Below are 72089 nucleotides of genomic sequence, written 5' to 3'. Positions count from 1 at the left end.
CAAACAATTGATGTGGTGGAAAATTTTCCAAACTCATGCTCCAATTGCAGCATCATCCTCTTCACCAAACTCTTCAAAAACACAGCAAAAACTGCATGTCAATATCCTCAATGACCATAGACAAAAAATTCCTCATGCAATCACCATAAAAGCAAATTTAACAGCACATCAAAAAGTAATTCACCATGACCATATGTATTCATCACAAGGATATAAGAATAGTTCAACATATGTAAATCAGAATACATGATACATTACATTAATAGAATGAAGGGAAAAATATATGGTGTTCTCAATAGATACAGAAAGAACATTCAATATAATTTTATATCCCGTTTTTAGAAAAATACAAAAGAAATTAGGTCTAGAAAGAACATACTTCCTTGCGGTAAAGGCCATAAATGACAAAGTCAGAGGCATGGATAAGAAGATGGATAACAAGCACCTCATTTGTGCCACTGTCACGGAGAGGAAACAAAAGGGCTAGTGCACATAGACTTTGCAGGCCACTCATCTGAGAAACTATATCAGGATCCATCAGGGCAGCAGGGGAACACAGAGAACACTGAGGAGTGAAGCTTGGCACCAGCCTGTCTGGGCTCAGTAGGGAGCCAAAGGAACCTCCCCAACATGGGAAAGAATAAGTGAGAGCCCCCAGGGGGATTCACGCTCCCCACAGGGACTGTGAAAGAAGGGGAAAGGGAGAATAACCCTGAACACCCTGTACCCTCCCCCAACACACTTCTAGACTCAGGCAGAGAGCCACCCTAAAATTTTAAGGAGGCAATTCCCAAGTCCAAGGGGATGCCCACAAGCCTTGGGTCCCAGAGCAGACCAGCATAAGTGCCACAGCCACAATAAAGGCTCCAGTTGTAGTGCTGGAGAGCACTGACATTGCTCCAACACAGCTTCCTGGCCAGTGCTCAGTGCCAGCTTCTGGACCAGTAGTCCTGATTCAGCATGAACTCAGCCAGCCACGACTTCCATCTCTGGCACTGGTAGCCAGCCAGCCAGCAGTCCCACATTTGTGTGAACTCAGCTGGAGGGCACAACTTCCTGTTGCCATGGGAAACCCACCCTGAACAGCAGAGCCTGAGACCCTAGCCACTCCTGCCATTGGTAACCAGGTGGCTGGTATCTGTTAAAGCCTCTGGCCAAGCAGCTCCACTGCTGTGTGAGCCCACCTGGAGGATGCAGCTTCCTGTTTTTGCAAGAAACACCCCGATGGCAGAGCATGAGACCCCATCCACCCTCACCACTGGTAGCCAGATGGGCAAAGCCTACTAGACCCTCTGGCTCAGTGGACTGGCTGCTGTGTGAGCTCAGCTGGAGGTCATAGCTTCCCGTTGTAACAGGAAGCATCTGGACAGCAAAGCACAAGACTACTTGCCCCTGCCCCTTGTAGCCAGTGGGGGCAATGCCTGCTAGACCTTCTAGTCCAGAAGCCTTGCTTCTATGTGAGCTCAGCTGGAGGGAGCAGCTTCCTGTTGTCATGGGAAAAACCTGGAGATCAGAGCACATGACTTCACCTGTGCCTGCCACTTGTAGCCAGGCTGGCGGGCCTGCTAGAGTCTCTGGCCCAGCTTCCTTGTTTCTGTGTGAATTCAGCAGGAGGGTGCAGTTTCCTGTGTCACAGGAAACACCAGATGGCAGAGGGAGAGACCTCACCCACTCCCACCACTAGTAGCCAGGCAGGCAATTCCTGCTAGAGCTTCCAGCCCAGTGGCCTTGCTTCTTTGTGAACTCAGCTGGAGGGTGCAGCTTCCTATTGTCACAGGAAACACCCTGACAGCAGGGTGTTTGGGCTTAGCAGGGAGAAGAGCAAGTGACCCCACCTGCCCCCACTACTGATGGCCAGGTAGGCAATACCTGCTGAAGCTTCTAGCCAAGCAGCCTTGTTTCTGTGTGAACTCAGCTGTTGGGTGGCGGGGAGGGTGCAGCTCCCTGTTGTCACAGTAAACACCCCAAAATCAGCACAAGATGCCACCCACCCCCACCACTGATAGCCAGGCAGATAATACCTGCCAGAATATCTAGCCCAGAAGCCTTGTTTGGTGGGAGCTCAGCTGCAAGGTGCAGCTTTCTGTGTTCCCAGGAAACACCCAGACAGTGGAGCACAAGTTTCCACCTTCCCCCGCCTCTGGTAGCCAGGTGGGGAACACTTGTTGCAGCTTCCCACTAAATGGCCCCAATTCTGTGTGAACTCAGGTGGGGGACACAGCCTCCTGTTATTCTGGAAAACATCTAGATGGCAGGGTGGATGACCCTTCCCACTCCTGCCACTGATAACCAAGCAGGGAAAAACTGTTAGAGCTTCTAGCCCAGCAGTCTGCCTTAATTTTGCCAAGGGGCACTGTCTCCTGTTGCCCTGGAAACATCCAGACAGCAGGGCTGGCAACCCCACCCACCCCATCCCCTGTAGCCACATGGATCACACTCTCTAGAATTCCCAAACCAGCTGTTCCACTACCACCTGAACTCCATGGATGGATGCAACCCTATACTTTCCCAGAAAGCACACAGACAGCAGATTAGGGCCGACCTGGTGAGGACACATCTTCTTGGCCAACTGCAGCCTCAGCCTAAGGGAGCCTTGTGGACCAAAATACCCAGCAAAATAAACATGGATACAAAGATAGTAATTGGAGGGGGCTTCTCAAAGACCCAGGAGAAAACTAGAATCATAGCCAGTCAACAAAACCCACCTTATACCATAATCAAACACCAAGGACATCAAATAAGAAAGAAGCAAAACAATTCATCTAAAGGACAGCAATTTCAAAGACTGAAGAAACATCAGTCCACAGAAATGAAAAAAAAAAAAAAACAGCACAAAAACTCTGGCAACTCAAAAAGACAGAGTACCTTCTCTTCTCCGAATGATCCTACTAATTCTCCAATGAGGCTTTGTAACTGGGCTGATACAACTAACATGACAGAAATAGAATTCAGAATATGGATAGGAACAAAGATTATCAAGATTCAGAACATTAAAACCCAGTCCAAGGAAGCTAAGAATCACAATAAAAGGATACAAGAGCTCACAGGCAAAACAACCAGTAGAGAAAAGAAAATAACTCACCTGATAGAGCTGAAAAAACACAAGAAGAATTTCATGATGCAACCACAAGTATTATCAGCAGAATAGACCAGGCTGAGTAAAGGCTCTCAGAGCTTGAAGAGTGGTTTTCTGAAATAAGATAGTCAGACAAGAATAAAGAAAAAAAGAAAGAAAAGGAATGAACAAAATTTTCAAAAAATATAGAAGTATGTATAGAGACCAAATACACGAATCACTGGCATTGCTGAAAGAGATAGGGATAAGGGTAGCAACTTTGAATACATATTACAGGACATCATCCTTGAGAACGTTCCCAACCTAAATAAAGAGGCCAACATTCAAATTCGGGAAATGCAGAGAACCCCCACAAGATACTTCACAAAAAGATCATTCGCAAGACACATAATCATCATATTCTTCAAATAAGAAATTTTAAAAAAATGTTAAAGGCAGTTAGAGAGAAAAGAAAGTTACCTACAAAGCACATTGGAATAACAGTGGACCTCTCAGAAAAAACATTACAGGCCATAGGAGATTGAGGGCCTATATTGAACATTCTTAACTGAAAGAAATTTCAAGTAAGAATTTCTTTTTTTTTCTTTTTTTTATTAATATACTTTAATTTCTAGGGTACATGTGCACAACGTGCAGGTTTGTTACGTATGTATACATGTGCCATGTTGGTGTGCTGCAACCATTAACTCGTCATTTACATTAGGTATATCTCTTAATGCTATCTCTCCCCCCTCCCCCCACCCAACGACAAGCCCCAGTGTGTGATGTTCCCCTTCCTGTGTCCATGTGTTCTCATTGCTCAATTCCCACCTATGAGTGAGAATATGCGGTGTTTGGTTTCTTGTCCTTGCGATAGTTTGCTGAGAATGATGGTTTCCAGCTTCACCCATGTCCCTACAAAGGACATGAATTCATCATTTTTAATGGCTGCATAGTATTCCATGGTGTATATGTGCCACATTTTCTTAATCCAGTCTATCATTGTTGGACATTTGGGTTGGTTCCAAGTCTTTGCTATTGTGAATAGTGCTGCAACAAACAGGTGTGCACGTGTCTTTATAGCAGCACGACTTATAATCCTTTGGGTATATACCCAGTAATGGGATGGCTGGGTCAAATGGTATTTCCAGTTCTAGATCCTTGAAGAATTGCCACACTAACTTCCACAATGGTTGAACTAGTTTACAGTCTCACCAACAGTGTAAAAGTGTTCTTCTTTCTCCACTTCCTCTCCAGCACCTGTTGTTTCCTGACTTTTTAATCATCACCATTCTAACTGGTGTGAGATGGTATCTCATTGTGGTTTTGATTTGCATTTCTCGGATGGCCAGTGATGATGAGCATTCTTTCTTGTGTCTTTTGGTTGCATAAATGTCTTCTTTTGAGAAGTGTCTGTTCATATCCTTCATCCAGTTGTTGATGGGGTTGTTTGTTTTTTTCTTGTAAATTTGTTTGAGTTCTTTGTAGATTCTGGATATAAGCCATTTGTCGGATGAGTAGGTTGCAAAGATTTTCTCCCATTTTGTAGGTTGCCTGTTCACTCTGATGGTAGTTTCTTTTGCTGTGCAGAAGCTCTTTAGTTTAATTACATCCCATTTGTCAATTTTTTGAAAAGATCAATGAAATTGATAGACAGCTGGCAAGACAAATAAAGAAGAAAAGAAAGGAGAATCAAATAGATGCAATAAAAAATGATAAAGGGGATATCACCACCGATCTCACAGAAATACAAACTACCATCAGAGAATACTATAAACACCTCTACACCAATAAACTAAAAGTTCTAGAAGAAATGGATAAATTCCTCGACACATACACCCTCCCAAGACTAAACCAGGAAGAAGTTGAATCTCTTAATAGACCAATAACAGCCTCTGAAATTGAAACAACAATTAATAGCTTACCAACCAAAAAAAGTCCAGGAGCAGATGGATTCACAGCCAAAATCTACCAGAGGTAGAAGGAGGAGCTGGTACCATTCCTTCTGAAACTATTCCAATCAATAGAAAAAGAGGGAATCCTCCCTAACTCATTTTATGAGGCCAGCATCATCCTGATACCAAAGCCTGGCAGAGACACAACAAAAAAAAAAGAGAATTTTAGATCGATATCCCTGATGAATATCAATGCAAAAGTCCTCAATAAAACACTGGCAAACTGAATCCAGCAGCACATCAAAAAGCTTATCTACCATGATCAAGTGGGCTTCATCCCTAGGATGCAAGCCTGGTTCAACGTACACAAATCAATAAATGCAATCCAACATATAAACAGAAACAAAGATGAAAACCACATGATTATCTCAATAGATGCAGAAAACGTCTTTGAAAAAATTCAACAGCCCTTCATGCTAAAAACTCTCAATAAATTAGATATTGATGGGACGTATCTCAAAATACTGAGAGCTACTTATGACAAACCCACAGCCAATATCATACTGAATGGGCACAAACTGGAAGCATTCCCTTTGAAAACGGGCACAAGACAGGGATGTCCTCTCTCACCACTCCTATTCAACATAGTGTTGGAAGTTCTGGTCAGGGCAATCAGGCAGGAGAAAGAAATAAAAGGTATTCAATTAGGAAAAGGGGAAGTCAAATTGTCCCTGTTTGCAAATGACGTGATTGTATATTTAGAAAACCCCATCATCTCAGCCCCAAATCTCCTTCAGCTGCTCATGGATAGGAAGAATCAATATCATGAAAATGGCCATGCTGCCAAGCTAATTTATAAATTCAATGCCATCCCCATCAAGCTACCAATGACTTTCTTCACAGAATTGGAAAAAACTACTTTAAAGCTCATATGGAACCAAAAAAGAGCCCACATTGCCAAGTCAATCCTAAGCCAAAAGAACAAAGCTGGAGGCATCATGCTATCTGACTTCAAACTATACTGCAAGGCTACAGTAACCAAAACAGCATGGTACTGGTACCAAAACAGAGATATAGACCAATGGAACAGAACAGAGCCCTAAGAAATAATGCTGCATATCTACAACCATCTGATCTTTGACAAACCTGACAAAACCAAGAAATTGGGAAAGGATTCCCTATTTAATAAATGGTGTTGGAAAACTGGCTAGCCATATGTAGAAAGCTGAAACTGGGTCCCTTCTTTACACCTTATACAAAAATTAATTCAAGATGGAATAAAGACTTAAATGTTAGACCTAAAACCATAAAAATCCTAGAAGAAAACCGAGGCAATACCATTCAGGACCTAGGCATGGGCAAGGACTTCATGTCTGAAGCACCAAAAGCAATGGCATCAAGCAAGAACTTCTTATTTAGCCAAACTAAGCTTCATAACTGAAGGTGAAATAAGATCCTTTTTTTTTTTTTGGAGAGGGAGTCTGGCTCTGTCGCCCAGGCTGGAGTGCATTGGCGTGATCTCAGCTCACTACAATCTCCACCTCCTGGGTTCACGCCATTCTCATGCCTCAGCCTTCGTAGTAGCTGGGACTACAGGCTCCCGCCACTATGCCTGGCTAATTTTTTTGTATTTTTAGTAGAGACAGGGTTTCACCATGTTAGCCAGGATGGTCTCCATCTCCTGACTTCGTGATCTGCCCACCTCAGCCTCCCAAAGTGCTGGGATTACAGGTGTGAGCCACCACACCCAACAAATTAGATACTTTTTAGGCAAGCAAATGTTGAGGGAATTCATTACTGTCAGACCTGCAGTGTAAGAGCTCCTGAAAGAAGGTCTAAATGTAGAAAGGAAAGACCATTACCAACCTCTACATAAACACACTTAAGTACATGGACCAGAGACACTACAAAGTAATCATCCAAACAAGTCTGCATAATAAGAAGCTAACAACATGATGACAGGATCAAATCCACACATATCAATACTAACCTTGAATAAAAATGGGCCAAATGTCCTAATTAAAAGGCACAAGGCATCAAGCCAAATAAAGAAGCAATACCCAATGATATGCTGTCTTCAAAAGACCCATCTCACATGCAATGACACCCATAAGCTCAAAATAAAGAGATAGAGAAAAATCTACCAAACAAATGGATAACAGAAAAAAAAAATAAAAAAAACAGGGTTTGCAATCTTAATTTCAGACCAAACAGATTATAAAAGGCAAATAAGGGAATTATATATATATATATACACATATATATGTGTATATATATATGTGTATATATATATACGTATATATATGTGTATATATATACGTATATATATATGTATATATACGTATATATACATATATATATACCCAACACAGGTGGACCCAGATTCATAAAAAAAACTCTTTGGGATCTGTGAAGAGACTTAGATTCACACACAATAATAGCGGGAGACTTCAACACCCCACAGACAGTAATTGGTAGATCACTGGGGCAGGAAATTAACAAAGAGATTCAGGACCTGAACTTAACACTTGACCAAATGGACCTGATAGACACATACAGAAATATCTGCAAAGACAACAGAATATACATTCTCTTCATGGCAACATGGTATATACTCTAAAATCAGCCATGCAATTGGACATAAGACAATCCTCAGCAAATTAAAAAACAAACAAAAAATCAAATCATACCAACCACACTGTTGGATCACAGTGCAATGAAAATAAAAATCAAGGCCAAAAGTAAGATACAAATAATACAATTACATGGAAATAAAGCAACCTGCTCCTGAACGACTCTTGGGTAAATAATGAAAGTAAGGTGGAAATTAAGATGTTCTTTGAAAGTAATGAGAACAAAGGCACAACACACCAGAATTTCTGGGACACAGCTAAAGCAGTGTTAAGATGTAAATTTATAGCACTAAATGCCCACATCAAAAATTTAGAGAGATCTCAAATTCACAACTTAACATCACAACTAGCAGAACTAGAGAACAAGAGGAAACCAACCCCAAAGCCAGCAAAAGATAAGAAATAACCAAAATCAGAGCTGAACTAAAGGAGATAGAGATATGAAAAACTATACAAAAGAATAATGAATCCAGGGGTTGGTGTTTTTGAAAAAAAAATAATGAAATAAATGGCCACTAGCTAGACTAATAAAGAAGAAAACACAGAAGATTCAAATAAACACAGTTAAAAATTACAAAGGTGACATTACCACTGACCCCACAGATGCACAAATAAACACCAGAGACTATAATAAACACCTCTATGCACACAAACTTGAAAATCTAGAAGAAATGTATACATTTCTGGACACATATATCCTCACAAGACTGAACCAGGAAGAAACTGAATCCCTGAAAAGACCAAGAATGATCTCTGAAATTTAATCAGTAATAAATGGCCTACCAACCAAAAAAAAAAAAGCCCAGGACCAAATAGATACACAGCCAAATTCTACCACATTTACAAAGAAGAGCTGATAACATTCCTACTGAAGCTATTCAAAATAATGTTGAGGAGGAGTGACTCCTCCCCAACTCATTCTATGAGTCCAGCATCATCCTGATACCAAAACCTGGCAGAGACACAACAAAAAAGACAACTTCAGGCTGACAATCTTGATGAATATAGATGCAAAAATCTTCAACATAATACTAGCAACCGAATCTAGCAGTGCATCAGAAAGCTAATCCACCATAATCAGGTAGTCTTTACCCCTGAGCATGCAAGATTGGTTCACCATATGCACATCATTAAATATGATTCATCACATAAACAGGACTAAAAACAAAACCAGATGATTATCTCAATAGTTGCAGAAAAGGCTTTTGATAAAAATTCAACATCCCTTCATATTTAAAAGACCTCAATAAACTAAGCTTTGAAGGAACATACTCTAAAATAATAAGAGCCACCTACAACAAACCCACAGCCAACATTATACTGAATGGGGAATAGTTGGAAGTATTTTCCTTGAAAACTGGAACAAGACAAGGATGCCTACTCCCACCACACCTATTCAACATAGTATTCGATTTCCTGGCCAGAGCAATTAGGCATGAGAGAGAAACAACAGGCATCCAAACAAGAAGAGAGAAGGTCAAACTACCCTGTTTGCAGACAATATGATTCTGTATCTAGAAAACTCCATAGTCTCTGCACTGAAACTCCTTGAGTTGATAATCAACTTCAGCAAAGTTTCAGGATACAAGATCAATGTACAAAAATTAGTAGCATTCCTATACACTAACAGCACCCAAGCTAAGAGGTAAATCAGGAACACAATCCCATTCACAATTGCCACGAAATAATAAAAAACTTAGGAATACAGCTAACTAGCAAGGTGAGAGATCTCTACTATGAGAATTAAAAAACATTCCTCAAAGAAATCAGAGATGACCCAAACAATTGGAAGAACATTCCATGTTCATGGAAGGGAAGAATCAATATTGGTAAACTGGCCATACACCTCAAAACGATTTACAGATTCAATTTTATTCCTATCAAACTACCAATGACATTCTACACAGAAATGGAAATAACTACTCAAAAATTCATATGGAGCTAATAAAAGAGCCTGAATACACAAGGCAATCCTAGGCAAAAAGAGCAAAGCTGAAGGAATCACATTGACCGACTTCAAATTGTACTACAAGGATACAGTAATCAAAACAGCATGGAACTGATACCAAAACAGACACATAGACCAATGGGACAGAATAGTGAGCACAGAAATAAAGCTACATACCTACAACCATTGGATCTTTGATAAATCTGACAGAAACCAGCAAGAGGGAAAAGACTCCCTATTAAATTAATGGTGCTGTGATAACTGGTTAGCCATATGAAGAAGACTGAAACTAGACTTATGCCATACATAAAATCCATATGCCGGAAAGGTGAGGCAGGAGAATCACTTGAACCCGGGAGGTGGAGGTTGCAGTGAGCCGAGATCACACTACTGCACTCCAGCCTAGCAACAGAGTGAGACTCCGTTGCAAAAATAAATAAATAAATAAATAAATACCAACTCAAGGTGGATTAAAGACCAAAACGTAAAACTCTAAAACTATAAAAACCCTGGAAGATACCCTAGGAAATACCATTTTGGACATAGGAACTGACAACGATTTTTTGAAAAAAACACCAAAAGCAAAAGTAGACAAATAAGACCTAATTAAACTAAAGAACTTCTGCACAGCAAAAGAAGCTATCAACAGAGTAAATAGGAAACCTGCAGAATGGAAGAAAATATTTGCAAACTATATATGTGACAAAGGCCTAATATACAAAATCTACAAGGAACTTAAACGTACAAGCAAAAATCAAACAACCCACCTCACTAAAAAGTGGGAAAAGGACATAAACCGACACGTTTCAAAAGAAGACATACAAGCATATACATACAAGCCAACAAGCATATGAAAAAATGCTCATCATGACTAATCATTAGAGAAATGCAAATCAAAGCAGCAATGAGGTACCATCTCACACTAGTCAGAATAGCTATTATTAAAAAGTTAAAAAATCACAGATGCTGGTGAGGTTGTGGACAAAAGGGAACGCTTATACACTGCTGGTGGGAGTGTAAATTAGTTCAACCATTGTGGAAAGCAGTGTGGTGATTCTTCAAGGAATGAAAAACAGAACTACCATTTGACCCAGCAATCCCACTACTGGATATAAACCCAAATAAATATAAATCTTTCCACCACGAAAACACATGCAAGCATATGTTGATTGTAGCTCTATTCACAATAGCAAAGGCATGAAATCAGCCTAAATGCTCATCTACTGCAGACTGGATAAAGAAAATGTGGTACATACACACGATGGAATACTAAGCATCCATTAAAAAAAAATGAAATCATGTCCTTTTCAGGAACATGAATGGAATCAGAGGACATTATCCTTAGCAAACTAATACAGGAACAGAAAACCAAACCTATGTTTTCACTTATAATTGGGAGCTAAATAATAATAACCCATGGGCAGAAAGAGGGGAACAACACACTGTGAGGCCTGATTGAAGGAGGAGGGTGGGAGGAGAAAGAGGTCCAGGGGAAAAAAACTTTGGGTACTGTGCTTAGCACCCAGACAACAAAACAATCTGTACACATTGATGGGACGTATCTCAAAATAATAAGGACCATCTATGACAAACACACAGCCAATATCATACTGAATGGGCACAAACTGGAAGCATTCCCTTTGAAAACTGGCACAAGACAAGGATGCCTTCTCTCACCACTCTTATTCAACACAGTGTTGGAAGTTCTGGCCAGGGCAATCAGGCAGGAGAAAGAAATAAAGGGTATTCAATTAGGAAAAGAGGAAGTCAAATTGTCCCTGTTTGCAGATGACATGATTGCATATTTAGAAAACCCCATCATCTCAGCCCCAAATCTCCTTCAGCTGATAAGCAACTTCAGCAAAGTCTCAGGATACAAAATCAATCTGCAAAAATCACAAGCATTCTTATACAATAACAGACAGAGAGCCAAATCATGAGTGAACTCCCATTCACAATTGCTTCAAAGAGAAGAAAATACCTAGGAATCCAACTTACAAGGGATGTGAAGGACCTCTTCAAGGAGAACTACAAACCACTGCTCAAGGAAATAAAAGAGGACACAAACAAATGGAAGAACATTCCATGCTCACGGATAGGAAGAATCAATATCGTGAAAACGGCCATACTGCCCAAGGTAATTTATAGATTCAATGCCATCCCCAGCAAGCTATCAATGACTTTCTTCACAGAATTGGAAAAAACTACTTTAAAGTTCATATAGAACCAAAAAAGAGCCCGCATTGCCAAGTCAATCCTAAGCCAAAAGAACAAAGCTGGAGGCATCATGCTACCTGACTTCAAACTATATGACAAGGCTACAGTAGCCAAAACAGCATGGTACTGGTACCAAAACAGAGATATAGACCAATGGAACAGAACAGAGCCCTAAAAAATAAAGCCACATATCTACAGCCATCTGATCTTTGACAAACCTGACAAAACCAAGAAATTGGGAAAGGATTCCCTATTTAATAAATGGTGTTGGAAAACTGGCTAGCCATATGTAGAAAGCTGAAACTGGGTCCTTTCTTTACACCTTATACAAAAATTAATTCAAGATGGATTAAGACTTAAATGTTAGACTTGAAATCATAAAAACCCTAGAAGAAAACCTAGGCAATACCACTCAGGACATAGGCATGGGCAAGGACTTCATGTCTAAAACACCAAAAGTAATGGCAACAAAAGCCAAAATTGACAAATGGGATCTAATTAAACTAAAGAGCTTCTTCACAGCAAAACAAACTACCATCAGAGTGAACAGGCAACCTACAAAATGGGAGAAAATTTTTGCAATCTACTCATCTGACAAAAGGCTAATATCCAGAATCTACAATGAACTCCAACAAATTTACAAGAAACAAACAAACAACCCAATCAATAAGTGGGCGAAGGATATGAACAGACACTTCTCAGAAGAAGACATTTATGAAGCCAAAAGACACATGAAAAAATGCTCATCATCACTGGCCATCAGAGAAATGCAAATCAAAACCACAATGAGATACCATCTCACACCAGTTAGAATGGTGATCATTAAAATGTCAGGAAACAACAGGTGCTGGAGAGGATGTGGAGAAAGAGGAACACTTTTACACTGTTGGTGGGACTGGAAACTAGTTCAACCATTGTGGAAGTCAGTGTGGCGATTCCTCAGGGATCTAGAACTAGAAATACCATTTGACCCAGCCATCCCATTACTGGGTATATACCCAAAGGATCATAAGTCATGCTGCTATAAAGACACATGCACACGTATGTTTATTGCGGCACTATTCACAATAGCAAAGACTTGGAACCAACCCAAATGTCCAACAATGATAGACTGGATTAAGAAAATGTGACACATATACACCATGGAATACTATGCAGCCATAAAAAGTGATGAGTTCATGTCCTTTGTAGGGGCATGGATGAAGCTGGAAACCATCATTCTCAGCAAACTATCACAAGGACAAACAACCATACACCACATGTTCTCACTCATAGGTGGGAATTGAACAGTGAGAACACATGGACACAGGAAGGGGAACATCACACACTGGGGCCTGTTGTGGGGTAGGGGGAGGGGGGAGGGATAGCATTAGGAGATATACCTAATATTAAAAGACGAGTTAATGGGTGCGGCACACCAGCATGGCACATGTATACATATGTAACAAACCTGCACATTGTGCACATGTACCCTAAAACTTAAAGTATAATAAAAAAAAAATCCGTACACTAAAACTCCAAGTCATGAGTTTACCCATATAAAAAACCTGAACCTAAAATAAAAGTTAAAATATTCAAATATAAATAAGTAAATAAATAAAATGACAGACCCACGGCTAACATCATGTTGAATAAGGAAAAGTTGAATGCTTTTTTTTCTAAAATCCAAGAGAAGACAAGGATGTCCATTCTCTCTTCTGCTCAACATGGTACTGTGAGTCGTAGGTAGAATCATTACACAAGAGAAAGAAATAAAGGTCATTCAAATTGGACAGGAGGAAGTCCTTTTCTACAATAACATGATCTTATATGTATAAAACCCTGTAGACTCAACCAAAGAAAAATAATTGGTAGTATTGATAAATGAATTCAGTAAAACCTCAAGTTACAAATCTAATATACAAAAATTAGTAGCAACAGCAACAGCAAACTATCTGAAAAAGAAATCAAGAAATCTATCCCTTTTACAATAGCTACAAAAATTTCAAAAAATTTCAAAAAATACTTAGAAATAAATTTAACCAAGGAGGTGAAAGATCTCTACAGTAAAAAAATAATAAAACATGGATGAAAGAAATTGAAGAGGATACTAATAAATGTAAAGTTAACCCATGCTCATAGATTTGTAGAGTTATTGTTGTTAAAATGTCCGTACAACCCAAAGCAATATACAGATACAATGCAATCTCTATCAAAATACTAAGGACTTTCCTCACAGAAGTAAAATATATATATTTTTTAATATATAAAATGTATATATAAATATAATATATAATATGTATATTATATAAGATTATAATATTATATATGATTATATAGTATTAATATTATTAATAATATATTATATATTATTATATATTTATATACTATATTATTATATATTGTACATAAATATAGATTATATATACTATATATTTATATAGTATACATATAATATATATACCATATATAATATATATAAAATATATATATCCTAAATTTGTACAGAACCACATGATTCCAAACAGCCAAAACAATCTCGAGCACAAAGAACAAAGCCAGATGCATTATATTACCTTGCTTTTAAATTTTCTATGAAGCAATAGTAAACAAAATAGCATAGTACTAACATGAAAACAGATCCATAGACTGATGGAGGAGAATAGAGACCCCAAAAATGAATCCATACAATTATAGCCAACTAGTTTTTGACATATGTACCAATAACACACATTGGGGAATGGAAAGTCTCTGCAATAAATGGTGCCAGAAAAACTGAATATCCACAAGCAGGGGAAAGAAACTAGGTGCTTCTCTCTCCCAACATATAAAAATCAACTCAAAATGGATTAAAGACTTGAATATAAAACATGAAACTAAAAAGATCCTTGAAGAAAACACAGGGGAAGCAATTCATGATATTGGTCTGGGAAAGAATTTTTCAAATAGGACCTCAAAAGCACAAACAACCAAAACTAAAATAGATGAATGGGATAATATCAAGCCAAAAAGCTTTTACATCTTAAAGGAAACAATAGAATGAAGAAATAACCTACAGAATGAGGAAATATTCACAAACTATGCATCTGACAAGAGATTAATATGAAACTATGTAATCAATGCAAGCAACTCAATAGGAAACACACAAATAATCCAATCAAAACATGGGCAAAGGATTCGAATAGATATTTCTTAAAAGGAGTCACACAAACAGGCAGCAAGTATATGAAAAAAGGCTCAACATCACTAAGCACCAGGGAAATGCAAATCAACACCACAGTGAGTTATCCACTCATCCCAGTTAGAATAGTTATTATTTAAAAAAATAAAATAAAAAGACAAGAAATTGGCCAGTCATGGTGGCTCATGCCTGTAATCCCAACATTTTGGAGGCCAAGAAGGGCAGATCACTTAATGCCAGGAGTTCAAGAACAGCCTGGCCAACATGACGAAACCCCATCTCTACTAAAAATACAAAAAATTAGCTGGGCATGATGGCGCATGCCTGTGGTCCCAGCTACTCAGGAGGCTGAGGCACGAGAATTGCTTGAACTGGGGAGGCAGAGGTTGCAGTGAGCCGAGATCGCACCACTACACTCCAGCCTGGGTGCCAGAGCAAGGCTCTGCCAAAAATAAAAAAAAACAAAAAAAAAAAATAAAAGACAAGAAATAACATATGCTGGTAAGGATGTGGAGAAAAGTGAACTGTTATACACTGCTATACACTTGGTGTACTACTATATTATCCAGCAATCCCACTGCTGGATCCCCCTCCCCCAAAAAAATGAAATCAACATATCAAAGAGTTCAGATCCCCATGTTTATTGCAACACTATTTGCAACAGCCAAAATATGGAATCAACTTAGTGCTCATCAACAGATGAAACAGGAATTAAAAATGGTATATATATGCAATGGAATGCTATTCAATCTTTAAAAAGAATGAAACCCTGTTATTTGCAACAATGTGGACAAACCTAGAGGACTTTATGTTAAGTGAAATAAACCAAGCACAGAACGAGAACTACCACATGATCTCAGGCACATGTGGCATCTAAAAAAGTTGACCTCAGAGAGAGTTTAGTAGTGGCTATCAGAAACTGAGGAGAGTAGTTGCAAGGGGGAGGGGAACAGGTTGCTCAACAGCTACAAAGTTACACTTATATAGGACAAATAATTTCTGATGATCGACTGCACAGTAGGTTGAGCGTAGTCAACAATAATGTATTGTGTACTTTAAAATAGTTAGAAGAGAGGATTTTGGACATTCTCACCACCAAGAAATGACAAATGTTTCAGGTGATAGATATATGCTAATTATGCTGATTTGATCATTACACAATATATATGTATCAAAACATCACACTGTATCCCATTAATATGTACAATTATACATCAATTTAAAACAAAATAAAATGTATTTTATAAAAATTTTAAAACTTCAACCAGCAAGTTTGAATCTCCTATTCCCAGTTTTGGTCAGCCCTACAGTGTATACCAACCAGGCTGGCCTGGGGCTGCTGTTAGAGGAAAGAAAGAAACATCCGGACTTGGAATGAACAGATCTGGAAGGAATCCTAAATTTTCCAATAAAGTCTCTGTATTCCTTTCATCCTGGTCCCTACCCAGGAAGCAGTCTAGAGGAGATGATCCTTTTCTAAGAACAGCAACATTCAGTAAACAAACTGCCTTACTAATGTGTGTGGACCAAGAGATGGTGAGCAAAGTAGAGTCAGTGATATTTTTGAATCAATTATGAGAAGGCCACCATGCTATTGCTCAGTAATATTAGATGCCCATGGACAGTAAGACTCATCGATGGTCCATCTTTATTATTAGGTCATTACTGAGTGGCTTTTGCAATAAAATACACCATTGGCAGAATAAAAATATTCTCTAATGCAAAAACATAGCATGAATTATTTTTAAGGGGCACAATGGTGTGCTTGATCAGACTGGAATAGCAACATTGTAATCTGAAAAAAGCTCAACAGTTGTGAGGCATATTCAAAAGCCCCAAGAGGAGAGTCAACAGTCAGATCAATCAGAGTTGAGAGGTTGCCACAACTTATGTAATGACATCTCCACGCCATGAAACACATGTGTCAGCTTTTGTCAGGAGTCACAGATCTGGCATGCAGCAGGAGATTCTGCATTAGATATATAAAGTCAGGCTCAATCATCCTCTTGATTAGTTAGTCTCATCAGAGAATGAGCCCTTGCCATGGGTCTGTATATGAGGAATCCAGGCAGTTCAATAAGTAGTCAAGATTTGTTTCCACATGCGGTCCCAAAGAAGAGTCTTTAATCTGCCAGACTAGTTTTCCAAGTTGCATACCAAAAGGCTGGACCATTGGTAGTGTCCCAAGAATTGAGTTCTGACCATTGAGCAGAGAAACCAAGTCCTCTTTTTATTTCTGCATAGCTGGTTCAGAGGCTGAACAGACACAGGAGCCAGTGAACACCATCAGTTTTCAGCTTAGCCGATCCTTCACTGAGGCAAGCCCAGATATTTAGGGAAACCTCTGTAAACAGGGTCCAATTGAACTAGTAGTGTTGTTTCAAGCAGGAGAGTAAAAGGTTAAGTTTCCCCCAGAGAGATAGTTGCCACTCTTACATATAAAGCAGAGATGCAGAAGAAATTCGAGTTGATGCCATCGCCCACCCACCAACCCACCCCCGCATTTCCGCCCTGAGACTAGGATCCCAGCGCCAGGGACCCAGACCCTGGGATTGATCGCACAGAGCCGTGATCCGGAGAGTGCGCCGGGGATGAGACGGAATCTCGGGGCCACTCGAGAGCTTGGGGTAGGAACCATGCATCCATTGTCCATCGTGACTGCATGTGGAGCAGCTATATGGCCTGGGAACAGCTGTAGAGAGAGGGGAGCGACTGGTTCGCCACTGGCGAGCCCTGGGGGAACCCGCCCAAGGTGCCCTCCTCCCCAGACTGCCCTCCCAGCCTCGAAGACGGCAACCCAGCGCCCACTGCTCCCTGGACTCTGGGCAAGGCCAAGATTCAGGCCTGCTCCAGGTTTGAGAGCCCAAACAACTCAGAGGGTGAGGAAATTGACCTTGTGACAGTAGAGAAGAGGCAGACTGGGTATACAGAAGTTGATCACCATCATGGTTCCGGTCGACAGTCTGAACCCCTGCATGAAACACTTCCACACCTCCATCCACCAGCAACAACACAACTGCGCTGCCCATATTTCTCCAGAAAGCTGCTCCCAAGAAGAGGCTCCAGAGAGGGGTCTCCAAGAAGAGGCTCTGGAGGGAGATCCTCCAGGGGAAACAGAAGATGAGGAGGATGAGGGGATTGTGAGCCCCTCACCTATAGAAAGCAAGGCTGCCCAGTGCTGCCAGTTCTGACACTGAGGATGTGACCAAGAGGAAGGGCCACAACTTCCTGCAGCACAAGAGGTGGAATGAGCTGCGCGTTCTCAGTTCTTGGCCCTGAGGGACCAGCTACCCACCTTGGCCAGCTGCTCTAAGGTCCCCACGGTGGTGATCCTAAGCAAGGCCTTGGGATACTTGCAAGACCTGGCGTGAACCGAGAAAAAGATGTCTATGGAGAAAAGGCAGCTCGGAGGCCAGCAACAGCAATTGCAGAAATGAATTGCGTACCTCAGTGGCTACTAACTGACCAAAAAGCCTGACTGTTCCATCTTACAAAGACACAAGTTTATTTTTTGACCTCCCCCTCCCCTTTAGTAATTTTCACATTTTGGTTATGACGGGACAGTCTCTGCAGTAGGTCCCAGAATGCATTGCAGCCGGTACACACAGTATAAGGGCTTGCATTCTTGGAAACCTTGAAACCCAGCTTTTTCTCTCCTGACTCATGCTGTGTCTTCTCTGGCGCCTTTGGCTTCTCAGCAGGTAGCTGACTGAGGAGATTTGGGGTCTGTTTACCTCACTAGCTCCGAAGAAAAGGCTGACAGATACTATGCAACAGGTTGGTGTATGTTGTCGGGGGCTCCAGTCTGCATGAAATCTCACACTCTGCGTGAGCCTTAGGCTAGGAAAGAATGCTCCCTGGTATCTCTGGGGTGATGCAAGAATGCTCCCTGTTATCTCTGGAGTCATGCAAGGACAGCTGGGCCTGGACAGCGCTCTCCCTGTGGCTTTTTTTTCCAGGAGACACATAAGCTGTCTAGGGTGATGACAAGCTTGAAGATTTGATCAACATGACCATTGCTTCACTGTCAGACACTTTACAGTATCTGAGGAGTTGGAAACCTTTAACGTATACATTGTGATATTAGCTGACACCTCTCCTTCCAGTTTCAATGCTGAGACCCTGAGAACATTTAAAGAGCTTGCACTCCAGGTTCGTTGTCTCAGAACTCTCTGGGCCTTCTCTGATGAAGGGACCTTTCTATCCTCATGAGAGACTTTTGTTTCATTTTGCCTTTGTTGTGCAATGGGCTTTACAGCATCCTTTCCCACAGGTTAGAAATATTTCCCCAAGTTACAGGGAAGTGGGGATCCTAGCCTGGGGCCTGAGGAAATCTTGGAGTCCTGGCTCCTGAACTTGTTCCCTGTCCAAGTGGCACTTGAGGCCACTCATCTTATAATCTCTTCTCAAGGCAGATGTAAGGCACCTCAGAAGGGAGAACTGTACCACTTCCTCTTTTCCATGAAGCTCTCGTCTCAATCTTTGACTGATGAGTGTGAAATTCTACCAGAACCATGCAAACACGTCCACCTTGTGCATCTCCAAGGAACCTGTGGGGTCTGCAGCATACTTGGCTCCCTACCAGCCTGCCATGAGTCATATTTCTTTTCCAGAAGGTGGACTTGCTTCCTGGTATGTTTTAAAGGAGCCTGCAGAAGCTCTGCTTAGCCAACCATGATGGATTTTTGCCCCAGATGGACTCTGCATGTCCAAGGAGAATCCAGGTGCAGCCTCCATTCTGGGAAAGACATCCAGCCCAGCAGTTGTCATGTGGGTAACCTCAGGAACCCCTAACCCTGTCCTGGAAAAAGGACAAGCCCCTCCAGAACTCTGCCCAAAATAGCAGGTGCTTGATGGTCCTGAATTTGGAAAGGGATAGGGGGTGATAAGTACTATCTGTGGCTCTGGAAAACCAGCTGCTACATTCAGATCTATTTTCCATAATGGTTTCTTTCTGAGGTTGCTTCGTGGCCTCAGAGAATCCCAGAGGATGTTTTGAAATAGCCTCTCTACCCTTCAGGAGCATGGTAGTTTACAGGAACCAACTGACTTCTGGAACTGTCTATGGAGGGAGAACAGACCAGGTGTAGGTTACTAATGTCTTACATGAATAGCTTGGTTTTATAAGCTGCTGTTGGGTATTATGTTGGGGTAGTCTTTTTAATATATTGTATTTTTGTACGCATTTTGCAAAGTGGAGTTAACTGTTTTGTAAAAGAAAAAAAAGAAACCCTTGGGTGCTTCTTCTGTTTCAAGGGTCTGATTTATTTTGAAAGGCAAGTTTATCTGAAATTTTGTGTTATTGATTGCCCAATTTTAAAATGTTGCCTTCTGGGACATCTTGACATAAAATATTTCCCAAATATGCAGAAAATAAATATAATAAAATAAAAAAGAAATGTCTGTGGGATCAGATGACTGTACTTGATTTTACTGTTTCCATTTCATAAGCCAAGCTTATTGACCCCTTCCTATCTGCTAGTCATTGAGTCTGAGTTGACCAACTCAAAGATGGAAATATCGAGCCAGATGGTAAAAAATTCTCCATGAATCAATTGTTCAGTTTTGACAGAATCCAAATTGCAAGCCATTAGCTGCTTTTCAAAAGGGATGTACCCTGTAGCCATATCAGGGAGGCAACAAGTCCAGTTCCCCGAGGGATCTCTCTGGGTATTGACTGCTTACCCTTGCCAGCTGCCCCCATCGGCAAAATCATCAGTTACACAGATTTGTCCTGTATGTAATATCCAAGGAGTTGATTGAGGTTCTGAGCCTCTTTTTCGGTGGCAGGTTGTATGAAGAGACATCAAATTTTTCCTGTTAGAGGGATCTAATGTTGTGAATTTGCCTACTTAGTCCCAAGAGATTACTTGGCAAGCAGGCCCCTGTGTTTGGGAGCATAAATCAGCCACCCTTGCTGACAGATATGTAATAACACTGCATTGAGGACCCTTGAGACTGAGACTTCTAGCCGGCCAGCTGACACAATTATTATTTATATAGTGAAAATGTTGAACATTAGAAGGTAGAGACACTAATGCTAAATCCTGAGCCAACCACTGGTGACAAATCTCGTTGGAGTTTGTTCCACTAACACTTCCCTCTACCTCTGTCTCTCTGCAATGGGGACGACTTTATATGAGACCTGTAGAATGAGAAATTACCAGCATATGACCCATCAAGTCCTGCCATTTATAGGTAGAAGCAACAAGAACAGTTTATTCAACTTTCCCAAGGGCGCCCCCATACAAAGTCATATTGGCTTCCAAACCCCACTGTGAACCATGCCCAAACCCCAACAATTGCTTTTCTGGACTTTTTTCCCTTAAATGAACTCAGACCTAGAGTTCACTACAGGAATTTCAGGGGTTACAGCAAGAGCTGTTAGGAGATTTCCCTATGTCCAGGCCAGAATGTAGGGATTGCAGGGGAGTCTTGGGATGAGGCAGTGGGGGAGGACTGTAAGCCTTTTTTGTAATCCCTCTGGCTCTTTGCCCCAGCTTGTATGCTAAATCCTCTCCTGTGTACCTATATTTGTGCAGAACTGTAACGGCTCAGGTAGTCTTCCATTCTGTCCCTTGATTTCCCCAGCAGCTCTGCTCCACAGTCTTGGTGCTTTCATCTACCTCATATCTATTACCCCTTCCCTCCACTACCCAGAAAATCAGACAAGATAGTGTCATGGGAGCTTATATCTAACAGTTCTGTGAACATGTGAGTACCTCCCTTTCCTGAAGTACCCTACCATGCATATGCCTTTTAGTCTGTCTTGAGGACAGAGAGACTTCTGGCTCACCACTAATTGTCTTTCTTCTTATAGCACCTGAAGTGAGAAAAGGAAGAGAACCAGGAGTTAGGAAATGCAGAGAGAGAGAGAGAGAGAGAGAGAGAAAACTCTGTCTATACTAGTAAGCAAGGCATGTTTGCATTTGGTTTACAGTAGCCAGCAGTGTGGTTCAACCAAACAAACTTCAGATGGTTTTGTTCCACTGAAAACTCTATATCTTCACTGCTGACACCACTTATTCAGGTTTGGCAAGTCATTGACTCAGCACCATGACATCATCCCTTCTTCCTCCCACCCAGAGGAGAGTGAACAACAACCAAACCATGATTCAAACAGCTTGGTTTAATTCTGCATCCTGCCCCTCAGCTTCATTAATAGGTAGGAGAGTGAGCGGGGAAGGGCCCTTAATGCACTTAGTGCCAATCCATTTGGGAAAAAGCATTTGCTCTCCAATCCCGAGGAGTCTTCTCATATCCCCTAACCAGGCCAGTGAAGCACCCTTGTTTTATCACTTTCCAGAACGCTATGTTTCATCTTCATTACCAAAATTGGCAAGAAATGTGAAGAGTTTGAGACTGTACCCTACTTGTAAGCTCACAAACTAGCATACCTCAGTTTCACAGATGTTGGAAGAATATATGAGATTCTTGGGTCAGAGTTTGTTTTGGTTCATGTTTGCATTAGTTCCCCTTGCCCCCTGCCCCAAATCCCACAGGAGAAATGAGGAGCAGCCAGTCAAATGTTGACATACAAGTATTCTTCAAACTACAGTTAGAGACAAAAGCTGTTACAATAAATGTAGAAAGGCCATGGACAATTATCTCAACAATATCTGACCATTGTTTCTCCACTATCTTGGCTTCTGACAAAGTTTGCCATTAAGTATGTGTGGTGATTTTCTGGATATCAGGGCTGAGCAAGGAAAAAGTCATGACCATGAGATGGCAGTAGCACACAACGTGCTTTATTTGGGTGGCCCTTTGAAAGGTTTCAGGAGAGTGGAACTTCCCTCACAGCAGGAGACCTTCCAGAGGCAGAAGCAAGAGGCCACCACCCAGAAGAGGAAGAGTTCAAGGCAACTTCCAAGGGACAGAAGAATTGGACAGGAGGCTTATGTGTCTATGGGATGTTACTAAGCAGCCAGGTGTGGAGTCTCTGTGTCAGAGAGTTCCCATGGGCATCAGAGGCTTGGGGCTTTTGTCCAGCCCCAGAGTATGTTCTATCTATGGGTAGCAGATGTTGAGTCTAGTTTTACAGAGGGTGCAATGTGGGTGGGTTCTAAAGGGCCAAAAATGTGCTTATTGGGGGCCATATTTAAAGCAATCGGGTGTGTAAACATTTGATTTTAGTTCCAATGAGCTTTGAGCTAATGGTCTTAGCCATCTCTGAATATAGGGAACAAGATACAAGGCACGATCTAAAGATATTAACCCACTTATTTAACAGTCCATGCCTTGGCCCCATGTTGTTTTACAATCTAAGTTGTATGCTATTTCATGGAGTCTCAGTTGGGAGCCAGCGATGAAGCATCCTCAAGACCCAGAATGCTATAAGGCTACAAATTAGGATTTTAAAGCCAGTTCTCAGCCAGTCTGCCCACTTGGGCAGCCAGTAGAATAAATTTGAAAGGAGACAATTTTGTTTTGACAAATCCATTTAGTCAATAGAGTGGCATTTATATCCCCTTTGGTACATGACCCCAGCTATCTGTAAAACTTGGTGTTATCTACGCACATGCAGCAAGATAATTTTAGCAAGCACACAGCCCCTGTGCCCTGCGACCCCTCCAGCAGCCTGACCTAGGGCTATGCAGTTATCTCACACCATGGCCCCTAAAGTACAGTGAGATTCAGCAAAGAGTTTCGGTCCTTGGGCTGTTTATCTAATTTCTGTGGGTAATTCCTGCAACATGGCTATGTGTTTCTCTTAATTGTGGTGTGCTGTTCCACACATATGCTATTCCTACTGCCTCCAAAATTAGTGATCCTAGGGAAGTTAGTACCATGAGGAACTATTTGGAAAACTCACTTGTGACATTGGGGAGTCGCAGCTAGTGTGGTTTGGTGGTGGCAAGTACTTGGGGGAGGGGGTTCCACTGTTGAATAAAATTCTACTGGAATTTTGCACCAATCCCAAGTGCAGGAAATATCCTTCAGGGTTAAATGAGGAGAAGATTATGATAGGGAAGCCATTTGATTCCTTTACAGGACCGCCAGGCTCCCTCTGCTGCCTGAATTCTCTGTGTTCCACTGAAGGGAAGTTCACATGGCTTCATGAAGTTCCAGAAGTTCCAGGTTGTGTTAATAGGAGCAGAAAGTGGTATAGTCAAACAAGCTTGTGTTATCCACCTTGCATTCAGCACCTGGGTAAACTAAATTTGTTGTGGGTTCAGCCTACCATTGTCTATACATTTACGTGAGATAAGCCTCTGGATAAGGTTGTTGAATGTCAATGGTTAGGGGAATCGGCTCATTTAAATAAGTGAGGTATATGATGCAGCATTGCCAGGGAAGAAGTATTACACTATATTTTCTAAAATCAGGTTGGCAGAAGCAAGCCCTGCATTAGGTTAGATTTACCATTTTATATGTTGCTGTGGCTAAGGCTATAGGCACGTTTGGTGTAGTCGGCAATTGTATGTTCCTCCTTGCTGTGACTGTTGTGCATTGTGCTTGAGTTTCCTGCTGATTGCAAATAGTAAATAGCATTGATGTGTTCCCATGAGTGTGGGATAGGTTTTGCAGGTGTTATTGGCAGTCCAGGAAGAACGTTGTTAGTCTAGCCACACACCAAATTAGATCCTGAATTATGAGGCACTCGCATATGAGTGAACAAAACAGGTGAACCAAGTATTTTTTTTTTTAAATAGATATCGGCCGGGCACGGTGGCTCATGCCTGAAATCCCAGCACTTTGGGAGGCCGAAGTGGGCAGATCACGAGGTCAGGAGTTCCATACCAGCCTGGCCAATATGGTGAAACCCCGTCTCTACTAAAAATACGAAAAAAAAAAAAAGATTACCCGGGTGTGGTCGCATGCTCCTGTAGTCCCAGCTACTTGGGAGGCTGAGGCAGGAGAATCACTTGAACCCAGGAGGCAGAGGTTTCAGTGAGCCGAGATCGCGTTACTGCACTCCAGCCTGGGCGACAGATCCAGACTCTGTCTCAAAAGAAAAAAAAAGATATCAGTTGTATCAAGACATAGGTCCCTCTTATGTTCCCTTGTATTGCAACATTATTGTGTTTCAGTGGGGGACCAAATGCTTTATGGACTCCATTTTAGGGGAAACTTTCATAGGGAAGAGGTTTGTATACCTTTAATAACCTCAGGAGTGGCCCCTTGGGAGGTGGCAGTGTGACTACACCAATAAATTTCCTCCCAAGTACTCATGGACATAAAGTGTCTACTGAGACACTGGAGATGACTAGAGGGGGACTGGGGGGGGGAGCAAGGGTTGAAAAACAAACTGTTGGGTACTATGCTCAATACCTGGGTGATGGGATCATTTGTATCCCAAACCTCAGCATCATGCAATATACCCAGGTAACAAACCTGCACATGTGCCGACTGAATCTAAAATAAAAGTTGAAAAATAAATGACAAGGCATAAAAATGTTTTAATGAAGATGAAAACATTCCTCCTAAGTTAGTTTCATTACATGTCTTCTCATTATCGTTTATATCTTCTGTAGGTTTGGAGTGTGTATGGATTTTTAAGGAGCCCTCAGAAAAGTAACATTGGGCAACAACTGCCCTCAAACATTTTCTAAGTTTTTAATAACTGTGGTTTTGGACAAATTTCACAATAGCTATAAGCAAAGAGTTATCAATGTGGGTGGAGAAACTCCCATGCAAACAGTAGTTAGATTTCTCCCTGAGATCAAATATGTTTTTTGTAAGAACTGCCTGTGCTGTGACGCCACAAGCTATGATTTGTTCACTGTGGGTAGCCAGCATTGCAATTGCTGTAGAGTTCACTTCCATTGAGTGTTATGTAAAACTTGCAGTTAGTATATTGAGATTAGGTTAGGGAAGGATTCCCAAGCTGGTTGTAGTGTGTGTGTGTGTGTGTGTGTGTGTGTGTGTGTGTGTGTGTGTGTGTGTTTGTGTGTGTGTGTGATTTTTTTTTTTTAAGAAATGTCTTGGCCCAGGTAATGTCGTGTAGTATGCATTGCCTTAGAAGCCAATAATTGTAAAGGTATACAGTGTGGGTGTCGATTGCACTTATTATAATTCCAGGGATAAGAAAAAGCTATCGTTTTATCTATGCAATCCCGTAAGGCTTGTGGGTATTGTATCTGGATTATAGCATTAATAACAACACCAATCACAAGCATCCTGGTTGTAATATTTGGTGCATACTATCTCTGGGCATTCCTTAAATGAGGCTCCATAGATAGTGGTCCATTGCTCCATTTGTTTAATGGCACATGAGTTAATAATAGTGGGTTTCATCTGATGTGAAGGAAAAGGCAGCCCACAGAGCTTAGAAGGCATCTATGAGTCACAAGTGAAATTGTACAATCTGACTTAGCTGGAAGGATGTTACTAAGTGGTAGTAGAGAGAGAAGGAGAAGTACTAACCTCAGTGCTGATGTCTGTGGACTGACCCAGTGAAATGGGAGCATGGTTCCCTTTGTTCCCAGTCTGACCTATGTTGGGTCTCCCTGTGGTGTGTATGTGGCATGCTGTTTCCATACATACTCTGACAGCAGTAGGGTGTGGATTACCAGGGATAGGGTGATCCACCAATTGAGGTATAATTGACATTGATAAGGGTAGGAACTTTCTCAGGTAAGGAAGGGCGGAACATCAGCATAGGCATAAATGTTGGAGGTCATTTGCAGCCAGCAGTAGGGAATCTGATTGTCCTCTGGGAGTCACCCAAATGGTGTTACCGGATACAAGGGTTGTTGGTTCAATCTCCTGGGTGTCCAGAGCAGGTCAAGGTTTGTTCCATAGTGCCCTTAGTGAAGCAAAGTACATGGGCAGAAAATGAGGATGCTTCCCTCTCCAGATAGTGGTGGGTGGTTTACTAGGTTTATTCTGGGTAATGAACAGACTAAGACTGAGAATGCACCCAGAATGAGTGGTCCATGCCAGATCCTTTTCAGGATTGAGGGGAAAAGAAATGACCACGCTCTGGATTTTCTATAAGGAAGAAGGAAGAGGTGAAAGAGCCAAGTTCCTTTGCTGTGGGCTGTCACTTCAGGGCCCCCATGTTTGTGAATACTGGTAAATCATGTTGTGTCCAGTGGGTACATACATCACCAGAGGTTGCAGCATCTCTGTTGGTGGTCTCCTCATTTGCTGTGAATTAAAATACAGTGTAGTTATGCCAGAGAGGTATGGATTTAATGTAAGCATGACTATGGGCAGTATTTTTGGCTACTGGGAATGCTATTGCCCTGCATGTTCTTTCAATATCCCTTGTTTTAAAAAGCCCATTGTGTCATTCTGTGACACCTACTACTGTAGGACCAGAGAATAAATGAGAAATCCAACCAGTGTTCTTTGGTAACGCCTACGGTTGAATCTTCTTTGCAGAGAAGTGAGAGTCTTGATCTGACTGGATAACTTTGTGTAACTTTTGTACTCCCAAAGGCCATACAAACTATTTTATCAGTTCCTCAATAACATTAGCAGAGCTTGGTGCCTTTCGTGGGTAAGCCAAGAGTAAGCCTGTGTAGGAATTACTACATTGTTGTGGCATATGTAATAGTTCCTGCTGCTTCAGAGAGAGGCCCAATGAAATTGACTGGATTTGCCAGCTCTAATATAGCCCTTCTCCTCCTGTGCAGTAGGTCCAAGTCTCTAGATTTATGGTCTATCTGCTTCATGTAAATGTCTCTCTGCTGGGTCTATTTCTCATTAACAGATTGATTTTCATGGTCTCATGATGCCCAAATGCCCTGACCTCTCCTGTGTAGGGTGTAGGGTAGCTCTTACCAAAGTTCTGCTGTCTCCCTTCTTTTCAAAAGGATTAACTACTTTGGTAGTTTAGCTAGTTTGTCAGCTTCCAGGTTGTATTGTTTGCTGTGAGCTGAGGTATGTTGTACAAAGATGCGCAGAGTGGAGGCCAATGTGCTGATATTTTCCCCCACATCTCCTTACCCCAAATGTGTCAGCCTTGTATGTTCCAGCCCTGATTTTGTCCAAGTCCCAACCCAATAGCCCATTAGCCACTGACCAGGAGTTGCCAAAAATGTGAAGCTTAATAAAATGTTTGTCGAAGGCCTTCTTTATTTCTAGGGGTGTTGCACACAGCCTGGCCCATTGGGCACTTTGGCCCGTCCCCATATGGAAGTTGGAGTATTTGAATAAGGGTAGTAGGCTGTTGCTGTCCTTTATCTGACTCCCTTATACCCTGTGCTCACTCCATTGGTAAAGAAAAACATTAATTTTCTTGTTGTGAGAGTGCTGGCCGTCCTCCCTCCATTCCCCAGTGAGCAAGAGCCAGGGGCATTTCCAGGGGTTTTGGCAAGTTAACCTCACTGACAGAGTATGTGGCCGTTTCCTCACACAGTAGTGACACTCCAGGAGGGCCAGGTGTAGTTCAATCCTGTAGATACCATTTTCATTTTAATAAAGAAGCTTCTGTTGCTGATCCAATTTTACGGGCAGCTCTGCCCATTACCCAGGGCATAATAGGAATCTCGGTCCACAGGGTAATTTTCTCTGCCCCACCAGGGCTTCAGTTTTGATAAGTGCCCCGTATGCTGCCAGTGGGTGTCTGTCTAGTGAATACTTTAGGCTGAGGCTGAGAGCTACTTACACCAAAAGCCCATGGGTAGGCATTTACTTGTCCATTTGTTCCAGAGGCTCCAGGAAGCAAATTTTGGAGCAATGGAAACTTATAATTGCAAGTCTTGTCCTTGGGAGCACTAGAGGGAGAGCCAAAGTACTAGCCTCCTGTAGCTCACCCAGTGCCTGTAGTTGTTCAGGTCCCTACTGAAAAAGGGAAGCTTTACAGGTGTCTCAATAGACAATTCAGCAAGGGTCAGCAAATATTGGAGGTGAGGAATGCATTGTGCTATCATTCCTAATGAATGTTGGGGGTTCTTTACTGATGTGGGCAGTTTAAGCATGAGGAGCTTGTCTTTTATCAGATTGGAAATAGTCTGAACACTATTTCTGTCCTGTCAAAGCGTAGAGATCTTATTCCTAGATTTAGACTGCCCTTACGAATCGGCTCAGTTTGTGGCTGACTTGGTACAGAAAACAGCAAAGGTATTGAGGATCACATGGAAACTGCATGCTGCCTACCGACCGCAAAGTTTTGGAAAGGTGACCGAGTGTGGATCAAGGACTGAAACATAGCCCCTTTGCATGCACGGTGGGAAGGACCCCAGCCCATCATCCTGACCACTCTCACTGCTGTGAAGGTAGAAGGAATCCCGGCCTGGATCCACCACACCCGTGTAAAACCTGCAGCGCCTGAAACTTAGGAGGCAAGACCAAGACCGGATAACTCAGGCTGTGCTCCCCCTGTCAGATAGTAAATCCCAGGTGATGTACCTGCTGTCAGCAGATCTAGGCTTTCTTCTTGGACACATTATACCCACAGTCCTCCAGGTGCCGAAGTAGGGCATCCATTCCCTTGGCAAACCCGACTGCTGTGGGGTGTCCTAGCAGAAGGTCCTCGATGTACTGGAGCAACATGCACCCTGGGTCTCTGGCAGGAAACTTCTGGAAGTCCCAAAACAATGCTTCCTCGAAGATGGTAGGGGAGTTCTTGAACCTTTGGGGAAGCCGGGTTCAAGTGTACTGAGTGGTGACACCTGACCCCGGATCTTCCCACTGAAAGACAAACAGTTTCTGGCTCTCAGGGGCTAGTCTGATGCTAAAGAAAGAGTCTTTCAGGTCCAAGCAGGTGAACCAGCTGTCCTCAGCTGACAGCAACCCTAAAAACATGTACGGTTAGGCACTGTTGGATATAAAGTCACTGTAGCTTGATTAACCAAGCACAAGTCCTGTACTGGCCTGTAGTCCTCGGTCCTTGGCTTGGGAACAGGCAGGAGGAAAGTGTAGTATTCTGAGGTCTGAACAGGCAGGAGTGGAAAAACACCCTTCCGAGTTCCTAGTGTAGCCTTCAAATTTTACAGACTTATACCTTACGTGGTGTAATTGCCAATCCACTCTCAGTGAGAGGTGGTTTACTGAGGGTTGTGATCAACTGTGAAACAGAGTCTTGGTCAGGTTCTGCGAGGAGGATGTCATCAATGTAATGCCAAAGCATAGTTTCTGCTGAAATTGAGGGGCAGGTGTCTATGTCCTGTTGGCAATGACTGTGCAATTGGAGGGCTATTAAGTATCCCCCAAAAAGCTAGCATCACAATGAAGATGAGGGGAAACGAATACCCCAAAAGCAAGTGGGTAAATGTGTACTATTGACTCTCAAAGGTGGAAGTGAAATGTGTTTGACTCAACTGTGAAATTTTTACTAAACAGAACATGTTAGCCAAGTCTACAACTCCAGATTCAAATTCTGGGGGCCTTAGATGCCCTGTATTAATATAAACTTACCACTGATGTTTTGAATGACACCCATTAAGGCAACAATGTCCTATAGAGGTGCTCTAATAAAGGAAACAGCCCTGTGGAACTCTGTATGGTCTATCGTCTCCACTGATTAGTAGTGTCTCTTAGTGCAGGCCATATGGGGAATTGATAGGTGAGGTAGTAGGAGTCAGTGCTCCTTGTTAATCTATGTCACCTGTGACAGGCCATAATCCTTCAGTATCCTGCTTCAGCTTCTGCTGTGGTATATGAACCACCTGAACCAGGAGGGGCAGGTTAACTGGTTCCCACCAGGAAGTGCCACCAGTAGCGTAAAAACCTTAGTCTTATGTCATGAGTTTATCTGAGGCCTGAGGAGGTCTGTTCCAATAATGGGGAAATGGATAATCTTGGAGGCGAGGCAAGCAGGACAGAAGCATATTTTTAGCAAAACTGAGCCAATTTTAATAGTTAAGAGGGGAATTATCCCTTTAATTAATTTCTTTAATTAACCCCCTCCCAAGCAGGTAACCTACTTGCCGGGAGGGGGTTCCTTTTAAAGCATGTGTGTGTGTTGGCATTAGGGAGATTTGGGCACCCCTGACTGACAGAGTTAGCCAGTGTTGTTTGTCAGTGCCCAAGCCACAGTTAATATGGTAAAAGGGCAACTGTCCGTCAGAAGGGGCCTTCCGACACTGCAGGATCCCTGTGTGAGAGAAGATTCTTAGCCATTTGGCAGGCATCAGAGACAGGTGTGGAAGATAAGGTTACCTCCAAAGGGAAAGCCAGCTGGGGTGGGAGGCGGTCGTAATCTAATCCTAGTAAGTATTGCAATTGCTCCAAACATTCACCAGAGATCATCCAATTTGGGACCTTCTTGTGCCTTAGGGTCTAACATAACCTCTTTTCTTCATCTCATGGTTGATGCATACATGGGAGCCTGGCCACAGGTGGTTTGTTTGGCCCAGGAGGGGGCAGCCTGAGTGGTGATAGTAACTTTGATTTAGGCCAGGTAGGGTATTATAGTGTTAGCAGGCAGCACCTGACTCTGAGTTTGTCTTTCATGAGTTTCTATTAAATCCAGTGCAGCTATGGCCTCTTGAATTGTTTTAGCAGTAGCCACCATGCCCAGTAAAGAAGATTTTCCCAGGAGCTCCGCCCCCTGAGGAATAATTGAGTGGACTCAGGACTCGATTCAGACTCCTCCAGTCTTGTCAAGTCATCCTGCCCCACCTCATTTGTTGCCTCCACTCCAACATGTCCAACTGGTGGAGGAGATGTTTAGCCTTGGCTAACCTTTTCTCTGGACAGTCTTCCCAGGCCATTATGAGGTCTAATGGTGGGCAGCCTTCTAATCCACAAAAACACACATCAGCAATAAAGATGTGAACAGAGGTCCAATGCCTCTGTGTGGCTTCTTCCCAAATTCTGCTCTAATTATACAGGTTCCTTTAGTGGGGACACAATTTTTCCATCATGTACTATCGCTCCTAATTGTTTAATTTCATTCCCCATTAGGTGGAATCTGTTCCTTGCCAGATGCATTCTATAGAGCCAAGCAGCCCCTTGTTTATCTGGTTCTTGGCCTGGGTACTTAAGGAGAGACTGGGGCTTGGGTAAGAGAGAGGATGGGACTCCTCCTCCGAGGAGGAACAGACCCTTCCTTCTTGGCTCTCCCTTTTTGTCTTTTCCATTTTTATTACTTTCTGGGTGGCTACAGGCAAAGCAGAGGTTAAGTTTCCCCAGTCCCTACCGTGGTGACACTGTGCTGCCTTTTCTTCTGGAGAGCACCTATTCTCCTCTCCAGGGATCTCTTGTCCAAACTGTCTCTCCCAAGAGTTTGGGCTCTTACCTCTTCTCCAGGTGGCATCCTGGTGATAAATTGCTGCCAGCAATGTCAGCACATGCCTCATGGTTAGGAATGCCTGTTCGACCTGACAGCAACCTCCTGTAGAGTTCCAGGAGGGGCAGGAATATAAACTTTTTTGCCTTCAGTCACTTTAAGTAACACTCTAGCTAGCTCAGCCCAAAGGTGGAGATATTAATATCCCTCTGGAGAGGGGACAGCATGATGACAACTGCAACATCATCATTGAGTATAACAACAGTAGAGGCATGCTACCTGCTTTCAAAGGCCTCTCCACCAGCTGCCCTTAGGAGACCAGCCTTGGCCTGATGTCTCTGCCTTATTGGCTCATTTGCTTGCCTAGCTGTCTCCAGGAAGGAGGACATCCTCACATCTCAGACTACCCCAAATCCTCAACCCAGCCGAAGAGAACACTTCCTACCATAGCCTGTTATGCAGTCCAGGGTGGTTCACCCTTATTCCAGAGGCATGCACTCCCTCTTTTTCTATTCAGGTGCACAGGTGCACAATGTCCAATGTCAACTGAGGGGGGGACCCAGGTAAGTGGGCTGACCTCCTTCCCAAGAACCTTGGCATCTCAGACCCCAAAAGCCAGTTCTAGTGGTATGGGTTCACTCAACTACTGGTACTACCTCTGGGCCAGGTCAATGAGGTATAGAAGGAGACTGCAAAAAGTATATTGTTGCAGTACAGCAATGAGCGATGCTGCGCAAAACTGCTACAGAGGCATTCTAAATGTAGAGTCTAAGCACTTAAGGCTGCCTAGGACTGATTCCTCAATTGATTGTCCTACTGATTGGGTAGACGCTATGCCAATTTCTTGTTCACGAAAATCCCATCCTCTTCAACACTTGTGGTGAGTTCCAAGATTTCTGGGCTGACCAATGAAGAAGACATGACCACGAGATGGCAGTAGCGCTCAAAAACATTTTTTTTTTTTTTTTTTTTTTTTTTTTCCGGAAGGGAGAAGGAGTCTCTGTTGCCCAAGCTGGAATACATTTGCGCAACTTCTGCTCACTGCAACCTCCGACTCCTGGGTTCAAGTGATTCTCCAGCCTCAGCCTCCCAAGTAGCTGGGATTACAGGCGCCCGCCACAATGGCGGGCTAATTTTTGTATTTTTTAGTAGAGACGAGGTTTCACCCTGTTGGCCAGGCTGGTCTCGAACAGCTGACCTCAGGTGATCCACCCGCCTCGGCCTCCCAAAGTGCTGAGATTACAGGCGTGAGCCACCGCGCCCAGCCAAGAAGCTTTTTATTCCGGCGGTGCTTTGACAGGTTGCCAGAGAGGGGAAGTCTCTCACATCAGACCTTCCAGAGGCAGCAGCAGAGGGCCACTGCCCAGAAGGGGAAGAGGGCAAGGTAACTCCTAGGGTAGAGGAGGACAGGAGAGAGCCTTATGTGTCTGGGCGATATGACTCAGCAGCAGGAGAGGGAGTCTCTGGGTCAGAGAGCTCTGGAGGCAAGCCGTGGCATGGGGTCTTTTATAGCCCCTGTGTTTGCCTTAACCATGGCTAGCAGATGTTGGTGCAGTTTTGTGGGGCATGCAAGGCAAGCAAGCCCTAAATGGCTACACATATGCTTATGTGAGCTATATTTAAAGCAATTGCATATGTGAAAAATTCGAGTTTGGCATTGGCAGGATTTCAGCCTGCTGTGAGAAAGTATAATGGCAATATAAAGGCCAATATATGGAGATCATCTTTAACCCACTGATATAATAACATGCCACTTAGTCAGCCACTCTGATTAATCTGACTAGCATGGTCTGAGATCAAATCCATTCAATCTGTACTGTCAACAGGACTCTAAGCAGCAAGGTGAGATCAATCTGCAACGTTAACCCGAACTTAAAACGTTAAGCACACACGTACAATACTACTGCCCCTGAGTTTTATCTAAGAGAAATGAAAGCATAGGTCCACATAAAGACTTGTACGTGAATGTTTATAGCAGCTTCAATTGTACTAGTGAAAAACTGGAAACAATCCAAATTACCATACAATGAAATACTATACTATGACAAATAGTAATGAACTATTGATAGAAATAACAGCATGGGTGAATCTGAAAATAACTATGCTGATTTTAAGAAGACAAAAAAGAGTATACAGTGTATAATTCTATTTATATAAAATTCTATAAAGCACAAACTAATCTATAGTGAGAGAAAGTAGATCAGTGGTTGCCTAGGGACAGGGATGGGATGGGGATGGGTAGGGAGGGAAGCAACATAAAGGGGCATAAGAAAGCCTTAGGTGATGAAAATGATTGTCATTTTGAATGTGGTAAGGGCTTATGATTATTAGTAAGGAGTTATGCTTATAAAATATAAATAATTTGTATTTTATAAATTATATAAATTACATACAATTTCTTTTAGTTTTAAATTTAAGGAATGGCAACATGTCTTGTGTCAAAGAACCCTCAAAGCAACATCTAAGTACTGCAAAATCTTTGACGATGTATTTGCCAGTTAACTTATCTTTAAACATCAATAATAAATAAAAATGGTCAAGACTTATTTGTTTCTATTTGTTTATTTTAGTGTGCTATTGCTTTTTCACATTCTGGGTCATATTTTCAAAGTATTGTTTCACATTGTGTAAATGTATGTTTTTTTTTTCACTATTAGTAAAGAGCATCTCAAGAAAGGTCCTACTTTCTACTTTGATGGTATAGGAGCATGTTTGACTCAGCTATGAACCACTTGTGGGCAGAGTTATGGGTGAGAAATCTGATATTTAAGGAACACTCTGGATTAGTTTCCACTTGTGAGAAAATAAAAAAGCGATGAGCACTTTTTCCAAATACCACGTGATGAATCAAGTACTCAAACATGGGTTTAGACTATTCTATTACCAAAATTTTCCAATCAATTCCTGTGGACAGTTTGTAAACTGTCATTCCCAACGCCTCCTCATTCTTCAAGTTCCCACTGAAAGGTCTCATAGCTTGTCAGACCTTTGGGGGAAGTGCTTTTTTTTTTTTTTTAATTAAAAGTTAAGTCATGTGCAGGGCAGAGTGAGGCAAAATGCAGCCAGTGGTCAGGACCTAAAGACCTCTCCTCCACCTGGGCCTTGAGAGTTTGGGAGAAGCTCAGGAAGAAAAGCCAACCATCTGAGTCCACTGGGCTTTGAAGCAGTGGTCTTGCATCTGTACATGTGGGATAAATTATGTGAAAACCATTAACTCTGCTGCTGATCCAGATGCAGGGAAAAGCTTTTCCTCTGATCAAGGTGACCATCTGGCTGGTGGACCTCATTTTGCACCAGGTCCTGATCAGTGAGCTGAGCCTGAGTCCACAGTTCACCTGATGGAGAACTTAGAGTCAAAGCCCAGGCCCAAGTGAGACTGTCTGACTCCTGCTTGAGGGCCTAGGGACCACACCCCTGGAGTCAGGAGGGCAGAGGTGAGAATGACAGTGGAATGGCCAGAAGGTAAAGATACATGTGAATATTCTGTCTTCATTAGGTCACATGGATGAAAGGCAAGAGAAAAGTAGCACATACATTTTTGAGAAGTTAAAGCTGATAGTCAGGACACAAATATGGTTGATTGTTCTACAGACGTGGAAGGCAGGGGCTTAGGTCCTGTAAAGTCCCCCACTGAGCAAATAACTGAGACAGTACTTCCTAGTGATGCATTCTGCTGGCAAACAGTATGAAATTTTCCTGGAGAAGGCTCAGGCCATCAGTCCCTGGTCCATCTTCTGGCCCCACAGAGATGCTGATTAGAATACCCTCCACAGGGAGAGCATTGCACAAGTGATTCCCTTTTTAGAAATTCTTCTAAGCCAGTCAGAAGATGACAAGCTTGCAGATGGAAGGGAATCAGAACCTGGGCGATGTCTTGTAGTGGCCGAGTGATCCCTGCATGTGGTTCAGAGTGTTTTCACTAAGACAAAACAGCGGGAGAAAGAAAAACCCTACACCCATACAAACTTTGAGGGAATAGTGGAGCTTAATGTAACAGACGCTGGTCATGCCAGGAAATTTTATTACCTTTTCTGGAGGGGTCGCAGGGATTTGTGTTTGGGCTGCTTTCCGTGGTGCAGTAATTGTCAAGCTCACCAAAAGTGTGACAGAATCACGGAATTACCCTTGGCAGAAACGCAGAATTACTCCTAACCCCTACCCTCATCCTCCACCTGGACCAGACAGAGAAACAACTACTTGAGTTTTCAGAAACTACCAAATCTTGGCTCTAGCTCCGCATCCTTGGCCAGAGCATGGAAGGTTGGGGTGAGAGACACAGTGAACAAAAACTGCATCCTTGAGCTACTCACACTTCTTCTTTCCCTATTTTGCTCTTGTGTGTGGGGTCAGAGGTTACCAGGCAGGGGTCACTAAGGTTGTCAGTGGGAGGATGTGAGCCCTGGTGGGTTCCTCCCAGCCAGCTCAACATGGGAGGCTCCCAATTCTCCTTTCTCCTGCAAGGAAAGACACCACAGCTGTGTCACTCTCCTTCAGTGACTGCAGATTGGAGGTCTGTTTTTCCACAAAACCTAGTTCTAAGCCATTTCTAGCAAGTGAGAGTGACTGATTGGAAGCCTAGTGGTGACAGCTACCCATGGGGCAGGCTTAAATAGCGACTCCTTCTGGTAGTGAATGAATTTCAGATTTCACACAAGAAGGGCAAAACCATGGGCTATTTTCTCACATGAATTTTTGCTTATTTTGGGCCCTAAATCAAATTGAGAAAAGTGTGACTAAAACACTCACACTGCCAATATAGTTAGAGATATACACTTTGTGAGACTAACTCAGGAATCTACTGCCCTGCTTCTGCAAGGATAAGGCTCTTTAAGGCATGACTTGAAATGAAATCCAAGCACCATTTATCTGTTTAACTCTGGTGCAGGAGAACAGAGCAGCATTTAAGGTATAAACTAAATTAGTCTATTCCTGAAGAGAACATTTGCTACTCACATTTATGGTGGAAGACACAATCTCACAACACAACAAAGCTCTCCTTGTGAGTGGAGCAGGCCAATACTGGGTACGGCTAGACTATAGGGCTCACAGGCTCTATGCCCTAAGCTACTGATGCCCCTTTGTGCCAGAGGCTGGGTTTTGCAGCAAACTCAGTTCAAGTCTGGGAACACTGGGCCCACCAAGAATCCTAAATAGTCAACTAAAACCCCTGAAATACCCAGGCCTGTTTCTTTAATCATTAGTATTGTTTGCATACCTTTAGGAGGTACAAGCGCAGTTTTGTTACGTGGTTATATTACCCAGTGGTGAAGCGTAGGCTTACCAGAGCAAAAACAGGGTGGTAGATAATCTCCTTTGTGCAATCAACAACTATAACCCTGGCAGGTAGGGTGCCTACTATTCATACTGACTACAGAGAGCATGGACTCCTCTAACCTGATAAAAGATATGAAGCCAGTTATCTATTTATTACCTCTTAGCTCCAAATTCACCAGTCAATATATATTCTTTGATAATAGAGGGATTCTTTAAGCATCTCTCCTTTAAAGTAGCATCAAAGAGCACGATGTTACACTTACTGAATAGAGGGCTCTGGAGGGACAGACATTGAAAAAGGAAGGGTACTTCTATGATTTCTGGCTCTCAGAGGTGTGGAGGTAAGGACATTCAGGATGCTTTGTCCCAGGCCTGGGCCCAGAACAACTGTCCCTCAGCAAACCTGCAGTCCTGGTGTGCCCTGATGATCAGCTTCTTGTGGCCCTCTTGATAGGGACATCCTGTACTCCAAGTCATCTGCCCACTGCTTCCCTCTGCTCACTTGCTTCTCAGCCACAAACACACACACACACACACACACACACACACACACACGACCAGGTTCATGTAGTCCTTTCAATACTGCAGCCCTCTCAACACCGAGCCCCCATCCTGATCCTGTGCAAGGGGCATTGTTTACTCCAGGCCTCCAACTGAGACAGGACTCCCAATCCTTACTTCACACTACATACTAGCCACCAGCTATGGCTTGTCCACACTACCATGCTCCAAAGGGTGCCTTCTTGCTTCCTCTGTGACCGTAGACCAGTTCTGCCTCTGTAGACCAGCTTAGGTACTGGCAAACCAGTGTAACTTCTCTGCCATCCAGTAGGTTCTTCTCCAATTAGGTATAAAATCCATCCTTGGGGAGAAGCTTTCATTCTAAGCTTGTCTTTCCTTTGGTACTCTCTCCCAGCCCCAGAAAACCCCACATAGAATTGTCTTGTATCCTATATAAGATCTTTTATCATCGCTTAATGATTCTTTATATTAAATTTTCCCCTTCTAGATCACTGTGTGCTTTCTATCTCCTGATTGGATCCATATTGCTACAGAACACAACATCTACAGCAAGCATAATTCTTAATGGAGAATCACTGAAAGCTTTCTCTTTAAGAGCTACATCAAGTAAGGATGTCCACTATCACCACTTCTATGCAATATTTTACTGGGGGTAGGGGTGGGGTCCCAGACACAGCAGTAGGGCAAGAAAAAGAAATAAGATATTTGGAAAGGAAGAAGAAAGACTGGCACTATTTTCAGATGATATGACAGTGTATATAAAATTCTACAAAGTATTACAGACAAATTATTAGAATCGATAGAAGAGTTTATATGCTTATAGGATAAAATCTTAACGAACAAAAGCCAATTGTATGCTATTTAGAGCTATAAATTTAGACAATAAAAATTTCAAACATATGATTTGCAAAATATGAAATGCCTAGGATAAAAAAGTTGCCTTGTGGGAAAAATATAAAATATTATTTGGGCACATTAAAGGTGATCTTATTAAAAGAAGAGATAGACCATAACCATGAATCGAACATTCAATATTGAGAAGTCAAATCTAAAATATCAGCACAATCCAAATTAGAACCCCAAACTAGCTGTTGGTTGAAGTTTTTATGATTAGTTTATAATTTAAATGGAATTGAAATGGACCAATAGTAGCCAAGACACTTTTGAAGAACAAGGTAGAATTGATTTGCCTAATCCAAATATCAGAATTGACTATGGATCTGTAGTAATTAAGATAGTGTGGTACTTCAAACAGACAAGTGCTTAATAGAGAGTATAGGAACTAGCCCACATATGTGTAGATACTTGATTTATGGCACTGCAAATCAATTGGCAAAAGGCAGACTTTTCAATAAGTGGTTCACTGAGAAAACTGGATATTCACTTACTCACATACATACGTACATAAATGGAACTCTACTTAACACAATACACAAACATCAATTGCAGATGGATTAAGACCTGACTATGAAGGGCAATAGCAGACATATTTTAGAAGAAAATATAGAGAATGCTTTCATGGTCCAGGGTTCCTTAAAACAGAAAAGATTTCTTAAAACAAAAAAGCACTAACCATCAGGAAAAGAATGATGAAATTGACTATATTATAATTAATAGCTTCTTTTTACAAACAGAGCACAAAGCAAGTGAAAATACAAACAGAGCAAGGGAGTATTTTGGCCACAGGTATGGACGAGTATTTAAAATATTTAACAGACTCATTAAGTCAGTATCAGATGAACAATAGAATACAAACATGGGTTAAAAGAGGTAAATTTGAATAGGCCTTCCTCAAAATAGAAACTCCAAAAGGCTCATTAACACGAAAATTTGCTAAAGCTTAATAGTAATTTGGGTATTGCCCACCAGTAGACTGGCAAAATTTAAATTCGGGCAATACTTGGTGTAGGTGAACATGTGGATCAGTAAGGTGAACATGTGGATCGGCTGGTGGGATTGACAACTCTCCCAATCACAACGGAGAACAATTTGGCATCATCTAGTAAAACTGAGGATATCCATTCCCTGTGGCCCTGTGATTCTATTCTTGGATATATACCCTAGAGAGGTTTTTACACATGTGTCCCATTAGAAATGTGCAAGAATGTTCACAATAATCATTGAAAAGTAGAAGCAATCCTAATCTCCATCTGCTGTAGAATGGAGTGGTATAATCATACAATAATCACTTTGCTATAAGCATATGCTAGAACGACAGTCGATGGAGACAAAGGATCTACTTACTTATAGCTATTATGAACAACATGGATGAATCTCTCAAGTATAATACAGAGTGAAAAAAGCAAGCTATAAAAGGAAGCATGCCGTGTCATTCCACTTATACAACTTCGTATCAACTCTATTGTTTAGGGATGCATACAAAAGTGATAAAGCTATAAAGGAAAGCAGTGAAATGATTATTACAAAGTCGGAGCAATTACTATATCTATATAGGAGAGTGTGGGTTGTGACTGGAAGGAGTACAGCAGCTGTATTCTGGAAGGTTGGCAGTGGTCTATTGCTTGACCTTGGACCTTGTTACATAGGTGTCTGCTTTTGTAAAATAATCTAAACTATACAGATACGTTATATGCACTCTTCTAATTTCAGATTTGAAAAATACTTCCTCCAGAAAAAGTAATAGAAAGAAAAGTATGTGGAGTAGAAATTTTAATGGGGTTCGAATAGTTATGGATGAAAAACTTGATTTTCAAGAGACCAAGTGTCCACTGTCATTAAAAGAGGGCGAGAGAGCTGGGAGTATTTAAACAACAGGTTACACTCCCCACCAACCACCACCACCAATCTATTCATCACTCTAAGCCTTCTCATCTCAGATATTTCACCCTGTATTTGTGTCAATTACAAACTCATTCGTGACAGACAAATTGGAGGATTGTCGTCATCATTAATAAGGTCATTAGGCATCAAAGGCCCAGCAAGACTGGGCCACCACACTTAAATGTGAGCAGGTACACCAGGGCGATTGGACAAGATCGTCTGTGCACATTACTTGGCAGAGTCCATTGAGTGACTGAGGGTTTAACCTTAACACATTTAACTGGAACTCCTGCCCAGAGAATGTGCTGGAGAATGCAGAATAAACTGAGGAATGCCCTCATTGTGCTATGAGAGTGGACATGAAATTTATCATGGCACAAGCGATCGTCGAAGGGCAAAGAGTCGGTTTAGGTCGGGCACTGTATAGGGAGAAGCCAGGAGCGGGTTGGGTTTTTTCCAGATTTCATTATAAATTGTTTCATCCTCCAGACTTTGCATTTGTAGGCTGAAGAGTGCTAATCTGTTTTGGCCGCATCTCTCACTCATTCTAATCTCTGTATCAGCAGACAAAAATTGAACTATGTGGCAAATTGTACCGAGGACTTTGCTCAAGACAATTGTGAGTATGGAAGTTGTCCCGTGCGGAGGTGGGAAGGGGAAGGACAATTTCGGCAGAAATGCCAGCACTATGGTGGTTTAATGCTGACACAGAGAGTTTATTCTCTCAGGAATTGTCTTTCATCCATCAATCCAGCCAGGTAGCCAGCCAATAAACAAATTTTAACACACAAAAAGTACGAAGCAACATGTCTAACACTGGGAGGGGCTGGGGTGTGTTTATTTGGGTATATACAATGAGTCACGGATTAAAATTGCTTTTAGCAGATAGATACCTAGGTGTTCCACAGCATTACTGAACAAGATGTCGTCATTTCCCCATTACCTCAGAAGACCTCCTTAATTACTTATATTAATTGTAGAATATATTTATGCATACCAGGCTCTACCTCTGCGCTTTCTATTCTGTTCCAGAGACCCAGTACCAGAATATTTAAATCACTGTGGCGTTGAATACGTTTTAATATCTGATAGGGCCAGTTTCCGCTCATTGCACTTTTTTTTCCCCCTTTCAGGAACGTGTTCAGGCCCGCGGCAGGGGGCGGGGTCGCGCCTCCTCCTAGGCTCTGGTTCCAGCCCAGCCTCACGGACGCAGAGATGGAAATCCCAAAGTTGCTCCCGGCTCGCGGGACACTACAGGGCGGCGCCGGCGGTATCCCCGCGGGTGGCGGCCGAGTCCACCGAGGCCCTGACCCGCCGGCTGGCCAGGTCCCCACGCGCCGCCTCCTGCTGCTCCGGGGCCCTCAAGATGGCGGGCCCGAGCGGCGGCGCGAGGAGGCCCGCAGGGCCTCACCGAGCCCTGGCCCAAGCCTGTTGGCGCCGAGGCCCGATCAACCTAGCGGCGGCGGCGGCGGCGGCGACGACTTCTTCCTGGTGCTGCTTGACCCGGTGGGTGGCGACGTGGAGACCGCGGGCTCGGGTCAGGCCGCAGGGCCTGTGTTGAGGGAGGAGGCCAAGGCGGGCCCGGGGCTCCAGGGGGAGGACAGCGGCGCGAACCCCGCGGGCTGCTCTGCGCAGGGCCCCCGCTGCCTGTCCGCGGTTCTCACTCCGGCCCCGATCTCTGCCCCCAGCCCCGCCGCGGCCTTCGCGGGCATAGTCACTATCCACAACCAGGACCTGCTGTTGCGCTTTGAGAACGGCGTCCTCACCCTGGGCACGCCGCCACCACACGCCTGGGAGCCCGGGGCCGCTCCTGCCCAGAAGCCCAGGTGTCAGATCGCCCCCCAAGCCGGGTTCCCGCATGCCGCGCAGCCGGGTGACTGCCCAGAGCTGCCGCCCGACCTCCTGCTAGCCGAGCCGGCCAAACCCGCGCCTGCTCCGGCGCCCCAGGAGGAGGCGGAGGGCCTGGCCGCCGCCCTGGGCCCCCGCGGACTGCTGGGCTCCGGCCCAGGCGTGGTGCTGTACCTGTGCCCCGAGGCGCTGTGCGGGCAAACCTTCGCCAAGAAGCACCAGCTGAAGGTGCACCTGCTGACGCACAGCAGCAGCCAGGGCCAGAGGCCCTTCAAATGCCCCCTGGGTGGCTGCGGCTGGACCTTCACCACCTCTTACAAGCTCAAGAGGCACCTGCAGTCGCACGATAAACTGCGGCCCTTCGGCTGCCCTGCGGAGGGCTGTGGCAAGAGCTTCACCACCGTGTACAACCTCAAGGCGCACATGAAGGGCCATGAGCAGGAGAACTCATTCAAATGCGAGGTGTGCGAGGAGAGCTTCCCCACGCAGGCCAAACTCGGCGCCCACCAGCGCAGCCACTTCGAACCCGAGAGGCCTTACCAGTGCGCGTTTTCTGGCTGCAAGAAGACATTTATCACAGTGAGTGCTCTGTTTTCCCATAACCGCGCCCATTTCAGGGAACAGGAACTGTTTTCCTGCTCTTTCCCTGGCTGCAGCAAGCAATATGACAAGGCTTGTAGGCTGAAAATTCACCTACGGAGTCACACCGGCGAGAGACCTTTCCTTTGTGACTTTGATGGCTGTGGCTGGAACTTCACCAGCATGTCCAAACTCTTAAGGCACAAAAGGAAGCACGACGATGACCGGAGGTTCATGTGCCCTGTGGAAGGCTGTGGGAAATCTTTCACGAGGGCTGAACATCTGAAAGGCCACAGCATAACCCACCTGGGCACAAAGCCTTTCGTGTGTCCTGTGGAAGGCTGCTGTGCCAGGTTCTCTGCTCGCAGTAGCCTCTACATTCACTCCAAGAAACACCTGCAGGATGTGGACACTTGGAAAAGCCGTTGCCCGATCTCCTCTTGTGATAAACTCTTCACATCCAAGCACAGCATGAAGACGCACATGGCCAAAAGGCACAAGGTGGGCCAGGATCTCTTAGCTCAGCTAGAAGCAGCAAATTCTCTTACACCCAGCAGTGAACTTGCCAGCCAGAGACAGAATGATCTCAGTGATGCAGAGATAGTGTCTCTCTTCTCTGATGTACCTGACAGTACTTCTGCTGCATTGCTGGACACAGCATTGGTGAACTCTGGAATCTTGACTATTGATGTGGCTTCTGTGAGCTCAACTCTGGCAGGGCACCTCCCTGCTAATAATAATAATTCCGTAGGGCAGGCTGTGGACCCTCCGGCCTTGATGGCCACCAGCGACCCTCCTCAAAGCCTGGATACCTCTCTCTTTTTTGGAACGGCGGCCACTGGTTTTCAGCAAAGCCCCTTAGATATGGATGAGGTCTCAAGTGTAAATGTGGGGCCATTGGGATCTCTGGGCTCTTTGGCCATGAAAAACTCCAGTCCAGAGCCCCAGGCTTTGACACCCAGCAGTAAGCTAACAGTGGACACAGATACTCTGACTCCTTCGAGCACCCTTTGTGAAAACAGTGTCTCAGAACTACTGACACCAACCAAAGCGGAGTGGAGCGTACATCCTAACTCTGACTTCTTTGGACAAGAGGGAGAAACCCAGTTTGGATTCCCCAATGCAGCAGGAAACCATGGTTCTCAGAAAGAAAGAAATCTTGTCACTGTGACTGGCAGCTCATTTTTGGTATGAACCAATTCTATTCATTCCTTGCCATGTGGCTAACTTTTATTACAGTCAATTTTGAGGATATTCTGGACTAAATATTTAAGTGGAGTCATTTCTTTTTGGTTTGCAAAAAGAGCACAGCCCTGGACTACAAGTTTGGAGATCTAAATTCTGATCTTGAGTCTGGAACTGACAAGTTGTGTGACCCTGAGCAAGTCACTTAACCTATCTGAGCCTTAATTTCCTTATTTATAAATTGTGGTGGTTTGAACACATTGCTCATAAGGTCTTTTCAGTTTTGTTTTTTTGTGTGTGTGATTTTGTGCTTTTTCTTGAAAATTTTCGGGCATTTTGCAATTATTATTGTTTGTACTTGTAATGAGAAGCGGTTTGAGCCCTGTAGCACTAAATAATGAAAGATGGAGGAACTGGTGTTTTACATTAAAAATTTAATGGAAATTTTACACAGTACGAAAATCTAATGATAGAGCTAAAAAAAAAAAAAAGAGCTAAAAATCGGGGTTGGTTCTTCTTAGCTGTTTATCATTCTAACCTTTTTTTAAATGATGAAGGTATGTTTTTGTTGTGGAAAATACAAGGGCTTTTGTTATCACTCAGACCCAGAGTGAAATGTTTGCTTTGTGGTTTTGAATAAGTTGGCCTTTAACAAATTATTTAGTCTCTCTTAGCCTCAGTTTTCTATCTGTAAAATGGTCATAGCAATGTGAACATATGTGTTACATCCTAGACTTATTTTTCTACCCCGGTAGGTTGTATTGAAAGGAAAATGTTATATGTGTTTCAGCATGTTTTGGTGAATCTTCATTCCCTTTCCTGCCCCTTGTTTTCCCTCCTCAAAGGGGAGAAATTAGCACAAATTAGTATCAGGATTGTGAAGGAAATAAACGTTTGTGAAGGTTAAGAAAGAGGAAAAGGAACTTATTTCTTCAACAGATTAAGAAGGATTTTTCTCCACACAGTTCTTTTGTGGCATTGGCCACATGTCCATTAGACCAATCTGATAGTATCTTTGGTCTGCATTCAAAGCCAGCTCATGCAATGAGTATTCAGCCTATTCTTCCAAGACAATCTGGAATCTGGACATAGACCAGAGGGAGATTTTTCTCCCCTCTGTGCCCTAGAGAGCTCATTGCTGGCTTACTCTTAGAGTTGAAATGAGAGAGTTTTGTCTGCATTTTGAGTAGATACCATCTATCTTATGTGAGTATAGCATTTTACAATTTAGCACTTTCACAACTATTATATTTGATCCTCACAATCCTGTGAGGTAATTATGGCAAAGCCAGATCTACAATTCATATTAAAATTTACCTAGCTCATATTACAAATGTATTTCACTTAGTAACTAGTGTGTGTGTGTGTGTGTGTGTGTGTGTAGCTCAAAACAAAGAGGAAATATTTCTCACTCTCCCATTCGACTCTTGAGTTTCATGACTATTTTATTTATAACTGTTTGCTGCCTCCCACCTTAATTGATTTCTCTTACATTCTTTGTACTCCACGCTATTTCCTTGTAGGTGTACACCAGTCCTTGCCATGAATCTCTTTTACTTACATTTGAATTAGACACGTCTCTTTCATGGTCACCATCTCTCAGCCATTCTTCTTATGGCCCATTTTTCAGTCACAGTATTACTGCAAGTATGTGTGTACATTGAGAAGTTATTTTGTGGATTTAGATGGCAATGTGTTTATACATGAATCAGATAATAATGGAGACATTTTATATAACGCGTTAGTGAGAAGTAGTTCTACTTTTCCTTTTTTACAATGTGGTCCTGGTAGCAAACACTATTAGTTGCTTTCAACTATTGTAACCCAGTATTGTTTACATGTGGATACTTGGGGAAAATTATTATGGCACTTTAACAGTGCACTTTAATATATACCACCTTGATATATATCTTTACTGTCTTTATAATTTTTAAGTTGGTTGTACTTATTCAATGAAAAAGCAAAAAATACACATAAATTTGTAATTCAAAGAAATATAATTTTGTGTCTAACCATTTAACAGTTCTCCCTTAGTATTTTAGAAAGATTTTAAGCCATTTTAGAAATGTGTTGTCATTAGTTAAGTCCTCTTAAATAGATTATTATTATTTTCCTATAGAAAATGCAGAGGCCTGAGGTGAACGCAAGGGTCATAGGCATCCATTAAGATACATAACTATGTAGATATTTTAAAACTCTGTCACATTGTTTCCTTAATCCCTCAGACCTATTTCCTCCCATGAAAACTATCATAAGCTACGCTTTTGTTATGGTCTATAGAATTTCAAAGGACAAATTGTTTTTTTTTTTTTTATGATAAAGATCTTGTGATTGTCCGTGGGCTCACATGGTTTCTTTTGTTCAATTTTTTCAAAAGATTTCTTTTTCAATACTGTTGTCCCACCATGATAGTTGACATGGCATGTAATTACAGACAGAAGTGTGACTGTAAACATATTAGTGTTTCTGTTAGTGTTGGCATAAGCTTGCCTTTTTATTTTGGAACATGATTTAATTTTATCTCATTTGCCTTTTGTTTATCTTCAGTCCTTGATTTATTAACATTTTGCCAATTGAAAACACAATAAAAAATGCCTTGCAGGAAGGTTTGATTCTGGGGGATCCTGATGAGCATATTTATCATGAGTTTAAATATGTTAATCTTGACATTTTTACCAGTTATCTCATTATAGTGTTACATAATTGAAAGCCTTGAATAGTAAAAGTGAAACTTGTTGGAATATGAGGATCATCTTTCTCTGTGGATTAAATGCTTCATATTCTCATCCAAGAAAAATAAGGTAAGGCATTAGTATAACAGGGTATTTTTGACTGTTCCTTGATTCCACATAAAGCAGTGATTAACTCCCTGATGGGAATATTCATAATCCCTTGGTAATTATTGGTATCAAACAGATCCACTTGATAACTTCATGATGATAAAAACTAAATTAAATGCAACTCACTCAAAATATGTGACAATTGAAATGTAAGGCCGAACTGAAATTTATATATATATATATATAACTGAAATTTGTATATATTATATATGTAATTGAAATTTATATATAATATATAAATTTATATGTAATATATATATTTTTATATTTATATATTATCTATATAATAATTATATATAAAAATTTATATATTTACATATATATATTGCTTTTTTGAAAAGTAGATTTGCTTAACAATTTTTTAAAAAGCAAATTGTATGCTAGGGTTTAAAGCAGGAGTCCCCAACCCCAGGCCACGGACAGGTACTAGTCCATGGCGTATTAGAAACTGTTCTGCATAGCGGGAGGTGAGTGGCGGCCAGGGAGCAAAACTGAGCTCCACCTCTTGTTAGATCAGCAGTGGCATTAGATTCTCATATAGGAGCACAAACTCTATTGTGAACTGCGCATGGGAGGGAGCTAGATTGCACACTGCTTATGAGAATCTAATTCGTAATGATCTGTCGCTGTATCCCATCGCCCCAAAATGGGACCATCTAGTTGCAGGAAAACAAGCTCAGGGCTCCCACTGATTCTACATTATGGTGAATATGTAATAATAATATAAAGCACACAATAAATGTCATGTGCTTGAATCATTCCAGAGCTATCCCCCCATCTGTGGAAAAATTGTCTTCCACTAAACTGGTCTCTGGTGCCAAAATGGCTAGGGACCAGGTGTTTAGGGAACATATTGTTTAAGCACAAAAAAAACTATAAAAAGCAAAGCAATCATTAAAAATGATTTTTATATGTTTATGAAATCTAAATAGATGGGGCCTTTGGTAACAATTTTTAAGCTATGATCCCCTCTGCCTATTTCAAGTTAATTTACTGACTCCTTACAGAATGCAAGGTAGAATACTAGGGATATAGATAAGAGTAAAATATGAGCCATATCTTAATTTTGGAGAGGACGTAGAAATTCACCTATTAGCCATTTTACAACTAAACAAAATCAACGAACATGTTTTCAGGCACCAAATGAATGGCTTGGAGTGAAAGGAGAGGCAGGAGCTGGAGTTTAATGGGTGGTTACATTTAGTTATATAAAGAAGAGTGTTAGTGAATTCCAGCCTGGGAGAAAAGCACAAATAACTCAAAATGGAATTAGCCACACAACACTGTGAAAAATAGCCTAACTCAAATTCAGGGCTCATATTTGGTAAGTGCTGGGTGTTAGGGTTAGACTGCCAGTATGGAGCCAAATTCTGGAAGGCAATACAAACCAGTCAGAGTAGATAGGACTTTATTCTGGATATGATTGAAAGCCAGTGAAGATATTTGAGAAGGGAAGTCAAATGTGATTATATAAAAATACTAATATAGTGGACATGTATAATGTGGATACGATGGGGGAAATAGTGCAGTCACTTAGGAGTCTGTTGTAATAATTCCGGAGTGTTGTGATGAAGGCTTGGACTGAAGTGGTGACGAGAAGAGACAGAGATATAGGAGTTGTGTCCTAATTGAGGAAATGAATATAATTTGGTGACTTACTGAATGTATAGGACACCCATCAGAAAGAGAAAGGAAGATTAAAAATGTCCCTAAGGATTTCTTGGATACTATAAAAATTACACTTGATTAATATGAACAAAGTTGTGTAATAAAATATTTTCAGGAATATTTATGGAAAGATGATTAGGACATGCTTAATTTATCAGGAAGTGATAAACTATGGCTATTTCTGAATAAATCATGCATATTCTAGATTATCCACACTGTTAGACGACTTTATTTTGTTTGGCTCCCTCATATGTTCTTAGATTCACATTTGATGTTTATAATGTTATTTCCCTTTGAGAATCTGCAGGACTCTTCAACCTTGTACAATATAAGCCCAGACTACTCTGTATCAAAATGAGCTATGTCGTCTCTGGCTGCCATTTCTTTCTTACTACTGCTTTCTGCTACTACAGATATTCAACAGGTATTTTTTATTTGGTGCTTATTAATATAACAAATCAGATCTCCATAATTTGGAGGATACTGCTTAGTCATTAATTTCAATAGTTTCTCATGCTAAACTGTGTTAGATTGAGTTTTAACTGCATTTCTCTTAAATTGGAAGAGATAGGACTAGGATTGCCCAAAAACCAACTTCGATGTGATACTTGGGCTTCTTACTCATAATCCTCTCTTTCATTAGCTAACATGGCAAGTGATGATGTATGGAAACTCAATTACAGAAGTCACATCCTCTTTTCTCTTTACACCCTAATGTAACACATTTTATAGTTACCCTGACTACTAATGGTGATAACTCAATGAGCATGGAGTGCAAAAAAAGAGAGAGTAAATAAATAGTATAATTACCTAGCAATTACATTTTGTTCGATGGTGACTTTGCTGCCCTGCATTGTCAACAGAACAATACATTTCATTCTAGTTTTCTGCTGACATTTATGCACACGCAAAACACATTAACCATCATTCTGCCTATGGAAAATACCTTAGCTCAGTATTTTAAACAAAGGAGATAATTATTCTTATGAGCACTAACTGTGAATCCTTAGACTACCTCTTATCATTACCAGCTTATTAAGCAGCTGGTGGTTATTGAATGCCTACTCTGTGTGAGGCACTATGAAGTATAACACAAAAGTACGTTGCATTACTTTATTCAAACAAACATTTTTAGCACATATTTGACAAATTCTGCCCTTTACCGACACATATTACAAGCTAGACAGAAACAAAAATTCAGCAAGCAATGAAAAATAATATATAATCAATTTCTAGATGGTTATGTATTAGAATTATACAGATTCAAATAGAATGGCAGTTGTTATTTTCACAGTATGGACAGAAAATTATAATGAGGAATATTTCAATGTGCAGATTATCAAAAGTTTTTTCAAAAAGTTCTAAGAATCTAAAATTTAAGCTGCAATACAGCAATTAGGATAAACTGTCCTAAATTAAAATTTAAACAGAATTGTGACTGGTAGCTTTAATTATAGCAAAATTTGTAAATTATGCTATATTTTGATTTATTCTAGATTGGAATCCCGGATATATTAAGTATAAAACCTGAGAGTGATCTTTTGGAAATTATATAAAACAAACATTTTGTTTCCAAATGAGAACACCATAGCATATAAATAAATGGTTTTACACCTGTAATTTTTGAAATAATTTTTACTTTCCTTATATTGGACACACAAGCAAATTTTAATTTTCTGAAACAAAAAAAAAACCAAGACTTTAATTAGAAAGTAATTATTTTACATGGGTATGCTAGCTGAAAATAAGGCTATAAAGACTTCATTTGATACTTGGGAATGACAACTACTGGAGTTGAACATGGAGAATCCTGAAACTTCACCAATCATGTGATGAGGGATAGTGTTTCTCATCAAGCAAGTCTCTCACATTCTGAATAAAGTATAACTGACTGAATACATTTGGAAAGGAAACAAAGCCCATTATAAAAAAATAAAGCTCACTATAGTGATAAATAATATTTTGTGTTCTCACCACAAAAAGTATATGAGATAATGCATGTGTTAATTAGCTCTATCTAGTCATTCCGCAGTGTTATACATATTTTCAAACATATTGTATATGATAAATATACACAATTTTTGTCAGTTTAAAAAATAAATACATTTAACAATAAAAATTGCACATGGTAGCCAAAATGAAAACATTTCAATTCGAAGCCAGTCTTTCCTTGGAATAAAGTCAAGAAATGATTCATCTTTGTCAAGACTTATTTCCCTTTCCTGTGTACACAGTAGAGGGATATAACTGCAGTGTGAAATAACATAATACTGCATGTGGAATAAGGAGGCTTCTCTCATGTCTATTTGTGGGGAAATTAGCCAAATTAGAGAGCTAAAATGGAAATTCCACAGGCAATGACTCAGTGAATAGAAGTTCATTCCAGGCAAGGTCCAATTTTAGAATGTGCTGCTAGGCAGAGTGTGAACTATTTTTCCTCCCGATTTGTGTTGGCATTAGTTCATTAATGCTAAACTTGGCCTTTGATATTTCCAAAGAGATGCAACAGCTTTCCCTTTAAAGTCATTTTATGTTCTTGTGCTTTCTGGAACTTATTTTATTTTAAATTATTAATAATAATAGGAATTGCATCAAATGTTATGATATGCTAGTAGAAGAGGGAATAAGCCAAAATTTATTATTTTTGCCTCACTTTCTAAAATAGTGTTGATTAAGTAAAACTTGCTTTTCTCTTTTTTATGTGAGGGCTTATTTTGCCATTTGGGTATGTCACTTTCATTTATGTACTTAGGAAGCATTAGGATTTAAGAACATTGTTAAAATAAGTCTTTATAACTTTAGAAATGTGGTTACTTTGGAAATGGAAAAACCTAGACTAGCCATACTACTTTTTTAGACAACGGAAGACTTACGGAAATGAATGAAAGGCAAATTCAATTGGAAAAAAGAGATTAATTTCTTATTAAATCAAATTCTATATTTATAAATTTTGCTGATAAATCCACTCTTGTATATTATTCAGCATGTTTTTATTCAGTTCATTTTTAGAATAGTTTATCTACAGCAGTAAGTCTATGTGAAATCTAAAAATTTGACTAACTTGTATTATATTTCATTTTTACAGTAGGCAGTAGATAGTCATTTTCACTGCTAAATCTATGTAACAAATCTACTGAGTATTGCAAAAACACACTGGATAGAATATTATTTGCAAAGTGATTCTTGTTGTCATTCACCATAGATTCTTTTGGGACAAAAAAATTCTTAAAGATAAAATGTTGCCTGTATTTATAAAAATTATTGAGGATTCTTCCCAAAAATAGAAATGAGAAAATAAAATTTAAATGATCAAATGATTAAGTTTGCTCTATAGCCAAGTGTTTTGGTCTAAGTGTCTTTGATTGAAAACGTTTGGATAAAAGCACAGTGACAATTATGAAGCATGTCCAGAATTTTCCAGTTACAGTTAGACATAAAAAAAAATCAAAGAGCCATTATTGCAACATTGGTAATCTATCTGTCTAATACAATCTATCTTTTGAAAGTTTCTTGAAGACAGTAATAAGTAAAGAGAAAAGTTACAGATTTGGGCCCTGACTATGAAATGCCAAAATGTTATGAAATTGGAGGCTATTGATTATTTTACATGATAATTTTAGTAGTTGGTGTTTTTAAGTATTTCCACTCCAAGTATTTTTTAAAGTATTTTTAAACTAAATGTGAATCTTTGATTTATGCCTTTAAAATTGCTAATTGATTTTTATTTTATTTTTATTTTCAAGATTGTTGGATTATTCAATTCAATAAGCTTCCAGATAACAACCTATAGATTGTTAGTTGTGAGGCTATATTGTGTATTTTAATTATTTCTTGATATAATTTTAAGTTACCATGTATTGAATTATAACTGGCCCTAAAACATTTTTTAATTTGTAAATTTTATTTTTATAACTTTTATTGAAATATAACATACTTTAAAAATATAACATATATTACAAAATTGCTTTATTAATTTTCAAAAAATGAATACACCTATAAAACCACTACTCAGATGAAAGGATTACCAGAACCTCAAAGCTCCCTCATATTCTCTGCTAGTCACTACCATCCTGTACCAAAATAAATAACTTGATTTTCAAAACCAAAAGTTAGATGTTTTTTATTTGCTTGTTTCTCTTCATTTATTATTATTATTGAGATAAAATTCACATAATATAAAATTCACCATTTTAAAATATACAATTCAGTCATTTTTAAAACATTCATAATGTTGCTGAGTCATCACAACTGGGTAATTCCAGAACACCTCTGCCACTCTGAAAAGAAATCCCATAATCATTCTCCATTCCCTCATCTCCAGGAAACCACTAATTTACTTTCTGTCTCTATGGCTTTGTCTATTACGCATATTTCATATGAATGGAATTGTACAATATATGCTTTTGTGTCTGGCTTTTCTTAGTATGATGTTATTAAAGTTCATCCATGTTTTAGCACATATCAGTACTTCACTCTTTTCATGGCTAAAATGTATCGCATTGTATAGCTATACTGCATTTTATTTGTTAATTAATTAAAGGACATTTGAGTTGTTTCCAGCTTTAGATATTATTAGTTTTTGCTATCAATATTTGTGTACAAGTTTTTGTGTGAATATATTAAAACTACAGATTAGTTTTATTTTTAAACTTTATGGAAAGTTTATATTCTTTTTGACTTCTTTTACTCAACATTTTGTTTGTGAAATTCAGCCATGGTTTAGCATGTATAAACAATTCATTTATTCATTTTTATTTTAAGAGAGAAGGTCTCTCTTTGTCATCAGGCTGGAGTGCAATGGCACTGTCATAGCTCATTGCAGCCTTGATCTTCTGGGCTCAAGATATCCTCTCACCTCAGCCTCCCTAGTATCTGGGACTACAGGCATAGGACACCACACGTGGCTTGTTCATTTATTTTTGTTGTAGAATTATAGTGTATCCCTCACCCATAATTTTTTTAGTTTCTGCTTATAGGCATTTATATTGTTTCCAGTTATTGGCAAGTGCTAATTATGCTGCTGTGAACAATCAAATAAATAAATGGGAGTGTAGCTAGGTATGTTAAATTTTAGTAAGTACTGCCAAACAGTTTTCCAAGGTGTTTGTACTAATTTACACATTCACCATCAGATATGAGAGTTCTTATGAGTGAGAACGTGAAATATTTGTCTTTCTGTGTCTGACTTGTTTCACTTAAGATAATGACATCCAGTTCCATCCATGTTGCTACAAAAAATGAGATTTCATTCTTTTTATGGCTGAATAGTATTTCATTGTGTATACATACCACATTTTCTTTATCCAGTCATCTATTGATGAACACTTAGGTTTATTCCATATTTTTGCTATTGTGACTAGAGCTGAAATAAACATACAAGTGCAGCTATCTTTTTAATATAATGATTTTTTTTTCCTTTGGGTAGATATCCAGCAGTGGGATTGCTGGATCAAGTGGTAGTTCTATTTTTAGTTCTTCGGGAAATCTCCATACTTAGTTTTTCATAAAGGTTGTACTAATTTAAATTCTCACCAACAATGTATAAAAGTTCCCTTTTCTCCACATCCTTGTCAACATTTGTTATTCTTTGACTTTTTAATTATAACATTCTGACTGGGGTAAGAGAATATCTCATCGTGGTTTTAATTTGCATTTTTTTCTGATGACTAGTGATGTTGAATACTTTTTTCACATACCTGTGGGGCATTTGTAGGTCTTTTGAAAAATCTCCATACATGTAATTTTTTCATTTTTTAATGGGATTTTCTTTCTTTGTTGAGTTGGTTGAGTTCCTTGTATACTCTGAATACTAGTGCCCTGTTGGATGTACACTTTACACATATTTTCTCCCATTCTACAGGTTGTCTGTTCACTTTATTATTTCCTGTGCTGTGCAGAAGCTTTTTAGTTGAAGTCTCATTTGTCTATTTCAGTTTTTGTTACCTGTGCCTTTGAGATCTTAGTCATAAATTATTGGCCTAAACCGAGGCCCAAAAGAGTTTTCCCTAGGTTTTGTTCTAGAATATTTGTTTCAGCCTTACATTTAAATCTTTAATCCATCTTGAGTTGAATTTTGTGTATGGTAAGACACAGGTATCCAGTTACATTCCCGTGCTTATGAAAATCAAATTTTCCCAGCACCATTTGCTGAAAGTGTTCTTTCTCCAATGTATGTTCTTTTTGACATTTTCAAAGATAAATTGGCTGTAAATATATGGCTTTTTGTTTTGGGTTCTCTATCCTGTCCCATTGATCCATGTTACTATTTTAATAAGAGTACCATGCTGTTTAGGTTACTATAGCCTTCTAGTATAATTTTAAGTAAGGTAAAGTGATGTCTCCAGCTTTGTTCTTTTTGCTAGAACTGCTTTTGCTATTCAGATTTTTTGGGGGGTTTCATATGAAATTTGGGATTCTTTTTGCTAATTCTGTTAAAAATGACGTCATTTTGATAGGGATTGCATTGAATCTGCAGACTGTTTTAGGCAGTATGGCAATTTTAATGCTATTAGTTCTTCAGATCGTGAGCATGGAATGTTTTTCTGTTTGTGTCATTTTCAATTTCTTTCATCAGTGTTTTGTAGGGTTTTTTTTTTTTTTTTTTGGTAAAGATCATTTGCCTCTTTTTAAAATGTATTCCTAGGTACTTTTTTTGTAGCTATTGGAAATGGGATTGCCTTATTGTTTTTTTCTCAGCTAGATCATTATTGATGTATAGAAAAGTCACTGATTTTTGTGTGTTGATTTTGCATCCTGCAATTCTACTAAATTCCTTTATAAAATGTAAGAGTTTTTGGGGTAGAATCTTTAGGTTTGCCTAGATATGCGATCATCTCATCGGAAAACAGGGATCATTTAACTTCCTCTTTTCCAATTTGGCTGCCTTTTATTTCTTTCCCTTGCCTGATTGCTCCGTCTAGGGCTTCCAGTACTATGCTGAATAGGAGTGTTGAGAGTAGGCATCCTTTTCTTGTTCTAGTTCCAGATGAAATGTTTCAACTTTTCCCCATTCAGTATGATGTTGGCTATGGGTTTGTCATATATGGCCATTATTATTATTTTGAAGTATGTTCCTTCTATGCCTGGTTCATTAACAGTTTTTTATCATGAAGGGATGCTGAATTTTATTGAATGCTTTTTTTGACTCTATTGAGATGATTATAGGGATTTTGTCCTTAATTACATTTATGTGATATATCACATTTATTGATTTGCATAGGTTGAACCATCCTTGCATCCCTGGTATAAAGCCCATTTTTAAAATGGTGTTTCATCTTAATGATGTGCTGTTGGATTCAGTTTGCTATTATTTTGTTGATAATTTGTGTGTCTATGTTAATCAGTGATATTTGTCTGCAGTTTAATCTTTTTTCTTGTGTTCTTGTCTGGTTTTGGTACCAGGTTGATACAGGCTTTGCAGAATGAGTTAAGGAGAATTTTTTGGAACTGTTTCAGGAGGATTGGTATTGATTCTGCTTTGTATATTTGGTAGTATTCACTGTTAATCCATACAGTCTTTGGCTTTTCTTTGGTGGGATATGTTTTATTGGAGATTCATTCTTCTTAGTTGTTATTGGTCTGTTCAGGCTTTTTATCCTTCATTCTTGGAAGGTTGTATGTGTCCAGAAATGTATCCATTTCATCTAGATTTTCTAGTTTCTGAGTATATAGATAGTATTTCATAATAGTCTCTAATGACCTATTTTATTTCTGTGTTATCAGTTGTAATGTCTTCTTTTTCATATGAGACTTTATTTATTTGGATCTTCTCTCTTCTTTTCATGGCCATTCTAGATAGTGGTTTATCAATTTTATCGTTTTGAAGACCCAACTATTCATATCGTTGATCTTCTCTTTTTTGTGTGTGTTTGTTTGTTTGTTTTTGTCTCTAATTTGGTTCTGCTTTGATCCTCGTTATTTCTTTTCTTCTGCTTATTTTGGTTTTGGTTTGTTCTTGCTTTTCTCATTCTTTGTGGTATGATGTTAGGTTGTTGATTTCAGTTATTTCTATATTTTTGATGTAGACATTTAATGCTATAAACTTTCATCTTAACACTGCCTTTTCTATATACCACAGGTTTTGTTATCTTGGATTTCCATATTCATTTGTTTCAAAAAAGTTTTAATTTTTTTCTTCATTTCTTCATGGTCAAATGACCATTCAAGAAAACTTTGTTTAATTTCTATGACTTGTATATTTCCTCTTGGTATTTTTATTTTATTTTTATTTTACTATGGTCTGAAAAGATAGTTGATATTATTTTAGTACTTTAAAATTTGTTGAGATGTGTTTTGTGGCCTAACATGTGATCTATCTTGGAGAATGTTCTGTGTGCTAATGAAAAAAATTTCTATTCTGCAGGTGTTGGGTAGACTGTCCTGTACGTGTCTGTTAGGTCCATTTGGTCAAAAGTCTGATTTAAGTCCAATGTTTCTTCATTAATTTTCTGTCTGGGTGATCTGTCTAATGCTGAAAATAAAGTGTTGAAGTCCCCAGTATTATTGTATTGCTGTGTATATCTCTCCTTATGTCTAGTAATATTTGTTTTATGAATCTGGGTGGTCCAGTGTTGGATATGTTTAGAATTGTTATATCCTCTTGCTGAACTGATCCATTTATCATTTATGATGACATTCTTTGTCTTCCTTTTTTTTTTACCATTTTTCATTCAAAGTCTGTTTTAATCTAAGAAAGTATAACTATTTCTGCTCACTTTTGGTTTCTGTTTGTGTTGAATATTTTATCCACTTCTTTATTTTTAGTCTATATGTGTCCTTATAGGTAAGGCAAGTTTCTTTTAGGCAGCATTTTTTAAATTCATTCTGCTGATCTGTATCTTTTACGCAAAGGGACATAATCCATTTACATTCAAGGTTAAAATTGATGTGTAAGGCTTTGTTCCCACCATGTTGTTGTTTTCAAATACTTGTTTTTTAAATTTGTCTCTGTCTTTTTGTCTTGGTGATTTGATGAAATTCTGTCACGTTGCCATTTGATTCCTTTCTCTTCTTCCTTTGTGTGGTTGTTTTATAAGACATGTGAGTTTTATATTTCCATTTATTTTCATGATAGTGACTACTGAACTTTCATTTCTGTGTTTAATATTCCTTTCAGTATTTGCTGTAGGGCTGATCCAGTGGTGACGGATTCCCTCAGCTATTGCTTGTCTGGGAATGTCTTTATTACTCTCTTATTTATGAAGTCTATTCTGTGAAGATGTAAACATTTTTGCTGACTTTTTTTTCTTCCAGCACTTTGTAAATACCATCTTATTCTCTTCTGGCTCATAAGGTTTCTGCTTTAAAGTCCACTGTTAGTCTGATGGGGTTTCCTTTATAGGTGATTACATGCTTTTATCTTGCTAATTTTAAACTTCTTTCTTTCACATTGGCTTTAGACATTCTGAATATAATATACCATGGTGAAATACTCTTTGCAATATATTTGCCTTAGGGGATCACTTGGTCTCCTATAGCTTCATATCTAACTCCCTTGCTAGACTTGGGACATTTTTATCCATTATTAACCTAAATATATTTTCTAAAGTTTTAGTTTTTCTTCTCCCTTGGGAATACAGATAATTTGCAAGCTTGGCCATTTTATGTAGTTTCAAACATCTTAAAAGCTTTGTTTATTATTTTGTATTCTTTTTTTTAAAAAAAAATGTTGTCTAACTGCATTATTTCAAAAGGCCTGTCTTCAAGCTCGGAGATTCCTCTGCTTGGTTCAGTCTGTTTTTGAAGCTGAATACATTGAAGTTTTTAATACATTAAAAAAATGTATTTTGTATTTTCTTCAATTAATTTTTGTTTCCAGAATTTCTGCTTGTTTTTTTTTAAGATCTCTATCTCCTTGGTAAATTTCTTATTTATATCCTGAATTTTATGTCTGATTTCTTTATATTTGTTTTCAGATTTCTCTTGCATCTTATTGAGCTTCTTTAAAATCACTATTTTGAATTCTTTACCTGGCATTTTTGAAGAATTATTTTTTATTGGTATCTATTGCTAGGCAATTATTGTGTTTCTTTGGTGGTATGTTTCTTTCCTTTCTTTTTCATGGTTTTTTGTGTGGCCTTCCATTGATATCTATGTATTTGTTGTAGCAGTTGCTTATTCCAATTTTTTGAAATTGCTTTTGTAGAGAAAAATTATTTCCTGAAAATTTATGTATGTTGTTGGTTGGGTAGGATACTTCAGCTTTGATTTGGGGTGCCTGAAGTAGTGTGATCTTTGTATGACTTCAGAAGTACACAGTATAAGTGATATCTGTGATTTTCTCAGTGGCTTGGGATACAATTATTAGTTGAGGTTGTGGTGAAGTTTTGCTGGCGACTTGGTTGACAACTGAGCCAGTTTCTGGGCCTCGGTAGTGGCTACAGTGGTGTGAGTGTGCCTGTTTTTAGGCCCCAGAGCAGCTTACACTTGCTCCGGTGTTAGTAAGTCCTGGAGGGCTGATTTTTGGACCTCCAGGTAGCTTGCTCAGAAGCTAGTAGTGAGGACAGTGAGCCAAGTGTGTGGGCAGGTTTTCAGGCCCCTCGGCATCAGGTGTGATGTGGCTGATGGCAGTATTGGTGGTGGAGCAACCTATTGCAACCCAAGCAGTCCATGTTGGTATTGCTGGTAGTGCAATGGGTTAGGCATATGAGTCCCTAGTACCACAACTGCCTGTAGCAAGGCAGTGCATATTGTTCTATGTGTGCTTAGGAGAGCTTGTTTTCTCCTCTTTCTCCCTTGGCTGGGTGGCAGCTGTAGCTGCATTACCTCAAATGTGACCTGAGGATGGGGGGCAACCTAGCATTAAACTCTCAAAATGGCACCTTGGGCCTACAGCAAGGGAGAGTGGCGCCTCTGTTATGCAGACAGCATGGGCAAGAAGCTGTGGGGACTGTGGTTCCCTTGCATTTCAGCCTCACAGCAGCCTGTTGCAGAGCAATGGGTATTGTCCTAGACATGCATAGGAAAGCCTGGTTTCACTTTTCCTCCTTGGCTTGTAAGTGGCTCTAGCAGTGCCAGCTAGAATTCACCACGAGGGCAGGGTGCAGCCCAGCATTAAACTTTCAAAATGTTGCCTTGGGCCTGGGACAAGAGAAGGAGGAGTGCCCCCCCCCACTGCCCCCCGCTGCCCCACCTTCAGGCAACCAGCATGGGCAAGAAACTTTGGGGAGTTTGGTTCACTCATGTCTCAGTCTCACAGAATCCCATTGCAGGGTAGTGGCTATTGTCTTAGATATATGAGTAGAAGAGCTGATTTTTCTTAACCTTCTTTGGCCCGATGACAGTTGCAGCCACATCAGCCTGAAGTCAGCATGAGGACAGGGCACCTCTCAGGCTAGCAGCATGGCCAAGAAGCTGTGGGAAGTGCAGTCTTCTCATGTCTAAGTCTCAACAGCAGCCCACAGCAGAGCAGTAGAGACTTGGGAGCACTTGCTCTTCCCTTTTCCCCCTTGGAGCAACACAGCAGCAGTAACTGTGTCTGTAGATCCCCAGTATTAGGGCTCTAAAAATGGCACCCAGCTGAGTCTATTTAGGTTTAGATACATGTGGTATTCCATATTGGTTCCCTTTCTGGAGTAATGTCTGTGTCCAGTTTTCAGGCAGCTCTGTATGTCAGGCCTGAGGCCCTAGTAGGTCAGAGGTTTCTCCTATAACCAACATTGTAAAAGCTCATTAAAAAATGTGGAACCCTGAGTGTTTCTCTCTCACTGTTTTCCATGTCCAGGAGCCTCTCCCATCTCTCAGCTAGTTCCCAGCCAGGCGAGCTGCTTCGAACCCTCTCCTTTTGGTGCTTTCTTTCACTTCTTCAGTGAATCCTAGCATTCTCTGCTAAACGATCTGTTCAAAATGTGCGTATCCACTTAACTATTCTAATTCTTCTCTGTGGAGGAAGCACAGACTACCAGCATCTCATCAGATATTTTGATCCCTAACATTTTAAAGATTTTTCTGTATATAAGATTGTGTTCTGTGTAAAGATGGACTATTTGAATTCCTCTTGTTCGATTTAGATGCCTTCTATTTCCTTGTCTTGCCTTATTGTTCTAGATAAGACTTCCAGTACCATAGTGAGTTAGAGTGGTGAACGTGGGCTTCTAGGTCTTGTCCCAGTTCTTAGAGGAAAAGGTTCATCTTTTCCCCATGCAGTATGATGTTAGCTCTGTGCAGGTTGTAGAAAACCTTAATTATGTTGAGATACCTTCTTTCTCTGTTTAATTTCTGAGAGTCTTCATCATGAAGAGATGTTGAATTTTATCAAATGTTTTTGCTGCATCTATTGAGATGATTATATGGTTTTAGTATTTCATTGTATTCATGTTATATATCACATTTACTGATTTGCATATGTGAAACCATCCTTGTATTACTGGAATAACTACCAACAGATCAGGATGTTTCTTTTTATGTGCTGTTAGATTCAGTTTGATAGTATTTTGTTGAGGATTTTTGCATCTATATTTATCAGGAATATTGACCTATACTTTTTTTTTAGTTATGTCTTCGTGGTGATTTGGGTATCAGGATAATACTGGCTTCATAGAATGAGTTAGAAACAGTTACCTTCTCAATTTTTTTTGGAATAGTTTGAGAAGAATTTGTGTTAATTCTTTATATCAGGCAGACAGCATGGGCAAGAAGAGAACTCAGCAGTAAAGATATTTGACCCTAGGCTTTTCTCTGTCAAGGGACATTTGATTGTTGATTCAATTGGTCTCCTCAGGTTTTCTATTTCTTTGTGACCCAGTATTGGTAGGTTGTATGTGTCTAGGAATTTATCGATTTTCTGTAGGTTTTCTAATTTTTTAGTGTATAGTTGATATGGTTTGGCTGTGTCCCCACCCAGAATTTCATCTTGAATTGCAATAATGCCCATGTGTCAAGGGATGACCACGTGGAGATAATTGAATCATGGGGGTGGTTCTCCCCAGCCTGTTCTTGTGATAGTGAGTTAGTTCTCACAAGATCTGATGGTTTTATAAGAGGCTTCCCCCTTTGGTGGGCACTCATTCTTCCCCATTCTACTGCCATGAGAAGAAGGACATATTTGCTTCTCCTTCTGCCATGATTGTTAATTTCCTGAGGCTTCTGCTGCTCTGCAGAATGGCGAGTCAATTAAACATCTTTTCATTGTAAATTACTCATTCTCAGGCAATTGTTTATAGCAGCATGAAGATGGACTAGTACAATAGTTTGAATTGTCTCTAATGACCTATTATATTTCCATACTATTAGTTGTCATGTCTTTGTTTTATTTTTCATTTCTAATTTTATTTGAGTTTTTCTTTTATTATTGGTTATTAGAGTTAGGAGTTCATAATTTTTTTGTTTTTTTTGTACAACCAGCTTTTTAATTCTTCTATCCTTTACATTGTTTATTTAGTCTTTATTTTGTTTACTTCTGTTCTGATATTTCTACCTTCTACTAATTTTAGGTTTGGATTATTATTTTATTTTCGTTCCTTGAGCTTCATTATTAGGTTGAATACTTGAAATCTTTCCACATTTTGGATGTAGGTATATACTCCTATAAACTTTCCTCTTCATACTTCTTTTCTGTGTCACATATTTTTTGTTGTGTTTCTAATTTGTTTCAAGATTGTTTTTTCTTAATTTCTTTATTTATCCAATGATTGTTTGGGAGCATGTTTTTTTTTTAATTTCTGTAGTTTCCAAATTTTTTCTTTTTGAAGTTTTATTTCAATGTGTTCTGAGAAGATACTTGATATGATTTTTATTTTTAACACTTTGTTGAAACTTGCTTTGTGGCCTCACATATGGTCTGTCCTGGAGAGTGTTCAGTGAGCTAATGAGAAGACTGTGTATTTTGTATTTGTTGTATGAAATGTTCTGTAAATGTTTGTTACGTTCATTTTGTCTATAGCGCTGATTAATCCTAATGAGTCTCTGCTATTTTCTGTCTAGATAATCTTTCTAATGATATGTCAGGTGTTAAAGTCCCCAACTATTATTGTATTGGGATGTATGTCTTTCTTTAGCTCTAATTATCTTTGCTTTATATATCTGGATATTTCAGTGTTGGGCGTATACATATTTACAATTTTTTTTTGACAAAAGAAAAATGATTTTGGTTTATTTAGGAATGTTTCCACTTACAGTAAAATTTTATTGTATTTTAAGAAAAACCACAATTTATAACACTTGGTTTCCTAAAAACCAAATTGTGTGTATATGTATGCATGTACGTGTGTGTATATATGTGTATATGTATATGTGTGTATATACATATAATGTGCCTCCCAACTGTTTAAGGCTATTTTTTTTTTAAAATTCTCCAATTTCTTTTTTTTTTCTTTTTTTTTATTATTATTATACTTTAGGTTTTATGGTACATGTGCGCAATGTGCAGGTTAGTTACATATGTATACATGTGCCATGCTGGTGTGCTGCACCCACTAACTCGTCATCTAGCATTAGGTATATCTCCCAATGCTATCCCTCCCCCTTCCCCCCACCCCACAACAGTCCCCGAAGTGTGATGTTCCCCTTCCTGTGTCCATGTGTTCTCATTGTTCAATTCCCACCTATGAGTGAGAATATGCGGTGTTTGGTTTTTTGTTCTTGTGATAGTTTACTGAGAATGATGATTTCCAATTTCATCCATGTACCTACAAAGGACATGAACTCATCATTTTTTATGGCTGTATAGTATTCCATGGTGTATATGTGCCACATTTTCTTAATCCAGTCTATCATTGTTGGATATTTGGGTTGGTTCCAAGTCTTTGCTATTGTGAATAATGCTGCAATAAACATACGTGTGCATGTGTCTTTATAGCAGCATGATTTATAGTCCGTTGGGTATATACCCAGTAATGGGATGGCTGGGTCGAATGGAATTTCTATTTCTTGCCTTCTGCTAGCTTTTGAATGTGTTTGCTCTTGCTTTTCTAGATCTTTTAATTGTGATGTTAGGGTGTCAATTTTGGATCTTTCCTGCTTTCTCTTATGGGCATTTAGTGCTATAAATTTCCCTCTATACACTGCTTTGAATGCATCCCAGAGATTCTGGTATGTTGTGTCTTGGTTCTCGTTTGTTTCAAAAAACATCTTTATTTCTGCCTTCATTTCATTATGTACCCAGTAGTCATTCAGGAGAAGGTTGTTCAGTTTCCATGTAGTTGAGCAGTTTTGAGTGAGATTCTTAATCCTGAGTTCTGGCTTCATTGTACTGTGATCTGAGAGATAGTTTTTGTTATAATTTCTGTTCTTTTACATTTATTGAGGGGAGCTTTACTTCCAAGTATGTGGTCAATTTTGGAATAGGTGTGGTGTGGTGCTGAAAAAAATGTATATTCTGTTGATTTGGGTTGGAGAGTTCTGTAGATGTCTATTAGGTCCGCTTGGTGCAGACCTGAGTTCAATTCCTGGGTATCCTTGTTGACTTTCTGTCTCATTGATCTGTCTAATGTTGACAGTGGGGTGTTAAAGTCACCCATTATTAATGTGTGGGAGTCTATGTCTCTTTGTAGGTCACTCAGGACTTGCTTTATGAATCTGGGTGCTCCTGTATTGGGTGCATATATATTTAGGATAGTTAGCTCTTCTTGTTGAATTAATCCCTTTACCATTATGTAATGGCCTTCTTTGTCTCTTTTGATCTTTGTTGGTTTAAAGTCTGTTTTATCAGAGACTAGGATTGCAACCCCTGCCTTTTTTGTTTTCCATTTGCTTGGTAGATCTTCCTCCATCCTTTTATTTTGAGCCTACTTGTGTCTCTGCACGTGAGATGGGTTTCCTGAATACAGCACACTGATGGGTCTTGAGTCTTTATCCAATTTGCCAGTCTATGTCTTTTAGTTGGAGCATTTAGTCCCTTTATATTTAAAGTTAATATTGTTATGTGTGAATTTGATCCTGTCATTATGATGTTAGCTGGTTATTTTGCTCCTTAGTTGATGCAGTCTCTTCCTAGTCTCGATGTTCTTTATATTTTGGCATGATTTTGCATTGGCTGCTACCGGTTGTGCCTTTCCATGTTTAGTGCTTCCTTCCCGAGCTCTTTTAAGGCAGGCCTGGTGGTGACAAAATCTCTCAGCATTTGCTTGTCTGTAAAGTATTTTATTTCTCCTTCACTTATGAAGCTTAGTTTGGCTGGATATGAAATTCTGGGTTGAAAATTCTTTTCTTGAAGAATGTTGAATATTGGCCCCCACTCTCTTCTGGCTTGTAGGGTTTCTGCCGAGAGATCAGCTGTTAGTCTGATGGGCTTCCCTTTGAGGGCAACCCGACCTTTCTCTCTGGCTGCCCTTAACATTTTTTCCTTCATTTCAACTTTGGTGAATCTGACAATTACGTGTCTTGGAGTTGCTCTTCTCGAGGAGTATCTTTGTGGCGTTCTCTGTATTTCCTGAATCTGAATGTTGGCCTGCCTTGCTAGATTGGGGAAGTTCTCCTGGATAATATCCTGCAGAGTGTTTTCCAACTTGGTTCCATTCTCCCCGTCACTTTCAGGTACACCTGTCAGACGTAGATTTGGTCTTTTCACATAGTCCCGCATTTCTTGGAGGCTTTGCTCATTTCTTTTTATTCTTTTTTCTCTAAACTTCCTTTCTCGCTTCATTTCATTCATTTCATCTTCCATGGCTGATACCCTTTCTTCCATTTGATCGCATCGGCTCCTGAGGCTTCTGCATTCTTCACGTAGTTCTCGAGCCTTGGTTTTCAGCTCCATCAGCTCCGTTAAGCACTTCTCTGTATTGGTTATTCTAGTTATACATTCTTCTAAATTTTTTTCAAAGTTTTCTTTTTTTTATTATTATTATTATTATACTTCAGGCTCTATGGTACATGTGCGCAACGTGCAGGTAAGTTACATATGTATACATGTGCCATGCTGGTGCACTGCACCCACCAACTCGTCATCTAGCATTAGGTATATCTCCCAATGCTATCTCTCCCCCCTCCCCCCACCCCACAACAGTCCCCGAAGTGTGATGTTCCCCTTCCTGTGTCCATGTGTTCTCATTGTTCAATTCCCACCTATGAGTGAGAATATGCGGTGTTTGGTTTTTTGTTCTCGCGATAGTTTACTGAGAATGATGATTTCCAATTTCATCCATGTCCCTACAAAGGACGTGAACTCATCATTTTTTATGGCTGCATAGTATTCCATGGTGTATATGTGCCACATTTTCTTAATCCAGTCTATCATTGTTGGATATTTGGGTTGGTTCCAAGTCTTTGCTATTGTGAATAATGCCGCAATAAACATACGTGTGCATGTGTCTTTATAGCAGCATGATTTATAGTCCTTTGGGTATATACCCAGTAATGGGATGGCTGGGTCGAATGGAATTTCTAGTTCTAGATCCCTGAGGAATTGCCACAGTGACTTCCACAAGGGTTGAACTAGTTTTCAACTTCTTTGCCTTTGGTTTGTATATCCTCCCGTAGCTCGGAGTAATTTGATCGTCTGAAGCCTTCTTCTCTCAGCTCGTCAAAGTCATTCTCCGTCCAGCTTTTTTCCGTTGCTGATGAGGAACTGCTTTCCTTTGGAGGAGGAGAGGCACTCTGCTTTTTAGAGTTTCCAGTTTTTCTGCTCTGTTTTTTCCCCATCTTTGTGGTTTTATCTACTTTTGGTCTTTGATGATGGTGATGTACAGATGAGTTTTTGGTGTGGATGTCCTTTCTGTTTGTTAGTTTTCCTTCTAACAGACAGGACGCTTAGCTGCTGGTCTGTTGGATTACCTGGCCAGCCGTTTGAGGTGTCAGTCTGCCCCTGCTGAGCGGTGCCTCCCAGTTAGGCTGCTCAGGGGTCAGGGGTCAGGGACCCACTTGAGGAGGCAGTCTGCCCGTTCTCAGATCTCCAGCTGTGTGCTGGGAGAACCACTGCTCTCCTCAAAGCTGTCAGACAGGGACATTTAAGTCTGCAGAGGTTACTGCTGTCTTTTTGTTTGTCTGTGCCCTGCCCCGAGAGGTGGAGCCTACAGAGGCAGGCAGGCCTCCTTGAGCTGTGGTGGGCTCCACCCAGTTGGAGCTTCCTGGCTGCTTTGTTTACCTAAGGGAGCCTTGGCAATGGGCGCCCCTCCCCCAGCCTCGCTGCCGCCTTGCTGTTTGATCCCAGACTGCTGTGCTAGCAATCAGCGAGACTCCGTGGTTGTAGGACCCTCTGAGCCAGGTGTGGGCTATCATCTCCTGGTGCACCGTTTCCTAAGCCTGTTGGAAAAGCACAGTATTCGGGTGGGAGTGGCCCGATTTTCCAGGTGCTGTCTGTCACCTGTGGAAAGGGAACTCCCTGACCCCTTGTGCTTCCTGAGTGAGGCAATGCCTCGCCCCTGCTTTGGCTGGTGCATGGTTCGCTCACCCACTGACCTGCGCCCACTGTGTGGCACTCCCTAGTGAGATGAACATGGTACCTCAGATGGAAATGCAGAAATCACCCGTCTTCTGCGTCGCTCACGCTGGGAGCTGTAGACCGGAGCTGTTCCTATTCGGCCATCTTGGCTCCTCCCCTACAATTGTTATATTATCTTGCTGAGTTGATCCTTTTATCATTATATGATAATATTCTTTGTGTCTTTTTATATTTTTTGACTTAATGTTTATTTTGTTTGATTAAGTATAACTACGTCTGCACACTTGTGGCTACCATTTGCATGGAATATTCTTTTTTTCATCCTTTCACTTTCAGTCCATATGTATCTTTACAAGTGAAGTGAGTTTCTTGTAGGCAACATGTATTTGAGTCTTTTTTTTTTTTTTCAATCCGTTCAGTCAGTTTATGAGTTTTAATTGGGGCATTTATACTGTTTACATTCAAGGCTGTTATTGGTAGGTGTTATCTTACTCCTGCAGTTTCACTAATGGTTTTCAAATTGTTTTGTATATCTTTGGTTTTCTCCCTCTTTTATTGTTTATGTTACAATGTAGTAGATTTTGTAATGATAACATTTGTCTCCATTTTATTTCTCATTTGTGTGTCTGCTCTACAAGTAAGTTTTACACGTTTATGTGTTTTCATGATGATAGATATCATACTTTTGTGTAGAGATGTAGAACTTCCTTAACTGTTTCCTCATGGACTGGTCTGGCGGTGATCATTTTTCAAAGCTTTTGCCTGTCTGGGAAATAATTTATTCCTTCATCATTTCTGGAAGGATAGCAAGTCTGGGTATAGTATTATTGGTTGGTAAGTTTTCTTCTTTTGGTCCTTTGAATGTATCATTCCATTCTCTTTTAGCCTTGATATACTTGGATATTTGACCCCACTCAAATCTGATGTTGAAATGTATTCCCCAATATTGGAGGTAGGGCCTGGTGGGAGGTCATTGGGTCTTGGTGGCAGATCCCTCATAAATGACTTAGTGCTGTCCTCTTAATAGTGAGTGAGTTTGCATGAGATCTTGTATTTAGAAGTATCTGGCACCTACCCACTTCCTCTTACTCCTGCTTTTGCCATGTAATGTGCCTTCTCCTGATTCACCTTCTGCCATGAATAAAAGCTTCCTGAGGCCTTCCTAGAAGCCAAACAGATGCTGATGCCATGCTTTCTGTATAGCCTGCAGAACCATGAGCCAATTAAACTTCTATTATTTATATATTACCCAGTGTCAGGCATTTTTTATAGCAATGCAAGAATGGCCTAACACAGAAAATTGGCACTAAGGGGTGAAGCATTACTATAGAGAGACCTGAAAATATGGAAGCAGCTTTAGAATTAGGTGACAGGCAGATATTGGATGAGTTTGGGAGCCTCAGAAGAAGACAGAAAGGTGAGGGAAAGTTTGGAACTTCTTAGAAACTGGTTAAATGGTTGTGACCAAATGCTGATAGTGAAATGGACAGTGAAGTCTAGGCTGCCAAGGTCTTAGATGGAAATGAGGAACTTATTGGGAACTGGAGCAAAGGTCACCCATGTTATGCCTTAGTCAAGGCCTTGGTTGCATTGTGTTCATGCTCTAGGAATATTTGGAAGATTGAACTTGAGTATGATGACAGAGTATCTGGCAGAAGAAATTTCAAAGCTGCAAAGCATTAAAGATATGGCCTGGCTGCATCTAACAGCATATTCTCACTTGTGGGAGCAAATCAGTTACTTAAAGTTGGAATTGATATTTAAACAGGGAGCAGAGCATAAAAGTTTGGACAATTTTCAGGCAAGTCATATAGCAAAGAAAGAAAAAGGATTTTTTGGAAGAGGAATTTAAGCTGGCTATGAAACAACCACTTGCTATAGATATTTGCATAACTAAAAGGGAGCCAAGTGCTGATATCCAAAAAGATTTTGAAGGAATTTCAGAGACCTTTATGGCAGCTCCTGCCATCACCATCCCAGAGGACTGGGAGGAATAATGGTTTCATAGGCCAGACCCAGGGCTCTACTGCCCTGCACAGCTTCAGGACACTGCTTTCCACATTTTATTTTCTTCAGCTCAAGCCAGGGATCAAAGGGTCCCAGGTACAGTTTGAACTGCCACTTTGGAGAATGCAAGTCTTAAGTCTTGGTATCTTCCATGTGGTATTACACCAGTGGGCATGCAGAGTGCAACAGTGAAGGCTTGACAGCCTCTACCTTGATTTCAGAGGATGTATGAGAAAGCCTGGGTGCCCAGGCAGAAGCCTGCTTCCAGGGCACAGCCCTCACAGCAAATCTCTGTGAAGATAGTGCCAAGAGAAAATATGTGGTTGGATACCCCACGCAGAGTCCCCTATGGGGCACTGCCTAATGGAGCTGTGGGAAGGGGCCTGCCACTCTCCAGCCACTGGAATGGTAGATCCACTGGCAGCTTGCAAACTTAATGTGGAAAAGCCACATGGGCAGAGCTGCGCAAGACCTTGGGAGCCCACTCCCTTGTACCAATGTGCCCTGGATGCAAGATATGGAGTCAAAGGAGACTATTTTGGAGGTTTAAGGTTTAATGACTCTCCTTCTTGGTTTCAGACATACATGGGGCCCATTGCCCCTTTCTTTTGGCCATTTCTTTCTTTGGAATGGGAATGTTTACCAAATGCCTGCGTCTCCATTGCAATTTGGAAGTAAATAACTTTTTTTTTTTTTTTTTTACAGGCTCATAAGTGAAAGGAGATGAGTCTCAGATGAGACTTTGGACTTGGACCTGGAACATTTAAGTTAATGCTAGAACGAGCTAAGACTTTGGGGAACTATTTGGAAGGCATGATTGTATTTTTCAATGGGAGAGAAACATGATATTTGAGGGGCCAGGGGCAGAATAATATAGTTGGATATTTGTTCTTACCCAAATCTCATGTTGAAATGTTATCCCCAATGTTAGACGTGGGGTTGGTGGGAGGTGATTGGATTACAGGAGCAGATCCCTTATGAATGTCTTAATTCTTATAATAGTGAGTGAGTTATCATCAGGAATGTTATTTAACAGTGTAACACCTCCCCCCATCTTGCTACTGCTTTTGCCATGTGATGTGCCCTATCCTGCTTCACCTTTTGCCATGAGTAAAAACTCCCTGAGGCCTCTTAAGAAGCTGAGCAGATACCAGTCCATGCTTTCTGTACAGCCTGCAGGACTGTAAGCCAATTAAACTTCTTTTCTTTATAACTTACACAGTCTCTGGTATTTCTTTATAGTGGTGCAAGAATGGCCTAACACAGGCCTATTGGGTTTCTGATGATAAATTCACTCTTTGTCTGATGGAGATTTCCTTACATGTTACTTGACACTTTTTTCTTGCTGCTTTTAGGAGTGTTTTTTACTTTTGATAGTTTATCTATAATGCACCTTGGAGAAAACTTTTTAGGTTGAATATATTTGGGGATTGTTGAGCTTCCTATATCTGGATGTCTGCATCTCTTGCAAGAGTTGGGAAGTTTTCAGCTATTATTTTGTTAAATAGTTTTTCTGTGCCTTTGCTCATCTCTTCTCTTTCTAGAACTCAGAAAATGAATATTTCACCACTTTATTGTATCTCATATGTCAAATTGGCTTTTTTTTCTTCTTTTTAAAAATTGTCTGAAAGAGTTATTTCAAAAGATCTGTCTTCTCATTTTCAAAAATTATTTCTTCAGTTGTTCTTGTCTATTGTTGAAGCTCTTGATTGTACTTTTATTTCATTCATGGAATTCTTTAGTAACAGGGATTCTGTTTTTTATGGAATTTATCTATCTTTGGCATTTTTTATTCAGATCAGGAATTTTTTTCTTATGTCTTTGTATTGTTCATGTGTATTCTCTTTTATTTAACTGAACTGTTTGAAGACTATTATTTTGAATTATTTTTTGAGGAATTTCATAGATTGTCTTTTATTTGAAACCCATTACTGGAAAATTATTGTGTTGCTTTGCAGGTGTCATGTTTTCTTGCTTTTTTATGTTTCTTTTGTCTTTATGTAGATATCTGCACTACTGGTATTAGTTGTTCGTTTCAATCTTATGAATTATATATTTTTAAAAGATTTATCTATAGTCTTGGTTGGGTAGGGTTCTTTGGCTCTGATTTTGGGTGAACACAGAATCATAGTTTTCATATGATTTCTTTGGGCTGAGATGTGGTTGTTAGTGGAGACTACGGCAAAGCTTTGTTTGGTATCGTCATGCCAAGCAGGATGGTTCTGGGTCACTAGTAGTGGTGATAACAGGCCAGGCATGCCAATCCTCAATCCCTTGGGCTGTGTATGTGGGGTACCACCAACGGTGGTGATGTGTGTAGATGAGCCTGTCCTTAGTATCCATGATGGTCTGTAGGGTGTGGTGAGTCATTTCCCAGATCACTAGACACTGTGTGGGGGCACGAATTTCTGTACCAGCTGTGGTAGGTGGAGAGGGCCTGCCCTCAGGCCCCTCAATGGAGGGTACCCATAGACAGAATGGGTTAGCCCCCAGCCCCTGGATAACATATGTGGGCATTATTAGTGGCAGTGGCAGGAGGGAAGAGCCTGTCTGTGTGTGTGCTGAATGTGACAGGCAGAGCATGTACTTCTGTAGTCCTTCAGACAGCATGCTCATGTGCCAGAGGCAGTAGCAATATATGGGTCAGGCTTGTTCTTAGCCCCACAGTGGCATGCCTGAGTTCCAGTGGTGGTCAGTGATGTAGGCCTTTCTTCAGGCCTCAGTAAGTGCATCAGTGGGCCAGTCCTCAGGTTCCCTGAATTTGCATGCAGGTGTGTAGTGGTCCAGCTGCTGGAAGGTATAGGATTGCTGTCATTAGCAGTAACCGCCCACGGGCAGCTGTAAGGCTATGGGAAGTGCAAGTTTTGGCTCCTTTTGTCCTGTGGGCAGATTTTCTAGTGTATTACACTGCCTATTATCTGGAATGTTGGACACTGTGTGGGCTAGACTGCTGAGAAACCATCCTCACCACTGGGTCCAGCTGATGTTGTGTTGCTGTAGACCTCCATTTGAACATAGGGGAATATCAACAGGGCT

General features: G+C 40.5%; 1 protein-coding gene and 1 pseudogene across 2 annotated transcripts; both read left to right on the top strand.

Moving 5' to 3' along the window:
- Positions 1 to 17555: 17555 nt before the first annotated feature.
- On the top strand, positions 17556 to 18369 carry LOC100449619 (protein L-Myc-like; annotated as a pseudogene).
- A 22989-nt stretch (positions 18370 to 41358) lies between these two features.
- LOC100448544 (zinc finger X-linked duplicated A) lies at positions 41359 to 70565 on the top strand. Of its 2 annotated transcripts, XM_063721192.1 has the most exons (3): positions 41863 to 42119; positions 42302 to 44228; positions 69759 to 70555. In XM_063721192.1, exons 1-3 carry the CDS (start codon positions 41980 to 41982, stop codon positions 69768 to 69770), a joined length of 2079 nt encoding a protein of 692 aa, XP_063577262.1. In that variant the 5' UTR covers positions 41863 to 41979; the 3' UTR covers positions 69771 to 70555. The 2 variants fall into 2 exon arrangements, with proteins under 2 accessions (XP_054400628.1, XP_063577262.1); XM_054544653.2 differs by having other exon boundaries at positions 41359 to 44228; positions 69759 to 70565.
- Positions 70566 to 72089: the final 1524 nt, after the last annotated feature.

Source organism: Pongo abelii, chromosome X (genome assembly GCF_028885655.2).
Source record: "Pongo abelii isolate AG06213 chromosome X, NHGRI_mPonAbe1-v2.0_pri, whole genome shotgun sequence".
In the NCBI taxonomy this organism is placed as follows: domain Eukaryota; kingdom Metazoa; phylum Chordata; class Mammalia; order Primates; family Hominidae; genus Pongo; species Pongo abelii.
This window is presented reverse-complemented; position numbering and strand designations above follow the sequence as displayed.

Bases quoted from the DNA above. Each gene is read 5' to 3' on its own strand.
- LOC100448544 (XM_054544653.2), top strand. From the start codon at position 41,829: ATGGAAATCCCAAAGTTGCTCCCGGCTCGCGGGACACTACAGGGCGGC.